Source organism: Nicotiana tomentosiformis, chromosome 2, assembly GCF_000390325.3.
Source record: "Nicotiana tomentosiformis chromosome 2, ASM39032v3, whole genome shotgun sequence".
Lineage (NCBI taxonomy): Eukaryota > Viridiplantae > Streptophyta > Magnoliopsida > Solanales > Solanaceae > Nicotiana > Nicotiana tomentosiformis.
In genome coordinates this window covers 177,002,352-177,074,440 of record NC_090813.1, presented here as the reverse complement: position 1 = coordinate 177,074,440, position 72,089 = coordinate 177,002,352, and the positions used below count along the sequence as shown (strand labels likewise).

At 38.9% G+C, this 72,089-nt stretch overlaps 1 protein-coding gene across 3 annotated transcripts; it reads left to right on the top strand.

Moving 5' to 3' along the window:
* The first annotated feature begins 30,425 nt into the window (after positions 1-30,425).
* Positions 30,426-37,542, top strand: LOC104114254 (putative late blight resistance protein homolog R1B-14). Of its 3 annotated transcripts, none has more exons than XR_011414403.1 (4): positions 30,426-31,019; positions 34,275-36,483; positions 36,841-37,056; positions 37,501-37,542. XR_011414403.1 is itself a non-coding variant. In XM_009624645.4 (3 exons), exons 1-2 carry the CDS (start codon positions 30,534-30,536, stop codon positions 36,459-36,461), a joined length of 2,673 nt encoding a protein of 890 aa, XP_009622940.1. In that variant the 5' UTR covers positions 30,426-30,533; the 3' UTR covers positions 36,462-36,483; positions 36,841-37,382. The 3 variants fall into 3 exon arrangements, 1 of the variants encoding a protein (XP_009622940.1); XR_011414404.1 differs by lacking the exon at positions 37,501-37,542 and adding an exon at positions 37,121-37,382 and having other exon boundaries at positions 36,841-37,005; XM_009624645.4 differs by lacking the exon at positions 37,501-37,542 and having other exon boundaries at positions 36,841-37,382.
* The last annotated feature ends 34,547 nt before the right edge of the window (positions 37,543-72,089 follow it).

Sequence of the window (72,089 nt, the reverse complement as noted above, 5' to 3'; positions counted from 1 at the left end):
GAGATTCTAGTGAGGAGGTTCCTTCCCTGGATTTGGTACCAGTTTTAAGTGAGTTTCCAGAGGTGTTTCATACATATTTTTTGGGTATGCCACCTGATAGAGATATCGTCTTTTGCATTGAATTGGTTCCGAGCACTCAGTCTATTTTCATTCACCCATGCGTTATGGCTCCAACTGAGTCGAAAATATTGAAGGATCAGTTGGAAAATTTTCTTGACAAAGGGACAGATCAATGAGGATGTGCATAGATTATTGGATGTTGAACAAGATCCTATCAAGAAAAAGTATTTGTTGTACAAGATTGATGATTTATTTGACTATCTTCGGGGTGCCAAGGTGTTTTCCAAGATTGATTTGAGATATGGATACCATCAGGTGAAGATTAGGGCATCAGATGTCCGTAATACAACCTTTAGGACTCGATATGGTCATTACAAGTTCTTAATGATATCATTTGGCTTGACTAGTGCTCCAGCAACCTTCATGGATTTGATCAACTGAGTGATCAAGTCTTATTTAGATTCCTTCTTAATTGTCTTCATTGATGATATTCTGGTTTACTCTCATAGTAGGGAGGAGCATGAGCGATATCTACGGATTGTGCTTTTAGAATTTAAAGGATCATCAACTATATTCCAAGTTTTCAAAGTGTGAGTTTTAGTTGGACTCGATTGCCTTTTTGGGTCATGTTGTATCTTCTGAGGGTATCAAGGTAGATCTTAAGAAGATTGAGGCAGTGCAAAATTGGCCTAGACCTACTTCAGCTATAGAAATTCGGAGCTTCTTGGGCTTGGCGGGTTATTATCACCAGTTCGTGGGGGGTTCATCTATCTCAGTCACATCGACCAAGTTGACTCACAAGGAAGCTCTTTTCAAATGTTCTGATGAGCATGAAAAGATCTTGCAAAAGCTCAAAACTGCCTTGACTATAGCCCCAGTGTTGGTATTTCCCACAAGTTCAGGATCTTACACTGTGTATTATGATGTATTGTGCATTGGACGTAGCACAATATTGATGCACGATGGTTGGGTGATTTCCTATGTGTCTAGTTATTTGAAGGTCCATGAGAAGAATTACCATCTACATGATTTGGAGTTAGCATCCATTGTTCACGCACTCAAGATTTGGAGGCACAATCTATACGACATTCCATGCGAGGTCTACATCTACAAATAAAGTCTACGACATCTATTCAGGCAGAAAGATCTTAATTTGAGGCATTGAGGATGGTTAGAGTCATTGAATGACTATGATATTACCATATTATATTATCTGGAAAAAGCCAATGTGGTGGCCAATGACTTGAGTATGTAGGCAGAGAGCATGGGTAGCTTGGCAATTTTACCAGCAATGGGGAGGTCATTAGCCATGGATGTCCAGGCTTTGTCTAACCGGTTCATGAGGTTATATATTTCGGAGCTTAGTAGAGTGCTTGCTTGTGTTATGGCATAGTCGTCATTATTGGAGCATATCAAGGCTCGTCAGTTTGATGATCCTCACTTGTTGGTATTTAAAGACATGGTGCATCGAGGTGGTGCTAAAAAGGTTGTGATTGGGGATTATGGTGTTATACGGCTTTAGGACCGGATTTGTGCTCCGAATATTGATGGGTTGAGATATTTGATCATTGAGGAGGCTCATAGTTCACGATATTCCATTCACCCAGGTGTCACAAAGATGTATCGTGGCATGAAGCGGCACTATTGGTGGCGAAAGATGAAGAAAGATATTGATGGACATGTCTCTCGTTGTTTGAATTATCAAGAGGTGAAGCATGAACATCAAAATCGAGTGGGATGACTCAAACGTTGGTGATACCGGGGTGGAAATGGGAGCGCATCACTAAGGACTTTGTGGTAGGATTACCACAGAACTTGAGGAAATACGATGCTATTTGGGTCATTGTGGACCAGTTGACTAAGTCCGACAACTTTATTCCGGTGGTGGAATCCAATTCTTCAGAGTTGTTGGCTCAGATTTATATTTGGGAGACTATCCGCCTACACGGTGTGCCTATATCTATCATTTTAGATCGGGTGTTACATCCCTTATTTTCGTACGTGAGAGTAAGTCGTAAGTCAAATGTCGTAAGCTCATAAATGAGATCATATTTGAAATTACATAAAGTAAGTTAATCATGTTACCTTGGAGGTTACAAATATTTAAGATCGTGAATAACAAGTACCAAGAGGGTTGGAAAGCATAGAAGTTAAACGAAATGAAGAAAATAAGTTTGGTCGAAAGTCGACAAGTTTGGAAGGTTATAACATGTACATTTGGGGTGAGACTAGGGTGCTTAACATTATAAGGAGGTTATGTTATGATTTATTTTAGTCGTATGATAGCCGTGTGTTACATTTTGAAACCAAGCTTGTTGTGGAACAAAAGTTGGCAAAGGTAATCACAAGTTACATTCATAATGTGATGAAATTAGGTCAAATGTACCGGAGCTTTTCAGTAAATATAATAAAAATTATGGGTTGTCCACATATAAAATTGAATATCTACAAGTTTATTTTTTAACTCAATAAACTGTTTGTTAATACGACATCGGAGAAGAGAGATATTCATGTTTTTACAAGACTACGCAAGCAGCTCCTAATGGGACCCACTTTGGCAGTGGATGACTCTCCAACCTTTAAAGATCGGTAAAGGATCATTTGAGATTATTATTAGACCCAACCAGACCCTATACTCTTCCAAAAACACTCTCAAAGCAATCTCCATGATTCTAGAGTCAAAACCAAATATAAAAACAAGAATCAAACGCTAGAAATCCCTGTTGTGCTAGTAAGTTTTTGTTCTTCTTGTCGGTGCTAATATTGGTACGGTTCCAGCTAATGTGGGGGTTATTTTAAGTGGTATATGTTTTGGAAAATATTCTCCTAATGGTTTCAATTTAACCCTAAGTGATTTCAAGTATTTCAAAGCGATTCTAGTGCCGAGAAACCAGAATTGATTGCTCGTTTCGCTTCCTTGTTCTTGTGGCTGTGTTGGAAGGATATTTCATGGTGAACTAAGATCAAATTGTAGTTTTTCTATCTGTTTAAAGTTAAGGAACCTCTTACTCTACAGGTATTTAAGATTATCCAAGTTACGTCTAAGTCATTGAAGCTAGAACCTGTGAGATATCGATCGAAAGGTTTGTTAGTAATGTTGTTGATTGTTGGACTGCTTAGGCGGTGTCCTTGCAGTGTTTTATCGCTGAAATATTTATGGAATAACTTGTGTATATTGTGTTGTTATTATCAATATTTTCCTGAATATAAATAAGAGGGAAAGAGTTCAAAATATAGTATTTTATTAGACATGAACCGAGCCTGCCGCTCAACATGTTATTGTGCTAGTTGTGTTCCATATAGCAATTGATTATTGTTTTGACTGTTTTGTGACTTTTAGTAACCTATGGAATGCACTAAAAATGGGGGATGGGGGGTGTTATCTACTTTCTTGTAGAATATTGGTTTCGAAAAATGAGTATTTCAATGCTCATATGACGACGACGAAGTCGGTTTACTCATTGTATACGTAAGAAGATCATATTGAGCTACATACTCGGTACTTTATTCGTACGGATGTCCCTTTTGCCTGGGGACGATGAGTTTCATGTCCGCTTGTCCTAATAGACAAGTTGGCAATCCTCCTAGTAGGCTATCGGCTCAGCGAAAGGTGTTGTTGCACTCCACTTGCTTCAGAGTTGCCTATTTGGTCAGTATGATTTGGACATGTATTGATTGGTATGGCAGGTCCATGTCCCAACCTTTATGAAATTTATGTACTCTTAGAGGCTTGTAGATAGATGGCATGTATATGGATACTTGTATGGCCTTGTCGGCCTATGTTTTGAGTGTACAAATGATCATGTCGGCCTTGTAGGCTCGTATATCACATGTATAAGTTTGTATATCATGGTTGGTCATCCTATGTCGAGTATTCCTTTATGTTTTATTCTAGTTATCACATGACGGCCTTTCCAGCAAATTTTCTCTTGATAGTACGATTAGAAAGATATATTACGTTGGTACTCGGTTGAGTAAGGCGACGGGTGCCTGTCGCGGCCCTTCAGTTTGGGTCGTGACAAACGTGGTATCAGAGCAGTTCTATCCTGGGGAGTCTACAAATGTGTCTAAGACGCGTATTATACTTATGATGAGTAAATGTAAGGTCTTCAGTAGATCATGTGTGTACTAAGACATGTAAGCTTATTGATAAGGACACCTAAGGCATGAATATCTATCCAGCCATATGTTTAAAAGCAGCGAGAGAATCAGAAGGTAGATACAAGTTTCAACAAGTAAAAGAAGCAAACTGAAGAAAGGTACGAGGTACCCAGTTAGTGAAGATTATCAGCATTTACAATTCAGGCAGAGAAATATAAGCATTCTAAGTTACTTTCAACAATTATAGAAATATACACAATTGACCCCACTCATCTTAGTTATGCCCTATGTGAGCTAACACATATAGTTTAAGAGAAGGATAGGATATCGGGATCTAGCTGGGGTTAGAGTAACCCAAAATGGTGGATGGATTATTAGCGTTAGATGACATTTTTGAAGGATATTGCAAATGTGATTATAGTTCTCCTTGTGAGACACCCAGAAGGTGCACTCTAGAATAGTACAGTCAGATATAAATACTAGAATGTTCAGATAGTTCAAAAGATAGGAATTGGAATCCTAGAAGGGATAAATATTTACCTTAGTATGACTCTCGTCCCCAGTAAAGAGAGAATGTTAGGCGACCCAAGAGCTAGTGATATGGTGCAAGGGGAGCCAAAAGCAAAATAATATTTTGTTGAAGTTTTCAGAATAAGGTAATAGACAGAAATACTATTAGGAGAATAAGAAGAGTGTAAATGAAGCATTATGAGTAAGATGTGATAACTGATGTATAACAGTAAATCAAATATGACACGATGATAGGGTCTATATTTATGAAGTAAAATACAAGAGAAGACAGGCCTTGAGATAATAAAAGAGTATAAGACATAAAGTTATATCCTCATTTTGAGAAATGAGTCGGTAATTCCAACGTGACTACCAGAAGGCTAAGTTAGACCCCTTAGTAATAAAAATTAATATGGGCTAGTGAACAAGATAACCTGAACATGAATTAGGGACCGGAGAAATTTTTAGACGGCATCGTGAGAATTTTAGAGATCGCATTCTGACAAGAATAGGATGGACAACAGATGAATAACCTTTTATGGTCATTTAGATAGATGCTTCCCTAAAGCAAGCATTGTGAGCAGAGTTAACCTTAAGGGAATAAATATGCCAGTTACACTAGGTGTCACCCTCGTGTGTAAGATATTCAGTTATCCTTAGTACCTAAGGGTTACCGCAAGGCAACTAATATGCCAGTGAAGATGTGAAAAGATGCCAAAGATGAAGAGGTAAAATATGTATAGGTAAATTTTTATAGCATTAAATGTTAGTACTCCCGTAAAAGGGGGAAGATGGAGTGATATGGTATTAAGTTGGAGTTATGTGATTTAGGTAACTATGGAATAGTAGAAGAATGCGGTAAAAAGGCGAAAGGAATAAGATCACATTTATTCAGATCCTACAGATATGTTACGACTCGAGAACATTATGCAAGCACGACGTCGGGGAGATGCAGTTAGGATTTGCGCATAGGATGTTATTGATAAATAAGTGTGAATGAACACTTTATACCTAAGGAGCTAGTGCGAGAGGTAAGTTAATCCAAAGGAAATATCCCAAGAGAGATTACGTGGAATATAGATATGAGAATAGACCAACGAGTAGTTAGTAGTTAGTTCATGAAGAGTATTGTTATGGCTTGACAAGATGATAGAGATAATCAACAGATCATGCAAGATAAACGTAGTTAACCACAACATAGGGAATTCAGTCTCGCAGATAGGATGACATCGTGATCCTTAAGAAATATTCAGATATGAGTTGGGTTAGTTAAAGGTATCGTATAAGTATTACGGAAATAAAAGAAAGTGCCACTAAGGAGACAGTCAAAATTCCAGCTTAGAAATAACCCAACAAGCATAAGGGCTCGAAGGGAAGTAACTAACGATAATTATAGGCGAGTAAGAATATCAAAAATTTCCTTGGGTATACGATGTAATAAGCTCTTAGCTTTAGAAGAGTCAGAGGGTCTCCCCTTAGTAGTGCCACGAAGGACTAGCTGAGGAAACAAGGAAGAAGGCTTCAACCTAAGTATAGTGACCTAAAGAAGAAATGATCTTGTAACAACAGTCTCTCTACAACATCGTATGCACTCTACTATGACTAACGAACGGGAAGAAAAATCAAAATTAATATTCGAGATCATATGGGTTGCATGGAATTCCAATATATGTGGGCTCTAAGATAAGCTAAGTATTCATTAAAAACTTGGAGGAATGGCCAGGAAAAGTAACTGCTTACATTTAAAGTCAACTGAGATAGCACAAAAGGAAATATATGGTGATAACAATTTAAAGGAATATTACGAGTAGTATAAATGGATATGTGTAGGTCGCAAGTTAAAGCATGGTAAAGCAATAAAGTTTTAGGTCGATAGGAGTAAGGATAAGAAAATATGAGAGAGAAGGTGACAAAATTAAGGCCTTGGAATTAAGCCCATCAAAACAAGAGAGTTATGGTTTCCATAAGTTATCGAAAGATCAGTATATCCCAAATGAACTCGTAAGAGTCTAAGACTAGGAGAATTTAAAAGAGACGAAATGTTGCTCTGGTAGTAAAGTAAGGGAGTAATTGTGCTAAATGATAAGAGGATGGTGTTTAGGCCTTCAATTGAGTAATGATCCAAAGTGAAGAGATTTCATGAATTGTACGGGATTAGAATACCCCACAAAAGATGAATCACGGTAGGATGCTATGAAATACAGTTATTGAAGTATAGTGTTGTCCCTAGGTGGATCAGGAAATTAACTTCAGATGTTCCCCGATTAGACTTGAGCCCTAATGATAATGTATTACCTAAGAAGTTTCAAGTTATCAGTGGTAAATTATAGGTGAACATTAAGGTGAATCAAATGTAGATGGATAAAAAGTTACAAAGTATGAGATGAGATTAGGTTGTCATTCTTATGATGAAAAGTAAAGAGGAATAATTGCATAACTTAGATTTATACATATAGGATAAGCAGCGAGAGAGTAACCTGGAGTTGGGTAGCAGACCTCGGTAATAATAAACCAAAGTAAGTGTTGTGGTATAGAATGACCTACCTAGATACAGTAAATCCATAAGGATAGATAACCGAAGCTCTGAAATGAAATATAGCAATAGTCATAAGTTCGACAAAGTATCGAGCAAAGAACTTCAGTACACCTATAGATATGTAAAGGGACAGCTTGTCATAATTCTGTATATGTTCACAAAGTGAAGCCTAGAGATTTGCTAAAAGCTGGAAAAAAGGATAGAAGAGTCTCCATAGGCGTACATACAAGGACAGAGTGGTACATGTTGCATGACATAAGGTAGCAACAGTTACAAGATTGGAAGAATTTCGGCCACAAGTCGTAGTGTGCGAAAGAGGCCTAAAGGAGGGAATTCTCTAGCCTTTGGATTTATTTACAAAATAGTTGCTTAGATGTAAGGGGCAATATTAAAGTATCTGTAATATATATAGGTTATGAGACTGATAAGCGCATCAGTCAACATTCGATGAGGAATGTTCCAAAGAGGGGAATGATGTTACACCCCATGTTTTCGTACGTGAGTATACGTCGTAAGTCAAATGACGTAAGCTCAAAAATAAGATCGTATTTGAAAGTAAGTAAAGTAAGTTAATCATATTATCTTGGAGGTTATAAGAATTTATGATCACGAATAACAAGTACCAAGAGCGTTGGAAAGCTTAGAAGCTAAACGAATTGAAGAAAATAAATTTCATCAAAAGTCGAAGGGATTGGAATGTTATAATATGTACTTTTGAGGTAAGACAAGGGTGCTACCCATGTTAAGGAGGTTATGTTATGAGTTATTTTAGTCGTGTGTTACATTTCGAAGTCAAGTGAGTTGTGGAGCAAAAGTTGGCAAAGATCATCACAAGGTACATACATAATGTGATGCAAAGTAGGTCAAATGTATCAGAGCTTTTCTCTCAATGTAATAAGAATTACAGGGTGATCCATATATCATATTGAATATCTACGAGTCTAGTTTCTAACTCATTAACCTATTTGTCAATACAATATCAGAGGAGAGAGATATTTATATTTTTGCGAGACTGCGCAAGCAGCTCTTAATGGGACACACTTTGGCGGTGGATGACTCTCCAACCTTTAAAGATCGGGGCGAGGTTAATTTGGGCTCATTTATTCACCCCAACCAGACAGTATACTCTTCCAAAAACCCTCTCAAAGCAGTATCCAAGACTCTAGAGTGAAAACCAAAGATAAAAAGATGAATCAAACGCTAGAAATCCCATCCTACTAGTGAGTTTCTTATTCTTCTTGTGGTTGCTGATTTTTTTGTGGTTCCAGCTCATGAAGGGGGTCGTTTTAAGTGGTATATGTTCTGGAAGATATTCTACTGAGGGTTTCATTTCAAACCTAATATTTCAAGTATTTCAAAGTGATTCTAGTGCTGAGAAGCCCAAATTGGTTGCTAGTTTTGCTTCCTTGTTCTTGTGGATGTGTTGGAAGGATATTTCCTGGTTAACAAAGCTCAAATTGGAGTTTTTCTATCTATTTAAAGATAATGAACCTCTTATTCTACATGAATTTAAGATTATCCTAGTTATGGCTATGTCATTGAAGCTAGAACGTGTGAGATATCGATCGAAAGGCTTGTTAGTAATGTTGTTGATTGTTGGAATATTTGGCAGGTGTTCTTGAAACGTTTTATGGATGGAAAATTTATGAAATAACCTGAGTATATTTTTTTTGTTATTATCAATATTTTCATGGATATAAATAAGAGGGAAAGGTTTCAAAATATAGTATTATTAGACATGAACTGAGCTTGTCGCTCGATGTATTATTGTGCTAGTTGTGTTCCATATAGCTATGATTGTTTTAGCTTTTTAATGACTTTTAGTAACTAATGGGATGTATTATAAATGGGGGAGGTTCTTTCCATTTTCTTGTAGAATATTAGATTCGCAATATGAGAGTTACAACGCTTATAAGATGACGACGAAGTCACTTTACTCATTGTATACGTAAGAAGATCATATTGACCTTGGTTGTCAATTGGAGAAAAGATTGCAAATGTATGTTAAGTCACTTCCTTATTTATTTTGGCATGATCTAAAGTGAAATGAACGCAAACCATGCGCTATTTCATAAAGGATCTACTCCTAACAACTAAGGTTGTCCATGTTGTTCTTTCCTTATAATGTTATTCTAAGAAAGTATGTATGATCATAGAATACTATTAAGGTTCATATTGATGTTATGATGTCCATAGCATTAATCAAAGGTGCAACGACCTTACGTCACTCCGGACGATTTAGAATGTGATTCCATGGGTTTTTGCATTATTGTTCTTATTTATGCTTTTATGCCTTACATACTTGGTACTGACCTCCCTTTTGCTTGGGGACGATGCGTTTCATGCTGGCAGGTCCCGATAGACAGTTGACAGTCCTCCTAGTAGGCTATCATCTAAGTGGAAGGTGTTGGTGCACTCCACTTGCTTCAGAGTTTCTTATTTGGTCAGTATGATTTGGACATGTATTAATTGGTATGGCAGGTGTCAGACCCCGACCTCGGGGAAAGCGACCGGTGCTCAACCGAGATAACTCGGCCGAGCATGCCAGTTATATTTCTTTTTACCCAAACTCACCCATGAATAAAGAGGAGATATATTCCATTAATTAAACACAAAGAAGATTTCATAAACAACCCCAACTCCATTACCATTAGTTACTCTATTTTCTTTATGTCTCAAAATACAAACACTTTCATAGTTTGAAGGGGAACATGTAATACACATACGACATTACTAGCTTCACTTTTCCAACAATAATACACAACCCACACTAAGTCTATGGAGCCTCTAATATAAATAAAAGAGTACAATGATAGTGTCGGCAACAAGCCTTCGGCTATACCTCAAAACATAATACACACAGAACAAAAGGTCTTAGATAGCCATTAAAGTCTGCTGGGAAGAGAGGGTACCGCTATCACTGGTCAATGCCTCCGCTGTGGAACTACCTGCATCCATTAAAGATGCAGCGCCCCCGATAAAAGGGACGTTAGTACATGTCGAATAGTACTAGTATAAAAACCAAAACACTTATTCAAGGACATAGAAATACAACATGAATATGATGAATCGTGGTAACAATAAAAGGTCTTAGATAGCCATTAAAGTCAAAGCACTTTTATTAAGAGCTTCCAATAACATTTATAACTTTTAAGTCGAGGATCCTCTGTAACCACCTTTACACAAAGCGGCCCTATCGCCTCACCCCAATGTATGTGGGTGGAGGTGCAATCACAACACCATAAACACTACATAAAGTGGCCATGCTGCCTCACCCAAATGTATGCGGGTGGAGGTGTAATCATAATACCACAAATCTATACAAAGTGGCCTTGTCGCCTCACCCCAATGTATGTGGGTGGAAGTGTAATAACAATACCACAATTCTACACAAAGTATCCCTGCCGCCTAACCCGAATGTATGCGGGTGAAGGTGTAATCACAATACCACAACTCTATACAAAGCAGCCCTTCCGCCTCACCCCAATGTATTAGGGTGAAGGTGTAATCACAATTCCACAATTCTACACTAAGAGGCCTTGACGCCTCACCCCAATGTATACGGGTGGAGGTGTAATCACAATACCACGATTTACACAAAGGGGACCTTCCGCTTCACCCCAATATATGCGGGTGGAGGTGTAATCACAATACCACAATTTAGATTCCCAAAACGATAATAGTTTATACAAAAGAGTTTTCTTCCAATCAATCGTTTGGTACCTTTGGCCTTAGCAAGTGTAAGTTCATAAGGTCTCATCATATGAGAAATAAGTGTTTGATCACATTGATTTCATATAAGGATTTCTTCCCAATAGAAAATCTTTAACACATGAGGGTTCGGACACGTTATGCAATTTAAGAATCAATTTACTAGCTTGAAAATACCACTTCAATAGCATTTCAAGTTTGACTACACATGATGGAGTTTTGCAAGGATTCAGGAATTTCGATACTAGAATAATATTTTAGCTTTCAAACGTCAAAAAAAGCTTTCCTTAGTGTATCAATAACACCCCGACACTTCTAATGATGTTAATCTATAATACAGGGGAGAATTACAAGCATGATTAGAGGAATTCCTATGGCAAGAGTTGCCACACTAATGACCCAACCTTCCCTCAACTAATTCAAGAACAAAACCCCCCAAGATAGTCCAACAACTTCCCCACAGTCTCTATTAGCTCATGCATGAGATAAATCTACCCTTATCATGCATAGTCAACCCAAACCCGAAATTGAAGAATTGGGGGAAGAAATTCTTACCTTTTCGAAGCCCTAGCAAGTTCCTTTTGATGGAATTCCAAGGTTTGATCAAAGTAGAGTAGTGAATTCCTTAGTCCTCCATTTCCTCTATCTAGAATAGATCTCTCCTCTATCTAAAAGTCAGGTAATCCCCCAAAAATGAACCCTTAGGCTAGATAAATGAAATGGGAATCGGGTTATAAAATTGGAAAAATGAAGCCTCGATGTAGATCTGCGGTCGCATATACGACATCATAACACTTTTGTGGTTCGAAAAAAGGACCACATAATGACCTTCCAGAAATGGGCGTTCCTATTTCACTCTGCGACAGGTTTGCGGTTCGCAGACCAATTCTGTGGTCGCATAGTGGACCGCAGAACCTCCTTCCGAAATTTCTCATGTTGGTTCTACGATGGGATTTGTGGCCCGCAAAATGTTTCTACGACCGCATAATGGTCCTCAAAATTAGCTCAAGTTTCTGCTTCATTTCGCGGCAGATCTACGGTCTACATATCATTTCTGTGATCGCATAATGGACCACAAAACATGCCATCCACTGCCAAAAAATTTCTTCAACTCCCCAACACATTGTTTAACCCAACGCACTACTCTATAATCATCAACACATAAGTCTACCTCGGCACCATGAAACCCCAGGTTCTAGGTAAAATTTTACCGGGGCTTGCAGCGAGGCATTGTCCCGACCTTTATGACATTTATGTACTCTTAGAGGCTTGTAGACATATGTCATGTATATGGATACTTGTATGGCCTTGTCGACCTATGGTTTGAGTGTACAAATGATCATGTCATCCTTCTAGCCACGTATGTCACATGTATAAGTTTGTATATCATGTTGGGTCATCCTATGTCGAGTATTCCCTTATGTTTTATTCCGATTACTCATGACAGACTTTCTAGCTCATTTACCCATGAAAGCACGATAAGAAAGTTATATTACGTTGGTACTTGGCTGAGTAAGGCACCAGGTGCCCGTCGCGACCCTTCAGTTTGGGTCATGACATCGGGGCACACAGTTCATATCACTCTTTTGAATAGCTATGGAGTGTGAGTTGGGCACGTGGGTCAAGCTGAGTATCGCATTTCATCCTCGGTGGACAAGCAATTCGAGTATACCATTCAGATTTTGGAGGATATGTTGCAGGCATGCTCTATAACTTTTAGGGGTCGAGAGAACTAGTTTCTACCTCTAGCATAGATCACCTAGAACAATATCTAGAAGGCTTTGTACGAAGACACATATAGGAGGGGATGTCGTTCTACGGTTGGATGGTTTGAACCCAGTGAGGCTAGATTGTTGGGCATGTATTTGGTACGTAATGCTTTGGAAAAGGTGAAAGTGATTTAGGAGCGCCTTCGTACAGCTCAGTTCAGGAAAAAGATTAATTCAGACCGGAAGGTACGAGATGTGGCTTATATGGAAGATGAAAAGTTTCTTCTCTGAGTGTCGCCTATGAGGATAGTCTGGGCCAACACTTGATTTCTGTAGATGAGGATGGTCTGGGCCAACTTTGTATTACTTTAATCTTCTTCGGGTCTACCTTGATCCCCTTACTCGATACTACATGACCCAAAAATACCACTGACTCTAGCCAGAATTCACACTTCAAAAATTTTGCATACAACTTCTTTTCTCTCACTTACTGAAGCACAGTCCTCAGGTGTTGCTCATGATCCTCCTGACTCCGGGAGTACACCAGAATGTCATCAATAAACACAATGACGAAGGAGTCAAGATAGGGCTGAAATACATTGTTTGTCAAGTGCATGAATGATATTGGGCATTGGTCAGCCCAAAAGACATCACAAGGAACTCGTAATGACCATACTGAGTCCTAAAAGTAGCCTTTGAGATATCTGGCTCCCGAGTCTTCAACCGATGATACCCTGAACGCAAGTCAATTTGAGAGAACACTCTGGCACCGTAAAGCTGATCAAATAGTTCATCAATACAAGGCAATGGATATATGTTCTTCACTATAACCTTGTTCAACTGGAGATAATCAATACACATTCTCATAAAGCCATCCTTTTTCTTTACAAACAAGACAGTAGCACCCAAGGCGACACACTGGGCCGAAAGAAGCCCTTATCGACCAACTCTTGCAATTGTTCCTTTAACTCTTTCAACTCTTCTGGGTTCATACGATAAGGTGGAATAAAAATGAGTTGAGTGCCCGGTAACAAATCAATACCAAAGTTAATATCCCTGTCGGGCGGCATGCCCGGATGATCTGCCGGAAATACATCTAAATAATCCCTCACTATTAGAACTAACTCGGCGGTAGGAGTATCAATACTAACATCTCTCACATAGGCCAGATACGCATCATACCCCTTCTCAACTATTCGTTGAGCCTTAAAAATGAGACAACCCTGCTAGGAACATGATCTAAGGTACCTCTCAACTCTAGCCGTAGTAGACCTGCCATAGCCAACATCACCGTCTTGGAATGACAGTCAAGGATAGCGTGATAGGGAGACAACTGGTCCATGCCCAAAATAACATCGAAATCCACCATACTGAGCAATAATAAATCAGATCTAGTCTCAAAACCACTAAGAACAATCAAACATGACTGATATACACGATCAACAACAATAGAATCACCCACGGGTGTAGACACATAGACAGGTGAACATAGAAAATCATGGGATACACCCAAAAATGAAGAAAAATAAGATGACACGTAGGAATAAATGGAGCTTGGATCAAATAAAACCGTTGCATCTCTATGACAGACCAGAACAGTACCTATGATAACACAATCTAATACAACTGCCTCCGTCCTAGCATGAAGGGCATAATATCTGGACTGGACTCCCCCTCTAGGGCGACCTTTACCTGTCTGACCTCCCCATCTATCTAGTTGTACAGGTGGGGTGGTAGTTGGTGCTGTAACCATAGCCTAAAGACTTGGTGGAGCATGCGGTGCCTGAGAAATCTATGGAGGTCTACCTCTCCTAAATATGGGGCAATCCCTCACCATATGGCGAGTGTCACCACAATCAAAACAAACTCTCAGAGGATGTGGCTGATGCGACTAGCTCGAGCTTGATCGACTTGGACTGACCACTGCAAGCACCCCATACATGAGGCACACTAGACATTGGCGATGCCTGAGAAATCTATGGAGGTGTACCCCTCCTAAATATGGGGCAATCCCTCACCATATGGCGAGTGTCACCACAATCAAAACAAGCTCTCAGAGGATGTGGCTGATGCGACTAGCTCGAGCTTGATTGACTTGGACTGACCACTGCAAGCACCCCATACAGGAGGTACACTAGACATTAGCGGTGCATAATAAGGATCATAGGGCGTAGTAGTGGCCGGAGCACCGTTGGCGTATGAAAGTACTGAATGAACAAGGCGACCCATATAACCCCTGCCTTGATGAGTTGTCATTGGGGAACGAGTACTACTATAAGTATCGGACTCTCAAGACCTCTTGGACTCTCTCTCTCTCTCTCTCCTCTTTATCTCGATTCAGCATACCCTCCAACCTCCTAGCAATCCCTACTACCTGCTGGTATGAAATATCCATCTCCAACTCTCTGGCAATGCTCAATCTGATACTGGGGTTGAGCCCCTCAATGAACCAACGAACTCGCTCTCAAACAGTAGCAACCAAGGTTGGTGCATGCCTAGCCAAATCACTGAATCGGACCACATATGCTGACACGATCATAGAACCCTGGTGCAACTGCTCAAACTCTGCGTGGCATGCATCTTTGAGACTCTAGGGAACATTTTCCCTCAAGAACATGTCTGAGAACTAAGTCCAAGTGAGTGAAGCTGCCTTATCCGGACTATCCAACTCGTATGCACGCCACCATTGATAAGCCGCTCCTCTAATCTGGAACGTAGTGAAAGAAACTCCACTAGTCTCTGCAACACCCATAGTACGGAGGATACGGTGACACTCCTCAAGTCAAACTAGGCATCCTCTGATGCCAAGACACTGAAAGTAGGAGGGTGGTACTTCTTGTACCTCTCGGGACTGAGCTGCTCCGCCTCAGAAGCTGCTACCCTAACCTCGGGCTGAACTGGAGCAACCGATTGTATCGGTATGATCTCTGGAACCTGGTCGACCTAAACCCGCTGCTCTGGGGTATGGACGGGGGGAGTCTGTTCTCCTCTCCCGGCCTGAGATGTGGCAAGAGAAAATGGTATCAATTCTACCTAAGCCACGGTGCTGAACATGCTCAGAAACTAGGCTAGAGTCTCCTGGAGAGTTAGTGCAGTAACAGGCATCTCAGGTGCGTGCCCTCCAACTGGAGCTACTGGTGGCTCCTCTGTAAAAGCTCGTGCGGGTGCTCTGGCTGCACCACGTGGACGTCATCAGCCTCAACACTAGCCCCTTCCTCTTGCGGCTCTATCAGGGGGCGCGGGTGTCTGGTCATTCGATCCAGTTGTACGTGTCCTCACCATCTATGAGAGAATAGAAAGACAGAATTTAGAATCCGAAGTCAACATCTTGCACGATAAGGAATCAAAGAAGTGAAGCTTTTCCTAATAGTTCCATTGCCTCTTGTAGATAAGTACAGACGTCTCTGTACCGATCCACAAGACTCTACTAAATCTGCTTGTGACTCATAACACCCTTGAACCTAGATCTCGGATACCAATTTGTCACGACCCCAATTTTCCCTCTGTAGAATGTCATGATGGTACCTAGTCTCTAAGACTAGATAAACCTAACAAATTGTGGAATAACTAGATACAAAACGGAACTCAAATCTCATCATACGTAATATAAACATGAACTGCGATTTTTAATAATTATAACTACCAAAACCCGGTAGAAATAAGTCATAAGCTTCTGAGAGCAAATATTAAGTGTCTTTATACATCAGAATCTAAAGAGATTAAGGAAGACAACATAGTAAGGACAGAGGGGGGACTCCAAAATCTGTGGACGCTGGCAGATGTACCTTGAAGTATCCACGTGCAGTCCAGCTCACTGGTATCTGGTCTGGTAGGAAGAACTTGGATCTACACAAAAAGATGTGCAGAAGTGTAGTGTGAGTAAACCATAATGGTACCTAGTAAGTGCCAAGCCTATCCTCGGTAGAGTAGTGACGAAGTCAGGTCAGGGCCCTACTGGTTTAAAAGAAAAGCAAGGAAGAAGATAATAATAATATTTTGAAATGATTGAGGATTAAAATAACAAGAAATTTAAGAAAAATAATAGCATGACAAATAGAGGTAAACAACATGAGCGTTCCCTAGGTACCGCCTCGTAGTCCCAAATGTAAATACACAACAGGGGGTTCTCCCGAGGTACGACCTCTTAGTCCTAAAAGTAAATATACACGCCATGGAGATCTCCCAATATATCGCCTCATAGACCCAAAGTAAATATGCAAGCATGGGAATCTCCCGATTTATGGCCTCGTAGTCCAAAAAGTAAATATGCACGACAAGGGGATCTCCCGAGGTACCGCCTCCTAGTCCCAAAGTAAATATGCAAGCAGGGGGATCTCCCGAGGTATCGCCTCGTAGTCCCACAGTAAATATGCAACTCATAAACTTCCATTTTATGGACTATGTTTCCCACTTCACTCCGAAAACAAAAACCAAATCTCCTGCCAAGTCACGTAACCACAGAATGAAATAGAGGGAGCAATAAATAGGGGTTCAGAGCTATTTCTCTCGAAACGACCGGCTGGGTCGTTACAATTCATTGCGGTGCGCAATCCGACCCCGCTATATATTCATTTGTTAATATCATAGTCCATCCTTATTCCTCTTTTTTAATTCATCTATTTTCAATTTTCGTTCCCCCTCTTTTACCAAGCTGCAGTTACCCCAATAGTGACGCATAGTTCACAATTTGCGATGATCGCGAAAGTGATCAACCATTGGCAAATGCAAAAGAGACACTGAGCATGCTATCATCGCAAATGCGACAATTTTATCGCAAATGCGAACCAAGGTTGTCCGCAAATGCAAACAATACTTCGCAAAAGCGAAGCAGTACCAAGTCAGTTAGTGGTTGCAAATGCGAAGATACAGTGTCCACAAATATGAAGAATATCTCGCAAATCTGAAATCTTCCCATCCAGCCCATGCTCGCAAATGCGACTCATTGTCCGCAAAGGCAAGGCTCACATTTGCGAGCTAGACATCGCAAATGCGAGATCTGCAGATCACACCAAACCAAACATGCACATATGTATAAAAATATCACACGCACTCACTCGCGCGATTTAAACACAAAAATAACACCTAGAACTACGAATCGGACACCAAAACGAATGAAATTTCTAGTGAAACTTAAAAATATGAAATTTCTCAATCGGACGTCCGAATCACGTCAAATCAACTCTATTTTGCACCAAATTTTGCAGCCAGGTCATAAACACTGAAACGAACCTATACCAAATTCTGGAACCAAAATCCAAACTCGGTAGCAACAAAGTCAACTTACGATCAAACTTAAGAATTCTTTATACCTTTACACTTCTAGTTTTCAGGAAATTATGTTAAATCAAGTTAGGGACTTCCGAATTCGATTTCGGGCATATGTAAAGTCCCAAATCACGATACAGGCCCACCGGGATCGTAAAAATACTGATATATATCTGTTTACTAAAAATGTTGACCGAAGTCAACTCAAATGAGTTTTAAAGAATGATTTCACATTTTCATCAATTTTTCACATAAAAACCTTCCGAAAAAAATACTAATTGCACACGCAAATTGAGAAAGGATAAATGGAGCTATTCGAAGTCTCGAAACACAAAAATGAAGGGTTAAACTATAAATAACCTATCGAGTCATCACAAAAGGTCGTCCAAATCGTTTTTTGAAGTAGGTCGACCAGTGCTTAAGTGGGTCCCATTGGGAGCTGCTTGTGCAGTCTCGCAAAAATGCGAATATCTCTCTACTCTGATGTCGTATCGATGAATGGTTTAATGCATTAAAAACTAGACTCATAGTTCTTCTGTTTTGTAGGTAGATTACCTCGTATTTCTAAGTATACTAGGAGAAAAGCTCAGCTACATTTAACCTAATTTTCAGCAGATATATGAATGTAACGTGTGGTTGACCTTTGCCAACTTTTGTTCCACAACTCGCTTGAATTCAAAACATAACACACGACTATATATGAATAAAATAACTCATAAAATAACCTCTTTATAATGTTAAGCAACATAGTCTCTTCCCAAAAGTACGTGTTATAACATTAATAAATTGTCGACTTTCGACGAAACTTATTTTCTTCAATCTTTCTAGCTTCCAAGCCTTCCAACCCTCTTGATACTTGGAATTTGTGATCACAAATATTTGTAACCTACACAGTAACATGATTAACTTACGTTATAAACTTTTCAAAGATGATCTCATTTTTTAGCTTACATCAATTGGCTTACGACATACTCTTACGTATGAAAATATGAGGTGTAACAACCCGATTAAGGAGGATACTTGTCCATCCGAGTCTGATACAAGGGGTAGATACCTGCACCATTTTTCCATTCCAGGTATATTTCTATGTCCGTTCGAGGACGAACGTTTCTTTAGGAGGTGGAGAATATAGTGACCTAACAGGTTATTTTGAGTACTAGCTTCTTTTCTATGTTTCGAGACTTTACGTAGCTAAATTTGATAATTTATGGCTTGCATGTGTGATCCGTGTCGATTTCCGAAAATTTTATATGTGCAATTTTAAAGAAAATATAATTTTTGACTTTAAATGTGGCTAGAGTTGATCATAGTCAACATTTTTGGTAAACGAACTCGGATCGGTATTTTGACAATTCTAGTAGGTTCTTATGATGATTTTGGACTTGTACACTTGTTTGGTTGGGGTTCCGGGTGACCCGGGGATCTTTGGGCGCATATTGTGAAAAGTTGGAAAATTGAGTTTTGAAATTGAAAATGTTGAGTTTTAATGATCAATTCTTGATATTTGATGTTATTTTGATGATTTGAGCTTGAGAGAAAGTTTGTATGATGTTATTATACTTTTGTGATTATTCGGATTGGAGCCTGACGCAATTCCGCCTAGAAGGATCAAAGAACTTATCGAGGACAGAATTCTCGAGGACTTATGAGCAAAAGTGGTTTTGACAAGTATGTCGATCCCACAGAGGTACCTCAGTTATCGGAATATAACTTTAGCATCTATGCATCAGGCACTGTATAGGCAATCGGAAGGATCAGAGATACTAGGTGGCCCAAACCAATACAAACTGATCCTTCCCAAAGAAACCCAAATTTTATGTGCAAGTATCATGGCACACATGGTCACAAGACCGAGGATTGCAGGCAATTAAGGGAGGAGGTAGCCCGTGTATTCAATGAGGTCCACCTTCGATAGTTCCACAGCGATCGAGCTAAGAATCATTTGAGAGAAAGGGACGCCAACAGGAAATGAACATGAGAAACCCCAACATGTCATTCATATGATCGTTGGTGGGGTCGACATTCCATAGGGATGCATATTCAAACGCACTAAGGTATCAATCATCAGGGAAAAACGAACCCGAGATTATGTGCCCGAAGGCACTTTATCATTCAACAACGAAGAAGCAGAAGGCATTTCTCAGCCCCACAACGACACTCTCGAAATTTCTATCTTATTAAATAAATTTCGAGTTAAGCGTGTTTTAGTGGATCCAGGCAGCTCGAAGAATATCATCCGATCGAGGGTCGTGGAGCAGCTCGGCCTACAAAATCAAATCGTGCCCGCAACTCGGGTCTTAAACGTCTTCAATATGGCCAGTGAAACAACTAAAGAGGAGATTATTCTAATGGTGAACGTGGCTGGAACCATTCAAGATACCAAGTTCTACATAATCGAGGGCGACATGAGGTACAATGCCCTGCTCGAAAGGCCTTGGATCCATAATATGAGGGCAGTCCCTTCGACTCTCCACCAAATGATGAAATTCCCGACGTCGAACGGTGTAAAAATAGTATACGGGGAGCAGTATGCTGCAAAGGAAATGTTTGTGGTCGATAAGGTAACACCGATATTGACACTATCAACCTCGAAAAGTTCAAGCATCAAAGGTAAATAGGAAGTCAAATAGCAATCACAGCCACCAACTACGACCGAATCGCGGAAGCAGGAGATAGAAAAAGAAGAGGATTTTCTGACCCCTCAAACTTTTATTGTTCCCGAAGATTCTGACACTACCAAATCAACAGTCGAAGAGCTATAACAGGTTATATTGATTGAGTACCTGCCCGACCGAAAGGTATACCTAGGAACGAGATTAACCCTCGAACTCAGAAAAAAGCTCATTCAATTTCTTATTAATAACATAGATTGTTTTGCTTGGTCCATTTAGACATGACAGGGATCCCACCGGAGATAACGACGCATCGACTAAGCCTGGACCCTAGGTTCAAACTGGTGAAGCAGAAGAGAACACCCCAGTCTGAGGTAAAGCACGCATTTATAAAGGACAAGGTAATTAAACTTCTCAAAATAGGGCCCATTCGGGAGGTGAAATATCCAGAATGGTTAGCCAATGTAGTTGTAGTCCCTAAAAAAAGGAACAAACTTAGAATGTGTATAAATTATAAGGATTTAAACAAGGCGTGCCCCAAAGATTCTTTTCCACTGCCTAACATCGATCGCATGATCGATGCCACGACCGGTCATGAGACCATTACTTTTCTCGATGCCAATTCTGGGTACAATCAAATCCAAATGAACCCGGAGGACCGAGAAAATACTTCATTTATCACCAAGTATGGAACATATTATTATAATGTAATGCCCTTCAGGCTAAAAAATGCAGGAGCGACTTACCAACGCCTAGTAAATAAAATGTTCGAAGAACAAATAGGTAAATCAATGGAAGTTTATATTAATGACATGCTAGTTAAGTCCCTGCGCAGAGGACCATTTGGCTCATTTGCAGGAAACGTTCGAGATTTTAATGAAATACAACATGAAGCTCAACCCCAAGAAATGTGTTTTCGGGGTCGGTTCGGGCAAGTTCCTTGGCTTCATGGTATCGAATCATGGGATCAAGATCAACCCCGATAAAATCAAGGTCATCAAAGACATCACCATCATGGACAGTGTAAAAGCCGTGCAGAAGCTAACTGGACAGATAGCTGCCTTAGGCCGATTCATTTCGAGGTCGTCGGATCGAAGCCACAGATTTTTTTCTCTACTCAAAAAGAAGAACGATTTCTCCTGGACCCCGGAATTCCAACATGCATTAGAGGAATTGAAGCGATACCTATCAGCCCACCACTGCTTCACACTCCAAAGGCGGATGAGAAACTTTACTTGTACTTGGCAGTATCAAAAATCGCGGTAAGTGGTGTCCTAGTTCGAGAAGAGCAAGGTACGTAATTTTCCATTTATTATGTAAGTCGAACCATAGGAGAAGCAGAAACTAGATATCCACACTTGGAAAAATTGGCACTTGCACTGATAAGCGCCTCTAGAAAGTTAAGACCATACTTTCAATGTCATCCCATATGCGTATTAACCACTTACCCACTTCGTAATATTTTGCACAAGCCCGAACTATCAGGCCGATTGGCCAAATGGGCCGTCGAACTCAGTGGGTACGATATTGAATATCAACCCCAGACGGCCATCAAGTCTCAAATTTTAGTGGACTTCATGGACGATATCACGCCAACCCTCGTACCCGAAGTTGAAAAAGAACTCTTGTTAAAATCGGATACATCATCGGGGGTATGGACCCTCTTCATAAACGGTGCTTCGAATGTGAAGGGGTCCGGGCTAGGTATCATTTTGAAGCCGCCCACGAGAAGCACTATTAGGCAATCTATCAAAACTTCTAGGTTGACTAACAATGAGGCCGAGTACGAGGCCATGATTGCAGGTCTCGAGCTAGCTAAAATCTTGGGAGCATAAGTCATTGAAGCCAAGTGTGACTCTTCACTGGTGGTGAACCAAGTAAACAAAACCTTCGACGTTCGAGAGGATAGAATGCAAAGGTATTTGGACAAACTACAAGTAACTTTGCACCGTTTCAAGGAATGGACTTTGCAGTATGTACCTCGAGAACAAAACAATGAGGCTGATGCACTTGCAAATTTGGGGTCATCGGTCGAGGAAGATGAGATCAGCTCGGGGACTGTCGTTCAACTCTCAAGATCCGTGATCGAGGAAGGTCATGTCGAGATAAACTCTACAAGCTTAACCTGGGATTGGAGGAATAAATAGATTGAATACTTGAAGAACGGAAACTCCCATCGGACCCTAGAGAGTCGAGGTCCCTATGAACCAAAGCTGTTCGATTCACATTGGCTGAAGATGGAACATTATACAAATGGATATTCGATGGACCATTGGCAGTATGCTTAGGACCGGGAAACACCGATTATGTTCTATGAGAGGTCCATGAAGGCACTTGTGGGAACTAATCCAGCGCCGAATCACTGATTCACAAAATTATTAGAGCAGGATACTACTGGGATAGTATGGAAAAAGACACTAAGGAGTTTGTTCGAAAATGTGATAAATGTCAAAGGTTTGCACCGATGATCCATCAACCCGGAGAACAACTTCATTCAGTCATATCCCCATGGCCATTCATGAAATGAGGAATTGATATCGAAGACCATTTTCTATCGGCCCAGGTATAGCTAAGTTCATTTTATTTATGACTGACTATTTCTCTAAATGGGTTGAAGCACATGAATTTGAGAAAGTGAGAGATAAAGAGGTTATAGACTTCATCTGCGATGACATCGTATGTCGATTTGGGATACCCGCCAAAATAGTATGCGACAATGGAAAATAATTTATCGGCAGCAAAGTGACGAAATTCCTCAAAGACCACAAAATAAAAAGGATATTATCAACATTGTATCACCCTAGTGGGAACGGACAGGCCGAATCGACGAACAAGACTATCATTCAAAACCTAAAGAAAAGGTTAAACGACGCTAAGAGGGAATGGAGAGAAATTCTACCCGAAGTCCTTTGGGCATATCGAACAACATCAAAGTCCAGTACGGGGGCAACCTCGTTCACCTTAGTATATGGCTCCGAAGCCTTGATTCTAGACGAAGTCGGGGAACCCAATGCCAGGTTTCGACATACAACAGAAGAGTCAAATCACGAGGCTGTGAATACTAGCCTCAAATTATTGGATGAAAAATGAGAAGTCACACTCGTTCGAATGGCCGCACAAAAGCAACGAATCGAAAGATACTACAATAGGAGAACCAACCTTCGCCACTTCAGAGTCGGGGACTTAGTCCTGAGGAAAGTCACCATCAACACTCGAGATCCTAATGAAGGGAAGCTCGGCCCAAATTGGGAGGGACTCTACCAAGTCCTTGACATCATCGGAAAGGGATCTTATAAGCTCAGCACGATGGACGGCAAACAATTGCCAAATAATTGGAACATATCACTTCTCAAATGGTATTATTGCTAAGGTATGACTTTATCCCCTTTTTCATTTATATATTCGACACTAACTCACTATAGGTGTTCGATCAAATACATCGAGACCTCAGGTTTTAAAGCACGCATTGCACTCTTTTCCCTTAGATCGGTTTTTGTCTCAAGTGGGTTTTTTTGGCGAGGTTTTTTAACGAGGCAACAATTATGTGCTACCTGAGGACAATTAAACAGTATTCAAGGCTTCTTTACAATCAACCTCGAATACCGGGGGCATCACCCTCGGATGTTACAATTTCGAGGAAAATACTTCGTGTCAAAGGGTCTCGATAGAGAAACTTTGTAATGGGCCAAACGGTCGAATGAACCGTGTCCGTATAGATTAGTCGAGCTCCGATGGCAAAACATGTACGCATGTATAAATTATACAAAGAAGCATTCTTTCTATATCAAACATCTAGTGTCTCAAAGAAAATGTTCTACTATGCAAGCTCCATACTTATGATTTTGTGAGAAATGGCTCAAGGGCCAAGTGCAAATATACCTCGTACACTCGGGGATTGCCGTCGACGATCGACATATTCGAGTAATCTAAACTCAAATTCATAAAACATCAAAGAGGCACCCCTCGATCTATATGCCAAGGCCATTATTCTCGGGGACTAACACTTCGAACAAATTTGAAGTGTTATTGGGAAATAAGCCCAAGAGGCATACCCAAAGTCTACGGCCAAATTAAGGCAGCTCGGAGACGTCCGAATCCCGCAATAAAAATAGGTCTTCGAATTCTTTGAAAAAATGATCAAAAAAGGCTACCCTCAGCAAGTAATCAAAAGAGTTTCGATAAAATAAGCCCTCGAAAAACCTTAAGAGGTATCAAATTATCTTAACACAAACGTACTAAGGCAAAAAAACAAAGGGGTTTCAATCGACATCGAACCCTCAAAAAACCCAATGGGTAAAGAATACGTGTTAAGTCATAAAGATTTTTTTTACTAAGTCTTTTAAGTCAAAAAAGGGAAACATAGCTATCTTTTATAGGCCATATCAGCCCAATCGAAAGAGCCTAAGGGCCAATACACTTAGAGTTCGAGATTTTCTTCTCACTCAATTCGGACATAAGGGTTCCACTATTCCGAGCTCAAATAAAACATACTTGAATATAGCTCGAGGATTCATCATTATTTGATATAAAACCTTAAGGGGTCTATTACTGTGAGTTCGAAACTTACTCGAACTCGACTATAAAAACAGTATAATTTCGGCTTCGATAAAGCTCTCCGAAATCAAAATCCCGAACATATTGTTGAGCTCGAGGACTCTCTCTCGTTTAACTAAAATACCTAAGGGTTTGTTCTACTCTGAGTTCTAGTTATTCCTCGCTCGATTATAGAGGCTACAACAACCCGATTGCAACAAAGTTTTCACAAAGCAAGTGCAAAACAGAATTTATCATAAATCAGAAATCAGAGATGAAACAGTAAGAAAAGGAATCTTTCATATATGCAAAGTATTTACAAAGACCACATAAGGTCGTACACAAAAAATAAAAGAAAAAAAATCCTAAGTGCCTAGTCCGCCTCGGGAGCCGCATCTTCAGGAGCTTCATCTTCATCTCCCCTGCTCTCAGATCCACTTGCAGAGTCTTCATCATTGGAAAGAAAAGCTCCGGCCTCATCCTCCAAAATCTTCGCACTCTCGATATCAACTGTGAGGTCGAAGCCACGATCATGTACCTCCTCAAGAGTCTCTCTTTGAGACTGGCACCTAGCATGCTCGGCAACACGGGACAATCTAACCTCAGTAGCGTCAGAAATTTCCTTTGCCCGAGTGTTAGCGGCTTCAGCGTCGGCTTCGTAGGAGGCCACAAGCGCCTCTGCCTCAGATGTGGCCCTTGCAAGCTCAGCGGCCATCCGAGTCTCGACCTCTTCAACCTTCTGGGCTCGGGCCAAGTTCTCCCCCATCACACTTTGGAGTTGATGCTCAACCGAAAACAGTTGGGCCCGAATCGCATCTTTCTCCGAGGCGAGACGGTCCATGTTATGCTTCCACCCCAAAGTCTCTGCCTTGTTCATCTTGGCCTCCTCACGAAGCTGCTCAACCAATTCGGCCTTCTGCTGAACCTGCAGGATCAAAGTGTTAGTCTCCAATATCAAGTCAATAGATAACAAGCTCCCAAAAAATTACATTACCCGTTCAATGAGCTCGGTCTAATCTTGATGAGCTCTTGTCAGCTCGGCTCGAATGCTCATGATCTCCTCTTCTTTTTACACATAGAGGAGTTTGAGGGCGTCTCTCTCCAACGTAAGATTTTTGAGATCATCCTTACATCGGGCCAGCTCAGCTCGTTATTTGGAGGACGCTTCTTGATGGAGCGTCGTAGCCTGTACAGAAAAGAAGGAAATCAGACTTAGAGAAATAAGAACAAACGCAAACATGGTAACATGGGCTAAAACTCATTTAGTTCAAAAGTTGTTGAGCCTCATAAAAAATGAGTGATGAGTCTAGGTCGGGAACATCATCGACCCCTATGAAGCAGCCGCGAAATATATCATCCCCTTTGGGGGCCGTCCCCACATCGGGGGTCCCCATGGACCGGGCATCCCTAAACTGCCCCTCAGAGAACATGGGGGGTAGGCGGCGAATCATCAATGTTAATTGCCCCGAGCGAGTCACTCTAGACATTCTATTCTCTCTGAAGGGCCTCAGAACTGGACCCTTCGGGAACACCCGCCGATTGGTCACCACGACAGGAGGCATCATCAACACTCGATGACTCGGGGACTCTGCTTGGACCTTCCTTTGAGATCACCTCGGTCTGTGGCTGAACCTCCTTGACCTTCACCGGCTCAGCAGTTCTCGAAGCTTCGATGCCTCCCCTCTTCCGAGCCACCAGTAGGTAGTCGACATCTTCTCCCTTCTCATCTTCATCTCGTAGTGTTTGGACTACATCGGCAGACAGAATGGTGTGATCGGTATTTGACTTTCGATCCCTGTTTTTCCTAGGCTTCGGGGTATCTAGAGACGAGGCCCTTCTCCTTTTCTTGTCTTTGGTCGACTTCAGTACCTCCTCTTACCCGAGGGAACCAGCCTCATGACGACATTATCTCCAAGACCTGTATGAGAAGAAATCAAGTTAAAAAAAAGGAATTTCACAGGAAAGCATCAAACACGGACATGGGAACTTACCATGATTTTTGGCCTCCCATCGACCCTTGGCCAAATCGCGCCACGAGCGCTCAGCATACGAAGAGGTTGAAACCAGTTGTGGAATCCAACCTGCAAGGTCCGGGACTGCACTAGGAAACCAAGGGGAAGCTACACCAGAAAGAAGAATATAGATGAGAAGAGGTAAAGGAAACATAACAAGTAATCAAACATTATCGGTGAGGTTCTACTTACGCTTCATGTTCCATTCTTCGGGGAATGATATCTTCTCGGAAAGGATTAAGTCGGAGGTCCTGACTCAGACAAACCGGCACATTCATCATTGGTCATTGTCCTCGTCTATGCTCGAGAATAGCACCTTCATGGCTCGGCACTGAAGCCTTATCATTCTACCCCGATAAAGACGAGGGATGTATAGCCTAATGAGATGATCAAGAGTGAAATAAATCCCTTCGACCTTGCTCGAGAAAAATCTAAGCAAAATGACAATGCGCCAAAAAGAGAGGTAGATCTAGCCTAGGGTTACCCGGTATTGGTGGCAGAAGTCGATTATGAGATGATCAAGAGTGAAATAAATCCCCTCGACCTTGCTCGAGAAAAATCTAAGCAAAATGACAATGCGCCAAAAAGAGAGGTAGATCTAGCCTAGGGTTACCCGGTATTGGCGGCAGAAGTCGATTATGACATGATCGACTGAACCCAGTGTGAAAGGGTAAGTATACATACTTAAGAACCCTTTCACATGAGTGGTGATATCCTCCTCGGGGGTAGGAATCACCACCTCTTTATTCTCCTAGTGGCAATCTTTTTTCACCTACTCGAGATCGCTTTCGGATATCGAACAGGTATATCTAGACATAGGCTCACATCGGCCATGAACCGAAGAGGGTTTTTGGACTTTAAAGTCGGAAGTAAGTTCACATGGCCCAGGATGCACTCTTCGATACGTGGCTCCACCGGTGTTTTGTCACCGGCCGACCGCGATGAGGAGGCCTTTTTTCTTGAGGAACGGTCTTTGATGTTTTTGCCATTGCTATATGAGGTTTAAGGAAGAAGAATGCAGAATTTGTATTTTAATAAGAGATTGGCAAGCGGAAACCAGCAAAGTTGATGAACTTGAAGAGAATAGAAGAGCTTTTGAAGATTAGAAGAAGTTTGAAAGTAAAGTTTGAGCAGATTATGAAGATGGTCTATTTATAATAGCCATTTTGATGATTTGAAAGCTCTGGTGGCCGATCATCAACTGGCGTTAATTAATGACCTTGGGAACTGTGCAGAAGCGACGCTTCAATCGCTTACGTCACGATGTTTGACATCATAATTGTTCGAGGTATTAAATCGAAGTCTCGAATTTGTTTCTTCTCGCTACACTCCAAAAAATGAGGGGACTATCTGTATACGGTCAAAATCGGGTATACCCGATTTCGTTGGCAGGGGAGTTGCTTCGAGTGTAACCTCATAATATATCGGGCTCGAGCTCGAAGATGTTCTCAAGCCTGGAGATCGAAGTGTTCATTGAGATCGAGGCCAGCAACAATCGAGATCAAGCATGACTGACTTCAAGTAAGGCGTAATAACGGAATAGCGAGATATCAGTAACCAGTCGAAGATCACGGCGAAAATCCCGGAACAAATCAAATCAAAACGATTATTAGTGCCAATAATTTGATCTACTTCCGTTATTAGAGTTGTACATTATTTAGGATTCCTCTATTATATAAAGAGGGATCTCATTCACTTGTAATGGGAGAATAATAATTCCTTGATAAGAATATACACATGCACGCTGCCTTCTTTGTTTTACTTACTATTCATCGATGTTTGTTCTATCCTCTACTGTTCTTATTAACTAACCTCGAGACTATCTCGAATCGAGGTCGAGACGTTGTTTGCAGACCGATTTGATTTATTTTATTTTTCAATTTATCTATTTAATTCGTTATTTATCAATTGTTACTGGTTAAATTACATATCCTTAAAATCACAATATAAGTTTAATTGTTATTCAATTTTTAGGGTAAACACTACTATTATAAATCACTATATAAAAAAGAAATTTATTCATATTAGAGAGACTACTCCGAGAGAAATAGGAGAAAGAGAATACAAATTTGATTGAAATAAAAAAGAGAAGAAATTAAAGGTGTGGTAGAAAAAAGGAGAAGGAAAAGAAAATTAAAAAGAAAAAGGTCAAAGTAATGAGGGATAATTTAGAAATATAAATTTATTGTATTTTTGTTTTTAACAAATTAATTATATTTAGATTCTTCCAAATGCAGAAAAAAGTGATGCTGCTTGAACTCAAAAATATTTTTTATTTTGGCCAAACATAGTAAATTTTTCAATAAGTATTTTCATCGTAAAATATATTTCTGACTTCCTAAATGTTTGGCCAAATATGCTCTTAATTAACATTGGAAAACCATAGACAACTGGCATTCACTTGCAAATATATTTTATTGACTAGCTGCCGTTTTATCAAAATACTTAGTTTAAGGAGTCATCATGTTGTGGTTAGTGATTGAAAGTTTTAGACAACTGGCACTCACTTGCAAATATATTTTATTAACTAATAGCTGTCGTTTTATCAAAATACTTAGTCTAAGGAGTCAGGTTAGTAGTTGAAAATTATACACAACTGGCAAAATATACTTAGTTTAAAGAGTCATCATGTTGCGGTGAGTAGGAGTGTAAAATCGAACTTTAAAATCCTAACGAATCGAAAAGACAAATCAAAACAATTAAAAAATTCGATTTGGTTTGGTATTAAGAAAAAAAACTCGAAACACATATAAATATATAATTTTTATATATATACTTTTAAGATTTTGATATAGAATTTTCTTTAAAAAATATCTAGAAATATTTGGGATTCTTTTTAGTAATATAAATTTTAATAGAATATGAAGTACTCCATATTTTTTGATATTAAATAATGAGTTGTATGATCATTTTCTTATCAAGTGTTATTGAAATGCGTTTATTTTTTTGTTCTTCCATATTCATATCACATGTTAAGATATATTAAATTCTTATATTTTTTTCGATTGTGAAGTGATTATTAATATTTAGGTATCATATTAATTTTTGTTTAATTACTGGATTCGGTTAACCTGAAAGTGTACATCAACAAAAAATTATTGTCAAACGATTAAAAAAATAACTATTATGTGTTCCTAATAGAATTCTCTCGTAAGAATATTTTAATCGATAATATGTTTGTCAATTGTTTATATTTTTACTAAATATATATTACTTATTAAATATTTAACAAAATAAAATTAAAATAATATTTAAATAAAAAAAAATCTAAAAATCCAACAAAATCGAACCAATCTAAACATACATGATTTGATTTGGTTTTATCCCCGGTTAGTGGTTGAAATTATTAAGAATAAAAGAACGACTTGTCATTAAATAGTTGCTCGTTCATTACTAAGAGCTGAAGCAAATCTCCCTCACTCTCTCTCTCTATGCAATACATGTAATCCTCACTCCTGTTCACTTACTTACCTAAGAAAGAGAAATGGATCAAGCGGTGGTTGATGCGCTGCTTCCAATGGTGACTAAAGCGGTGAACTTTCTGGTGGAAACCCTGGTGAACGTAGTAAGACAAAATAAGGAGCTAATCAAAGGTGCTGAAGGAGACTTCCATAGTTTGCTGGACGAAGCTCAAGGATTAAATGCCTCACTAGCTGCAGATTATGCAGATCTGAATAAGAACAGCAATCCTACTAAGTGGAATGAGTTGTCCCTTAAAATTCTACGTACTGCATATAAAGCTGAGGATAGCATTGATAAATTCTTGGTTCAGGCGAAGATAGACCAAGATAATAAATTGAAAAAACTCTTACCAGTTGATAAAGTAATCGACAGATGGACTAAGCTACCGGAGATCAATGAAATCCTCACAGAATTGCGAGAAATTCGCCAAGAGAGTCAACAAGCTATTCAGGAAAGTTCACAGACTGGTCTGCAGCCTGAAAATAGCAGCACTGCACAGCAAACACAGGTATATACTACTCCTTCCTTTCCAATTTATTTGAACCTGTTTGATTGGAGTACTAAGTTTAAGAAAAAATAAATATTTTTAAAATTTATTATTCTAAACAAGTCAAAAGAGTCCCAGATTGGTTATAAAAGTTTTCTCATTAAGTGTAAAATTATAAGTTTAAGTTAAATTGTTTTCAAATTTAAAAGGGAATATGTTATAAGCTTTTCTTTTTCGATGGCGTTTTCTTTAATTATAACAAGCATAGAAATTAATTTAAAACATTCTATTTTAAGTTTTTACAGACATATAAATAATGATATGTTTAATATACAAATCTCAAATGAATAGTAGCCACACAAATGTTATAAAATCAAATATGTCAAAAGTTTTTTTATTTTTTTCTTAAATACACTGTTTGCTTAGGAACTTGTTTAGCTTTTCGAGAACCATTGCTTAGGAGCTTGCTTAAATCCATATAGGGACTTATAAAATTTGCAGACGCAGTTTAATCATTGTGTACATCCATTTGGAAGATGGCCCAACTAAACTGTAACCATTCCTTTTACAGGAGAGAAGGTCTCAGTGTAGTCCAACCCTTCCTGTTGGCTATATCCTTTTACTACAAACCTAGCCTTGAACATTTCTAATATATATATATACACACACTGAGACTCACACACACAGAGAGAGACAATCTCTCTCTCACACACACAGACACACAGACAATCACAGACACACTATCACACAATCAATCACACAATCAGACACACACACACAATCACAGACACACACACACACAATCAATCACAGACACACACAATCACAGACACACACACACACACAATCACAAAAGCGCACGCACACACAATCACACACACTCACACACACACACACACACATATATATATATATATATATATATATATATATATATATATATATATATATATATATACACATAAAAATACAATGTCTTTGAGGAAGAATATTTAAACTATACTTAAAAAGTTATCTTTGGAACAAAAAAAAATTGGTTTAGCCTTGGCAATAGGAAATATATATATATATATATATATATATATATATATATATATATATATATATATATATATACTTAAAAAGTTATCTTTGGAACAAAAAAAAATTGGTTTAGCCTTGGCAATAGGAAATATGAGCATTTCAGGAAAGGATGAGATTAATATGAAATTCCATTCACATTAGATCTTTAAAGCTATTAAATGCATGGAAATTGGTGATGCATTTTCCTTCTGTATTTATATATATTTAATCCCCATAAATCCTAATCAAAGTGCCCACCATACTATAAAGAGGTAAAAAAAAAGCATCTAGCCTTCATAAGCAATTTCTCCATCACAATCATTTTCTAAGTTAATGCTAATTGAGAAGTGGTTTAAATGTATCAAATAAGTAGCTGAAGTTGTGGAATGGCATTAGATGCATCATTATTGATGATTCATGATCATACATATTGATTAAATTATAAGAAGTTATTTGTTTTATGAATAGACAGGTAGATTGAAAAATCATGTCTATATATGCGTAACACAAAGCCCACACACGTTTGTTTAAGCTCACCAATATACAATCTCTCCATATCTTATTTAACACATCTTATTTTCCAAACTTCCTGCTACGAACTCACTTTACACAAATAAGTGCGCCCAAAACTGATAAGCAACAATCATAAAAATTAAAGAGCTTTTTGAAATCTGAAAGCACAAAATGGGTAGATTAGTGTTGCTCGCCATGCTTCTTCTGAGAAGCAAAACTTGATCGTAAAGAGTGATTGGTAAACCCGGAAAGAGGAAATCAAAGTGAACATTTAACAGTAGTAAATTTGATTAAACAAATGAATGTTTTAGTAGTTGTAATGGGGCTTAACATTACAGTCAAACATTAAGATTAAATATGAATATAAACCAATGAATTAATCCAGTCATTCGGGTCAAATTTTAAAGGTAATGTACGTAATAGTTGTAATAGTTAAAGACAAATCACAAAACTAAAATTCTCTATAATTGTAGGGAAAACATATCTTTAACATAATTCCTAACATATTTATTTTGATTCTCGTCAAAGAAGTAACGAACCAAATTTGTATTTCAAGACAAATATTTACTACTATAATTTATTTGAGAACTTAGGACAATTTACTTTTTTTTTTACATCTATAAAGTGGAGGTAATAATGTGGAAACAAAAATATACGAGTTGAGGAAAACACAAACTGATCCAAAGAGAAATTCAGCTTTAACGAAACTGCTCATCTCTGCTCTACTGAATAAAGTGCACCGAGGCAAGTAAACTGTATAAATCATCAGACCGAATAAACATTAAAAAAATTGTACATTAATTCAAAAGTGATGTGTTTTTTCTTGTGAGTTTATTTAAGAATCTTGTAGACTGGGAAAATTTCCAAAAAAAGAAGAAAAGAGATAAATAGTACATCCGTGAGCATGGGGAGGTTCCTCATCAAATTTTTTTTTAGCTTTATGTTTGTATATAAATTATTGACAATTTTTAATTAAGCTCCATACACATGCAAATATAATGTGAACATTACTTACTTTCCTTATATACCAAAATTTCATAGTCAACAACTAAAACTCAGGGAGGAAGATCATATGTTTTCCAAAAGCATCTATGATAATTTTGTGAAAGCTCTACTTCCATAATGTCAAATGACTGCAATTGTCATTAATGAATAAAATGCCAGACCCGAAGGATAACTCTAGAAGACGAATACACTAACCTCGTGGCAATTAAACAATTTGTGTCGTGTTATATTGGTGGTACTCAATTATAAGGGAGAATCATACAACTACGCACATTACCGGTCTCATTCCCCAATAGAGTGTTGTAAATGTCCGATGTCCTGGTTTAAAATTATACACAATACACAAAGCATGTAGATTTTCATTATTCCATTAGAAAAGAGGGTTGTAAATTTTAATTTATATAGAATTGCTATATGACCTAAGAAAAAATACATGGTTCAATATTTTTTTCGTGTTTTTATTGGGACGTAATTTATGTCAGACAACCTGGAAATTGAAGGTTATTACCACTCCTTAAAACTCAAAAATAGAGTGAAAGGAAACTAAGCCAGGGAAAAGGAAGAACTAATATTTGCTAAATTACCTAACAAAATATTAAACAAATTTGTGACTGAAACAAAATCTTAAGTTAAATCAAAGAGCAAGATTTTTCATCTCCGATCTTTTGATATCCAATTTGTTTGATAATTTGAAAGGGTTCTGCATTGGAGGATCACGAAGTGATTGGTTTTGATGAGTCAGCGGAAAAAGTGAGAAAGCGACTTGTTGAAGGATCAGAGGATCTAGAAGTTGCCTCTATTGTGGGTATGCCAGGTCTTGGCAAAACTACACTGGCAAGGAAAGTCTATCATGATCCTGTGATTTCATTTGAATTTTTCAAAAGAGTTTGGGTGTATGTCGGCCCGTCATATGTAGAGAAGGATATCTTTCTTAATATTCATAAAGGGTTGGAGTTGAGCAGTGAAGGAGTTCAAGATAAGAATGGGGAACAATTAGCTAAGGAAATACATGATTTTGTGATCAAAGGAGGTAGATATCTCATTGTCTTGGACGATGTGTGGGAGGCAAAAGCTGTGGATTTTGTCAAGACAGCTTTCCCAGACAAAAAAGGCCGCCACCGGATTCTGATGACCACTCGCGAAAAACAGGTGGCTACACCTGTCAGTGCATATCTACACGATCTGAAATTTTTGGAAGACCCAGAAAGTTTTGAGCTGTTGGAAAAGAGAGTCTTTGGCAAAAGAAAGAAGTTTCCGATTCAATTAGTAGGACACGGAGAGAAAATTTTAGAAAGCTGTAGTGGTGTACCTCTTGCAATAGTGGTGATTGCAGGAGTTTTAAGTAGTTGTAGTGAAGAAATCGAATGGCAATTGGTTGAGGAAAATGTGGGACAGTACCTTGTAAAAAAGGAAGAGCCTAAAAGTTGCTTGAAATTTGTGGAAATGAGTTACAATCATTTGCCTCAAGATAAAAGGGCGTCCTTCTTGTATATTGGCGCCTTTCCTCGAGGCTTTGATATCCCTGCATGGAAATTGATTCGCTTGTGGATTGCTGAGGGTCTGATAAAGTCTAGCTTACGTGGCAGTGAAATCGAGGTGATTGCAGAGTATTACTTGAATGACATTGCCAATAGGAATTTAGTGATAGTGATGCAGAAGAGGTCTAATGGTCAAGTAAAAACATTTCGGGTACACGACATGGTGCATGAGTTCTGCAATGTGGAGGCTAAAAGGGTATGTCTTTTTCAACAACTATATCCCACTACTCCTAATCTGACCACTCCTTCTATACGTGATCCAGTTACTTCTCGTCGATTATGTATTAAATCCTCTATTCCACACAATTTTATCCCCGAACATAGAGATGCAGAACATGTTAGGTCTTTCTTATGTTTTTCGCCAAAAGGAATCGACGTATCAAATGTTGAGATCCAACTCCTCCCCAAAGCATTTCCACTCATCCGAGTCTGTGACATTCAATCCTTCATATTTAAATTCGTCCCCGAATTCTATATACTATTTCACATGAGGTATCTTGCTGTGTCAGGTGAATTCCAATCCCTTTCTCCATTATTTGGTAATTTCTGGAATTTACAAACCCTTATGCTTCATACAAATCAGTCCACCCTTGAGATAAAAGAAGGCATATGGAAAATGTTACAATTAAGGCATCTGCATACTAATAAACCTGTGAAACTGCCGCTGCCTTCAAACCCAATAAGCAAAAGTTCTTGCCTACAAACTCTTTCTAAGATTGCACCAGAAAGTTGCACGAGAAATGTGCTTGCAAAGGTTTGTAATCTCAAAAAATTGGGCATCGAAGGGAAATTGGAAGCTCTTCTTGGATTCGAAAGTTTTGAAGAGCTTAAGTGCCTGGAACGTCTGAAAATGTTGAATGATATTATGAGTCCAAAAATCCAGCTTCCTCAATTATTCTTCACATATCTACGAACTCTGAAGAAGTTAACTTTGTCAAGTACGAAGATTGATTGGAGTGAGGCAAAGGAGTTGGGAAAGTTGGAATCCCTTGAGGTCCTAAAGCTGAAAGACAATGCATGTATGGGGAAGTCCTGGAAACCAGAGGCAGGAAGTTTTCGCCTGCTCCAGGTCTTGTGGATTCACTTGACAGACTTGAAAACTTGGGACACATCAAATTGTCGCTTCGGAAGATTAAGGCACCTTGTTTTAATCAGCTGTTATAACCTTGAGGCTGTGCCACACGAGCTGGCTAATTCACCTTACCTTACAGAAATAAGGCTGCACAACACACAGAATGCAGAAAACTCTGCAAAAGAAATCAAAAGGAAGAAACTTGAGATGCAAGCTCCAGGAAACATTGAGTTCAATCTCGTTATATTCCCTCCTCAAGCTGATGCCAGTTGAACAAAGTGAAATCGAAGTTAAGGTCAGTGGATTTCATTGTCTTGAATGATCTTAAATCTTCATCATTATCTGTATTTGGTATAATGGAATTTCGTTTTCCTGTAAATGATAAAGTTATATTTTTCTTCATACCAAACACAACTTTGCAATCAATGAATTTGCATAATTAAATACTCCTATAATGCTTTCCCATTACGTTCACGAATGCACCTTGCACAAACAATTATTTAACAGTGTTGTTACTACACTAGATGCATAGAGTAATGTAAAAAACTTAGTGATTCGTCTCCAAACCACAAAGAGATGACTTAGCATAGAAAACTATCTGCAACACTTTGCCTCTCATATATTTTCTTTTACTTATGTGCCTCCTTTGCAGGATAGAATCAAGGCATGATGTTCCTGGGAACCTGGGTTCAGTTCCTCGGATAAACATGTTGTCTTTGTATCCATTCAAGCATTGTGATCAAAGTGAGAAATAATCTGTGTGGTTTTAGATGTGTTGAGTAAATGCGCTCTACTAGGGCCTGGGCCTTGAAACATGGTTCCGGTCATGTAGAGCGTTTCTTTTTCTTGTTAAATTGCCAGCTTTCAAGTTTGTTGCAGTTGTATTACTTCAATTCAGCATTTGTTTTCGAGTTCCTCGTTATATTTTCGAGTTCACGGTCATGTAGAGCGTTTCTTTTTCTTGTTAAATTGCCAGCTTCAAGTTTGTTGCGGTTGTACTACTTAAATTCAGTATTTGTTTGTTTTAGATATGTTAAGTAAATGCGCTCTACTAGGGCCTGGGCTTGAAACAGCCTTCCTGGTTCTGTTTTCTGAGTTCCCGATCATGTAGAGCGTTTCTTTTTCTTGTTAAACTGCCAGCTTTCACGTTTGTTGCGGCTGTATTACTTCAATTCAATATTTGTTTGTTTTCAATATGTTGAGTAAATACGCTCTACTAGGGCCTGGGCTTGAAACAACCTTCCTTGTTCTGTTTTCGAGTTCCCGGTCATGTTTAGCATTTCTTTTTCTTGTTAAATTGCCAGCTTTTAAGTTTGTTGCGGTTGTATTACTTAAATTCAGTATTTGTTTGTTTTAGATATGTTGAGTAAATCCGCTCAACCTCGTTCTGTTTTCGAGTTCCAGGTCATGTTTAGCATTTCTTTTTCTTGTTAAATTGCCAGCTTTTATGTTTGTTGCAGTTGTATTACTTCAATTCAGTATTTGTTTGTTTGTCGTGTCTCTCTATGTTTTCTGCGCTGAAGATTGTATTACACTATATTGTTGAAAGGCATTTTATTTGCTACATCTTTACTCGCTTGTGTAACCTCTAATGCTTTCAGTTCCTTTTTTGTTTTGATGGTTTCAATCTCAAAAACCATAAATTCTTTTGATGATAACATACACTACACGCTCATCTGAGTAAGAGCCTGTTTGGCCAAACTTTTGGGAGGCTGAACGTACTTTTTTTTAATTATTAAAAAAGTATTTTTTAAAAATTTAATGTGTTTGACCAAAATGAAAAGTATTTTTGAGCAGCAATAGAACTAATTTTTCTGCGTTTGGGGAGAAGCTATAAATTTTAGCTTCTTCCAAAAAGTAAAAACAAAAGCAGAAAATTAATTTATTCAAGACTAAAATAACCTTACGACAAATTTATATTTTCTAATTTATCCCTCATTAATTTAATATTTTCTTTTTCTTTTCCTTTTTCTTTTTACTATACATATTTCTCTTTTTGTTTTAATCAAAAATTTTTATTCTCTTCTATTCCTAAGTAGAGATTGTAAATTTATATTGAATGATGTATTTTGTCATATTTAAATTATCATGTAAACAATAAGTAATTCAGACACTCAATGTTATTGTTTCGGAAACACTATATTTTATATTGATTGAAATTTTTAAATAATATTTTTACTTTATGCTTTCTATTTTAATTAAATTATTTTATAATAAATATTTAAATTTATTTATTTTTCTAAATAAAACTAATAGCAAATTGAACCTTTACTGTTCTTTTTCGCAATTTAATACTTAAAAATAATTATTTAAAAGATTGGTCAAACACAATGAGCTTTAAAAAGCATTACTCAAACGAATTGACCAAACACAAATTACTATTTTGCAAAAGAGCTTTTTCAAAAGGTACTTTTGAATAAAAACACTTATTAAAATAAGCAATTTTTGGTAGCTAGCCCAAATGGGCTCTAAGTCATTTAGGGCGCTTTTGGTATGGAGAAATGTATTATCCATAAATATTTTTTAATTTTTTCATATTTGGTTGGCTTCAATGTTTTGAAAAAAAATATTTTTGCTCATGAACTCATGCATTTTTCTCCAATTGGAAGAAAATATTTTTTTTTTCATTCACCAACCAAATATGAAAAATAGGTAATAAAGCCACTCATTCTCGAGGAAAATATTTTTCAATCCTTCATGCCAAACACACCCTTAAGTAAGCATATTATGGTGGAATACGAATATAAATAGTGGAAATAAATAGCTCTATTTTAAAAAGCTTTTTCGAAACTCGCCCGGGGACTCGCCCTGAGGCTCACACACGGGGCTTAGTTCCATGAGGCTTACGCCCCAAGCTCTCGACTGTTTGCCTTGAATATGTACAACGCTTGGGCTCGCTCAACAGTTCTTACGCAAATCATGCGTTGAATTCCTTAATTAGCTTTGTTTGCCCTCATATTTCTAAAATAAATGAATGATAAAAGTTTTATTTATCTTTAGGAATATAAAATTGGGAGTAGCTTAAATAAAGAGCTTTGGTATTACATATTATTTAATTAAAAATCATGAGAGTAGATTTCATTTGAACATTTCTTTGGGAAATAGATAACAAAAATTGTATCTTCACTTGCCACTGGTCTTCATGTCATACTTCTATGTGTCACGACCCAAACCCAACTTGTCGTGATGGCGACTATCATGGTACTAGGCAAGCCGACTACGCAGATATTTACAACACTCTAAAGCTTTGAAACATACGGAAGGAGTTATAATTAAGGAAAACCTTTAAAAACCAGAGTAAGAAATCATAATTTAATACAGAATCTCTCCCAAAATAGGGGTGTCACCAAGTACATGAGCATCTATATAAAAACACAGTCTAATACTCCGTCTAGAAAATAAAAACTAGATCATAAAATAGAAGATCATGAGGGAGAGTCAAGGTCTGCGAACGCCAAGCAGCTACCTCGATAGTCTTCGATAATCCGAACTCCACAACTCAGCAACCGCCGTGACCGGAAGCACCTGGATCTGCACACGAGGTGCAGGGTATAACGTGAGTACAACCAACTCAATAAGTAATAAATCTAACATTTGGACTGAAAGGTAGTGGCGAACTCAACAGGTATAGTTCAATATAGAAATAACAGTACAGGAAGTTCAACATTTAAACTCAATTCAAGTAAAATAGATCAAATTCTAAATGATATGAGGAGCATGACCTCTCTACATCTACATGCCAATGCACATGCTATATGTGATAAACCACACTGAAAGTCTCGTATACTCACACTCTCAGAATACTCAATCGCTCAGTACTGTATATGGCCAATCCAGCCCAAGGAATATCCATCCCATATATATATATATATATATATATATATATATATATATATATATATATATATATATACCACGTCTGATAGTCAGTCACTCAGTACTGTATAAGGCCAATCCAGCCTAGGGGAAGATCCATCCCTCAATATAATCAACTGCACTCACTGGGGGTGTGTACAGACTACGGAGGGGCTCCTTCATCCCAAGCGCTATAATAAGCCAGATCCAGGCATAAATCAATAAATATGCTGCGGCGTGCATCCCGATCCCATAATTGTCACTCTCATTCAGGCCCTCGGCCTCACTCAGTCATCAATCTCTCCAGTCTCTCTGTCTCTCGGGCTCACAGTGTCGTGAAACTATCCCAATAGTACCAGCAATAACCTAAACATGATTTGTAGCATGATTGACAGCTCAATTATTTATCACATGATGAAAACACGCATATCAACAAGATAAATCCACTATACAGTTCCATGGAATCGACTTGGTCAAAGTTCTTACGGTGCACACACACACACACCCGTCACTTGGCATGTGTGTCACCTCAACACCAATCATATAACACATAATTCAGGGTTTTGAACCCTCAGGGCCAAGTTTAGAAGTGTTACTTACCTCAATCCTAGCAAATCTCTACTCCAAAACACCCATGCCTCGCGAAACGGCATGGGGAAAGTCACAAAACCCGAAAACTCATTCATCCACGAGTCCAACCATACCAAATTTATCAAAATCCGACACCAAATCATTACCCAAATCCCAAAATCAAACTCTCCAAATCTCTAGCCTCAAACTCCTAATTTACACCTTAAATACACATCAACTAGGTGGGAAAATCAATGGGGAAACAAGATTATTGATAAAAAATGAGCACAAGGGTCTTACCTCAAGAAACCCCTCGAAATTCCTCTCAAGAACCGCCAAAATCCGAGCTTAGAATGTTTAAAATGAAGCAAAATCGCGAACCCTTGTTTTTAAGTGTTCTGTCCAGCACTTCCGCTTCTGCAAAAACTAAGCCGCATCTGCGCAATCGCAGGTGCGGAATTCCCCATCGCACATGCGCCCCTCTCGCCGCACCTGCGGCCATGCAGGTGCGAAAAACTGCGACCACCTGAACACTCCCCTCCAAACTTGCATCTGCACAACTCAACCCGCATCTGTGAGTTCGCACCTGCGATCAAAGCTCCGCAGGTGCGGTTACACCAGCAGACTCCAGCTTCAGCAACCTCTCAAATTCTACTTTTGATCCATTAATCATCCGGAATCAACCCGAGGCCCCCGGGAACTCAACCAAACATACCAACATGTCCTAAAACCTCATACAAACTTAGTCGATCCCTCAAATCACATAAAAAAATATCAAAAATCAAGAACCACACCCCAATTCAAGCCTACTGAAACTAAGGAAATTGCAACTTCTACAAACGACGCCGAAACCTATCAAATCACATTCGATTGACCCCAAATTTTGCACACAAGTCACATTTAACACTACGAACCTACTCCAACTCCCGAAATTGCAATCCGACACCGATATAAAAAATTTCACTCCCGGCCAAATTTTCCAAAAATCCATTTTTTGCCATTTCAAGCCTAATTCCACTACGGACCTCCAAACCACAATCCGGACACGCTCCTAAGTCCAAAATCACCCAACGGAACTAACAGAACCATCAAAACTCCATTCCGGAGCCGTTTACACATAAGTCAATATCCGGTCAACTTTATTTTTCTAACTTAAGCTTCCAACCTAGAGATAAATGTCTCAATTCATTCTAAAACCTTACCGGACCCGAGCTAACTATCCCAACAAGTCACATAGCAGTTATAAAGTACAAAATGAGTAGTAAATGGCTGAACGGGGCTACAACTCACAAAATGACTGACCGGGTCGTTACACTATGTCTCTCAAATTTGAAATTAATTTTGTATTTAATCGTGAAGGAATAACATTTTAAGTTACAGTACGTATGAAGTTTATTAATTAATTTACTGTTAGGGAGGTAAAATGTGTAGTTTGATAATAGTTTTTAAAATTATAATTTCTTAATTATTTGAAAATTAAATATGATTGATTTGTATCTCATAACTTTAACACTATTGCATTATTTATATTTATAAAAAGATGCTAGATATTTTGTTTTTTATGAGTTTCTTTAATACTTTTTAATTCTATTAAATTTTTTTATTTTAATATTTTTGTGCTATTATGCTATTTATTTAATTTATAAAATAAAAAATTTAAAGATCTATATGGCTTACGCTCCATGCCTCGGGGCTTTCGCCTCGTCCCATATTTAGAAAAATGTTCTGCCTCGCGCCCTCGCCTTTTAAAACACTGGTAGATAGCTAACCATGAAAGCAACATCACGAACCTTCCTGTCAGCATAACTCTTCTGTCTAGACTGCGCCGTGCAAAACCGATTCTGAATCAATTTAACTTTGTCCAAAGCATCCTGAACCAAGTCAGTACCCATAGCCTAGCCTCGTCCAGCTCAAACCAACCCACCAGAAATATACACCGTCTCCCAAATAAAGCCTCATACGGAGCCATCTGAATGCTCGACCGGTAACTGTTGTTGTAGGCAAACTCCACGAGCAGAAAAAACTGATCCCATGAATCCCCGAAATCAATGACACCAGCGCGTAGTATGTCCTCCAATATCTGAATAGTGCGCTCGGACTCACCGTCTGTCTGAAGGTGAAATCTTGTACTCAACTCAACCTGGGTGCCCAACTTTCGCTACACGACTCTCCAAAACTGCGATATAAACTGCGTGCCTTGATCTGAAATGATGGACACTAGCACACCGTGAAGGCGAACGATCTCGCGGATGTAAATCTCAACCAAACCGCTCTGAAGAATAAGTAGTCCCAACTGGAATGAAGTTCGCAGACTTGGTCATCCGATCCATAATCACCCAAATAGCATCGAACTTCCTCGAAGTCCGTGGGAGCCCAACTACAAAATCCATGGTGATCCGCTCCCATTTTGTAACACCCCGAAAATTTTTGAAGAACTTAAGTGTAAAGCCCGGTAAAATTTGCAAAGTAAATAATGTTTCATGGTGCCGGACTAGGCTTATGTGTTTGAACAATGCACAGGAAAGTAAAAGAAAATTTTTGGCGGAATAGTGCATTTCTACGGTCCATTATGCGACCGCAGAATCACTCTGCGGACCGCATAATGGCCGCAGAGTGAGACAGTGAATTGGGTCAGTTGGAAGTAGTTATGTGTTCGACTATGCGACCGCATAAATGTTATGCGGTGCATTATGCGACCGGATAACAGTTATGCGGACCGCATAGTGACCGCATACACAGACAACCTTTTTGATCATTTTATCAGCAATTATGCGACCGATATGCGGTCCGCATATCCATTATGCGGTCGCATATGCGATCACAGAACTGTTCCGGAGCTCCATTTTTTGGGTTTTTAAAACCCGACCCTATTTCGTTAAATACACTCTTTGGGCCATTTTTGAGCCATAATCTGATATTTTAGAGTGAGAGAGAGTGCCCTAAAGTGAGAAGGTGTTATTAAATAATTTTCTTCAATTCTTGCTCAAGTTTTGGAAGATTTAGAAAGGAAGCTCACTAGGTCTTCATCCTAGAGGTAAGATTCTACACCCTAAACCCTAATTTCGAAATCTTCTGAAAATGGGTAACTAGCAAGGTATATTTTTGTCATGAGAGCTGTTTATTTTACATGCATGTGTTATCAAAGGGTGTAGAAAGATTGTTGAGCTAAAAATGGTAAAGCTTGGGTTGTGGGATGATGGAATCCTTCATAAAAAGGACATTGAAACCTTATGCACATCTAGTGTTTGATATAATGCTCAAGTGAGCTAGAACCATGATCATCTTCCAAATTTTGATTCAATTTGTTATATTTCTACAATAGATTGAAGTTGCTAAGAATTCCGGAATGTTTTAGAGTTTAAGGAAGCTCAAGTGAGGTATATTGGCTAAACTCTTCTCTTATAATTGAATCCCATGATATTCATATAAATTATGTAAGTCCCGAGTGATTCATTATGAAACTGGCTATTCCGAGTAAGATTGAGTTGAGAGATATATGTTCAACAAGCATCCCAAATGCTTTATTCATGTTATGTTACCAATTGAGGATGTGTTAAAATATGGGCTGTGAATTAATAATATTTCGACTTTAAGTCAAGTTCAAATGAAGGCTATTATGCCAAATTTTGTGAAATATCTCTATGTGCTTTAGACTCTAAATTGCTCACATGTGTACTACACACCTTGATTTGAATTGTATTTGTTGTTGATGATGATGATGATAATTGAAATTGATAAGGTGAGCATGAAATACTGAATATGGCCAACGTGCCAAGTATGATCTTATAATTATGGTCATTAGTGCCAATGAGATGAAAATATGTGAAAGTAATACGAAATGCGATGATTGATATAAAAAGGATGATGTCTCAAATAAGACAGCCTAGCCGGTCGGGTCGTGATCGGACACCATACCGCACACATGGTGGTGATTGTGCTGGAAATGTATAATTTGAAATTGTGATTGTGGTCGATGCCCCTAATGGATATCCTAGCCGATCGGGTTGTGATCGGACTCCATGTTAAAGACGGTGGTATTGATATTGAGAGAAATTGTGGTTGATGTCTCTAATGAGATGTCCTAGTCGATCGGGTCGTGATCGAACTCTGTGCTAAGAGTACGGTGGTACTGGTTTTGTGAATAATGGTATTGTGGACAATGGTATATCGATACTAAAAATCTCCCAATGTGAGATATGAGAATTAATTTAAACACTGTCTTGATCCTAAATTAAGGCTTTCATTGATATTATGATAATCTTGTTTGTATTATTTGTCATTCTATTGAGGGGCTGTTTAGTTATAGATACTAGTGCTATTTGACGGTACTAACGTCCCTTTTGTCGGGGGCACTGCATCTTTAAATGGATGCAGGTGGTTCCACAGCAGGAGATATTGATCAGTGATAGCAGTACACCTTCTTCCCAGCTGACTCGGTGAGCCCCACTTCATTCCGGGGTCATGTATCTTTTGTACTTTATGTATTCGATTTGAGGTATAGCCGGGGCCTTGTTTCCGGCATTATCATTGTACTCCTCTTTATCTATAGAGGCTCCATAGACATAGTGTGGGTTGTGTATTGGTGCTGGGAAAGACAAACTACATTATGTTGTGGTTGTATTACTTGTTCTAGTTAAGACGACTAAAAACGATGGAACTATTGGTAATGAATTGGTATTGTGAACATGAATACATTTTTGTCTAATTAATGAAAATATGTATTATCTTCATTCGTGGATGAGTTTGGGTAGAAGAAAATCTAACAGGCTTGCTCGGTCGGGTTCACTCGGTTGAGCGCCGGTCGCGCTCCTCGGTTTTGGGGCATAACAAATTTGGTATCAGAGCTTAAGGTTTTAAAGTGTCCTAGGATGTCTCGGAGCCATGTCTAGTAGAGTCCTTATTATCAGTGTGTTGTCGACCACATCTATAATTAGGATGCTACATGGACATTTAGGAATAATACCCTTCTTTCATGTTCTTGATCGTGCGATAAAGCTGGTTGTAATTAATGAGGCTGCTACAGCTACCTTGAATTCTGATATAAACTATGGAAAGATGGTGGCATTCGCTCAAGCCACAAAGACCCACAAATTAAGGAACAGAATGGAGCGAAAGGGTAGTAATAAGGCCCAGTCTGTGGGCAACTTTGGTGGTTCTTCTGGTGGTGGCAAGTCAGCCTTCAGAAGAGGGTCATCAAGGCCATCACAGTCCTTTGCTCAGTCTTCAGCTAGTGCACCGCCATCAGGGCCCAGTCAGCAGCAGCAATGGAGCCGTTTCAGGCCCAATCAGGGCAACATGGGCTCATATCAGTAGGGTCATCACGGTGGTAGATTCCAGAAGCAGAGGAGTCCCCCATGCCCTCGTTGTGGAAAGATGCACCTAGGAATATGCTACATGGACTTACCCATAAGCTGCGGATACGAATTGAGGGGTCATATTCAGAGGGATTGTCGTTCGTCCCGCTAGGGTGCGGGCAGGGGCCCAACACATCCAGCTAGTTCTGTAGCTACTACATCCGCAACACCTCCTTTAACTTGAGGCACTCCAACACCTGCAGGGCGTGGTGCAGCTAGGGGTGGAGCACAAAGTTCGGGAGGATCTGGCCGTTTCTATGCTATGAGGGGTCGCCAGAATTCAGAGGCTTCTCCAGATGTTGTTACATGTATATTGACTGTCCAATCTCATAATGTATATGCTCTTATTGATCCCGGTTCCACTTTGTCATATGTCATACCTTATGTTGCTATGGAATTTGGGATAGAACCAGAACAGCTTTATGAGCCGTTCTCTGTATCTACTTCGGTTGGTGAGTCTATTTTGGCCGCGCGGGTTTATAGGGATTATGTTGTCACATTACGTGGTCGGGACACCGTGGCCGATCTTATTGAATTGAGAATGGTCGATTTTGATGTGATAATGGGGATGGATTGGCTTTATTCTTGTTTTGCCAAGCTTGATTGCCGAATCAGAACTGTTAGGTTCGAATTTCCAAATGAGCCAGTTATTGAGTGGAAGGGTGATGATGTAGTGCCGAAGGGTAGGTTTATTTCTTACCTAAAGGCCACCGATGCTGAGGCACCTACACTTGAGTCTGTGCCTTTGTGAATGAATTTCTAGGAGTCTTTCCAAATGAACTCCCTGCGATCCCACCAGACAGGGAGATTGATTTTGGGATTGATGTAATGCCAGACACGTATCCTATATCTATTCCACCCTACAGAATGGCACCGGCATAACTGAAGGAGCTAAAGGAACAATTGAGAGATTTGTTAGAAAAGGGTTTTATCCGACCAAGTGTGTCGCCTTGGGGCGCACCGGTCCTTTTTGTAAGAAATAAAGATGGGTCACTAAGAATGTGTATTGACTATCGGCAACTTAATAAGGTAACAATAAAAAATAAGTACCCACTGCCAAGGATAGATGACTTGTTTGATCAATTGCAAGGTGCCAGGTACTTCTCCAAAATTGATTTACGATCCGGGTATCACTAATTGAAGATCAGGGAGCGGGATATTCCGAAAACAGCTTTTAGAACCCGGTATGGGCATTTTGAGTTTCTAGTAATGTCTTTTGGGCTAACAAACGCCCCAGCAGCCTTCGTGGATCTTATGAATCGAGTTTTTAAACCATTTCTCGACTCTTTTGTGATAGTGCTTATTGACGATATTCTTGTATATTCACGAAGTCGAGAATACCATGCCGATCATCTCAGGGTAGTTCTGCAAACCCTGCATCAACACCAGTTATATGCAAAGTTTTCAAAGTGTGAATTTTGGCTTGAATCGGTCGTATTCTTGGGTCATGTAGTTTCTAGTGAAGGAATTAAGGTTGATCCTCAGAAAATTTCAGCAGTGAAGAATTGACCGAGGCCTACAACTCCAATAGAAATTCACAGTTTCTTAGGCTTGGCTGGATATTACAGAAAGTTTGTGGAGGGGTTTTTTACTCTTGCCTCTCCATTGACTAAATTGACGCAGAAGGCAATTAAGTTCCAATGGTCAAATGCTTGTGAAAAGAGTTTCCAGGAATTAAAAGCAAGATTGACTACGGCACCGGTGTTGACTCTACCAGAGGGTATAGATGGATTTGTGATATATTGTGATGCTTCAAGAATCGAGCTTGGGTGTGTATTAATGCAACATGGGAAGGTGATAGCTTATGCTTCTAGGAAACTCAAGAATCATGAAAAGAACTATCCAACACATGATTTAGAACTTGTAGCAGTGGTATTTGCATTGAAAATTTGGCGTCATTATTTATATGGGGTCCATGTTGATATATTCATGGACCATAAGAGCCTTCAATATATTTTCAAACAGAAGGAATTGAATCTGGGGCAGAGAAGATGGCTTGAATTACTCAAGAATTATGACATTGATATTTTGTACCATCCGGGGAAGGCTAATGTTGTGGCGGATGCTCTTAGCCGAAAATCTATGGGTAGCTTAGCACACTTGGAGGCATATCAAAGGCCATTGGCCAAAGAAGTTCACCGATTGACTAGTTTGGGAGTTCATCTTACGGACTCTAGTGAAGGAGGGGTAATTGTGCAAAATAGGGCTGAATCATCGCTTGTTGTGGAAGTCAAAGAGAAGCAATACAACGATTCATTGTTGGTGCAGTTGAAAGAGGGGATTCATAAACATAAGACCATGGCCTTTTCTCTTAGCATGAATAATGGTACACTAAGGTACCAAGGGCGACTCTGTGTTCCAAATGTGGATGGTCTCCGGGAAAGAATTATGACTGAAGCTCACACTTCTAGGTATTCCATGCATCCAGGTTCTACAAAAATGTATCATGATCTTAAGAAAGTCTATTGGTGGAATGATATGAAGAGGAATGTGGAGGATTTTGTGGCAAGATGTCCGAATTATCAGCAAGTGAAGACCGAACACCAAAAGCCCGGTGGGTTGGCACAAAACATAGAAATTCCAATGTGGAAGTGAGAAATGATTAATATGGACTTTGTGGTAGGATTACCGTGCACTCCGCGCAAGTTTGACTCAATTTGGGTGATTGTGGATCGACTCACGAAGTCATCACACTTTTTGCCGGTTAAGTCTACCGACACAGCGGAGCAATATGCTCACCTGTATATCAAAGAAATAGTCAGGTTGCATGGCACCCCAATTTCCATCATTTCTGATCGAGGAGTACAATTCACTGCTAATTTTTGGAAGAAATTTCAGTAAAGTTTGGGTACTCAGGTGAATCTTAGTACAACCTTTCACCCGCAGACTGACGGGCAAGCTGAGCGGACTATTCAAACACTTGAGGATATGTTGCGTGCTTGTGTGCTAGACTTCAAAGGTAGCTGGGATGATTATTTACCACTTATAGAATTTGCATACAATAATAGCTATCATGCTAGCATTCAGATGGCACCGTTCGAGGCTTTATATAGTAGGAGATGTAGATCTCCCATTGGGTGGTTCGAAATTAGGGAAGCAGGGTTGATAGGGCCAGACCTCGTGCATCAGGTAAATTACGTTGATAAATTACGTAATTTACAACGAATGATAAATTACTTTGTACAATAATAAATCAGGTAAATAAATATAGACACTGGTGAAATAATTTCCTTACAACTTCCAGTTAGCAGTAAGGGTGTTTACTTGACGGGCTGGACCAAACTGGTCAGGGGAAAAACAACATGTCCGGTTAGTGAGGCGGGCTGGTTAGTGAGCTGGGGTTCCAGACTGGTAGTGGGCTGGGATAATTCATGATCTATTGGGCCCGTCCAGGTTTGGGCTTATCCGATTTGAACCGGGCAAAGTTTTGTTTAAGTACATTATATTTCCGTGTTCATGCAATTGATACTTAAGTGTTTGCAAACTTTTAAATAATAAAATAAGTATTTTAAGACATAAAATTAAACTTCTAAACTTAAAAGTTTTAAGTTTAAAGTGTTAAATTTGAAATTTGAAATTTAAAATTTTAAAATTAAAATTAAGTGGCTACATAAAATTATTTAATAAGACAAATATGTAAGGATCAAACTTCAAAGGATTTCATTTCATATTTTCATTGCATACTAATACTTCAAATTAATTTGCAAGTTCTATTTTGATTTTTTATTTTTGAACTTGCAAATTAAAAGTTTACAATAATTATAAAAATAAGAAAGAGTACATCGCATGCTTTGCATCATTTTTGTAAGTTCTTCAAAGTCAACATGAGGTTCTTGGTTTTCGGCATTGCTTGAATCGGAACCATTAACCATTATATCTCTAATTTATTTTTCCTCGAGTTCATCTACCCCTTCACGCCCTTTATTTCGCCGTTCTGATCTTATCCAATCTCTGAAGCACACTAGACTTTCCAAAGCATTGTTACCCAATGAGTGACAAGTATCTCCTAGTTGTTGCCTTATTTGGCTAAATGCGCTCTCTGATGCAACTGTTGAAATCGGCACATTTAGCACGTCTCGAGCTATGGTCGAAAGAACATGAAATTAATTTGAGTTGGTCCTCCACCAAGCCAGAAATATAAATTCCTTTGTGCGGGACACAGTGTAACGACCCGACCGGTCATTTTGAGTATTACAATCCCGTTCTCCTATTTACTACTCAATTTATGCTTTACAATTGTTATATGACTTGCTGGGGTAATTGTTCGGGCCCGGTGAGGTTTTAAAATGAATTGAGACACTTAGTCTCCAAATATGGAAACTTAAGTTGAAATAGTTGATTGAAAGTTTAATTATGTGTAAACGAGCTCAGAATAGAATTTTGATGATTTCAATCGCTCTGTATGGTGATTTCGGATTTAGGAGTGTGTCTGGATATTTATTTTGAGGCCAGCAGCTTAATTAGGCTTGAAATGGCGAAAATAGGAAATTTAAGTTTGGAAGTTTGACCGGGGAGTTGACTTTTCGATATCGGGGTCAGAATCCGATTCTGGAAATTAGAATAGGTCCGTTATGTCATTTATGACTTGTGTATAAAATTTGAGGTCAATCGAACTTAATTTGATAGGTTTCGGCGTTGAATATAGAAGTTGAAATTTTTTTGTTTCATTAGGCTTGAATTGAGGTATGATTCGTGGTTTTAGCATTGTTTGATGTGATTTGAGTTTCTGACTAAGTTTGTATCGTGTTTTAAGACTTGTTGGTATGATTGAATGGATTTCCGAGGGGCTCGGGTATGTTTTGGATCACTGGTTGAGAAATTAGTTAAGTTAAGGATTTAGAGTTTGACCATGGTTAATATCGGGTCAAGATGACCTCTTTTCGGTGTTTTGAGTACGCGAGCAAGTTCGTAGTGTATTTTATGATTGAAACGCATATATGGTTTGTTTTCGGGAGATTCCGAATGAGTTTTGGGTGCTAAAACGAAAATTCTTTCGTTGCTGATTTTGTGGTGTAAAATAATTACGAAAATGCTATTTTTTATCCCTTAAATTTCCAGATTTCATTTAAATCTTCAAAATATTATATCTTCCTCATTTTAAGGCTAAATTGGGTGATTCAAAAGCCTAACTTGACTGGAATTTCACAAGGAATCCATTGGAGGCATCAAAAGAGAATTTCGGGATTGTTTGGCATACAAAATGAGGTAGAACAACCTAAGCATGTAATGATCCAAAGGTGCATTTTTAGTTCTAGAGATCGAAATTCAATTTCGAGACTTTCGAGAGTTTGATAATAAATTATAGGAATGATCTGGAAAGTTTGTTCTAATTTAATCAAGTCGCTATTGGTTTTTAGCGTGAAACATGATTTAATTGTTTAACAAGCAAAATTGGTATCACATTGGGCAAATGAGCTCCGAATTGAGTTTCGATTGAAGGACTAGATTCGTATTATTATTTGTGACTCATAGGAACAAGAATCGTCGAATTCTGAGTTAGTATGATGGAGTTAGAGCCTTTTTAGTGAAAATAAATATTACTGGTGCAACAGGTTTTGGTGCGCACCTTTAGCGACCAGATTTGGCACTGTTAGCGAAGAGAATTTGTCTTTAAGCGACCAAAATAGTGTTTTTATTGAGAAATTTTGTTTTTTTAGCTCATTTCAACATTTTTGGATGAAAGAACACAGCTTGGGGCGATTTTTGAGCAAGAAATCACGTGAAATCTTGAGGTAAGTCACTTGTGATCATTTCTACTCCATAATATTGAATTATCATCGAATAATTCAACTAGATTACATGATTTTGAGATGTAAATCGGGGATTTGGACCTAAGGATTTGAAAATAAGATTTGAGGATTTGGTGTTCGAGTTGATGTCGGAATTTGGTAAAATTGGTATGGTTAGACTCATGGTTGAATAGGCTTTCAGATTTTGTAACTTTTGTTGGGTTCCGAGACATGGGCCCCACATGCGATTTTTAAATTAAATTTTGGATTTTGTTGGAATAATTAGTAGTTTCTTATGGAATTAATTCCAATAATTTGCATTGACTGAATAGAATTAATTGTGGCTAGATATAAGGCAACCAGAGACCAATTGACGAGGCAAAGGCATTGCGGAGTAAGAAATTACACGGTTTGAGGTAAGTAACATTTCTAACCTTGGTTCGGAAGGTATGAAATCCCTAAATGTTGTGTTATATCAACTGTTGGAGGTGACGCACATGTTAGGTGACGAGCGTGTGGGCGTGCACCATAGAAATTGTGACTTAAATAAATTATGTGGAGTTGACAAATTAAAAAACCATGTTATTATCCGTGTATCCTTCACGTGTTAGAGAAATTGAAATGAGGCTCTTATTAAAGATCATGTTTAGGTTACGTGTCGATATTTTGGGACCCATGGGGTCGTGTTGCTGTTGAATTAATTGTTTTAAAAATATACATTTCACACTCAGTGATATTCGTCCATTGTTAGGATATTTATGGGATCGAGCTGCGTACCGCAACAGGCCATATTGGCTTTATATATATATATTATTATTATTATGGGATCAGGCTGCACGCCGCAGCAGGCCATATTGGCTTTATATTATTATTATTATTATTATTATTATTATTATTATTATTATTATTATTATTATTATTATTATTATTATTATTATTATTATTATTAAGTCACTTGTGATCATTTCTACTCCATAATATTGAATTATCATCGAATAATTCAACTAGATTACATGATATTGAGATGTAAATCGGGGATTTGGACCTAAGGATTTGAAAATAAGATTTGAGGATTTGGAGTTCGAGTTGATGTCGGTATTTGGTAAAATTGGTATGGTTAGACTCATGGTTGAATAGGCTTTCAAATTTTGTAACTTTTGTTGGGTTCCGAGACATGGTCCCCACATGCGATTTTTGAGTTAAATTTCGGATTTTGTTGGAATAATTAGTAGTTTCTTATGGAATTAATTCCAATAATTTGCATTGACTGAATAGAATTAATTGTGGCTAGATATAAGGCATCCGGAGACCAATTGACGAGGCAAAGGCATTGCAGAGTAAGAAATTACACGGTTTGAGGTAAGTAACATTTCTAACCTTGGTTCGGAAGGTATGAAATCCCTAAATGTTGTGTTATATCAACTGTTGGAGGTGACGAACATGTTAGGTGACGAGCGTGTGGGCGTGCACCATAGAAATTGTGACTTAAATAAATTATGTGGAGTTGAAAAATTAAAGAACCATGTTATTATCCGTGTATCCTTCACGTGTTAGAGAAATTGAGATGAGGCTCTTATTAAAGATCATGTTTAGGTTACGTGCCGATATTTTGGGACCCATGGGGTCGTGTTGCTGTTGAATTAATTATTTTAAAAATATACATTTCACACTCAATCATATTCATCCATTGTTAGGATATTTATGGGATCGAGCTGCGTACCGCAACAGGCCATATTGGCTTTATATATATATTATTATTATTATGGGATCAGGCTGCACGCCGCAGCAGGCCATATTGGCTTTATATTATTATTATTATTATTATTATTATTATTATTATTATTATTATTATTATTATTATTATTATTATTATTATTATTATTATTATTATTATTATTATTATTATTATTATTATTATTATTATTATTATTATTATTATTATTATTATTAAGTCACTTGTGATCATTTCTACTCCATAATATTGAATTATCATCGAATAATTCAACTAGATTACATGATATTGAGATGTAAATCGGGGATTTGGACCTAAGGATTTGAAAATAAGATTTGAGGATTTGGAGTTCGAGTTGATGTCGGAATTTGGTAAAATTGGTATGGTTAGACTCATGGTTGAATAGGCTTTCAAATTTTGTAACTTTTGTTGGGTTCCGAGACATGGTCCCCACATGCGATTTTTGAGTTAAATTTCGGATTTTGTTGGAATAATTAGTAGTTTCTTATGGAATTAATTCCAATAATTTGCATTGACTGAATAGAATTAATTGTGGCTAGATATAAGGCATCCGGAGACCAATTGACGAGGCAAAGGCATTGCAGAGTAAGAAATTACACGGTTTGAGGTAAGTAACATTTCTAACCTTGGTTCGGAAGGTATGAAATCCCTAAATGTTGTGTTATATCAACTGTTGGAGGTGACGAACATGTTAGGTGACGAGCGTGTGGGCGTGCACCATAGAAATTGTGACTTAAATAAATTATGTGGAGTTGAAAAATTAAAGAACTATGTTATTATCCGTGTATCCTTCACGTGTTAGAGAAATTGAGATGAGGCTCTTATTAAAGATCATGTTTAGGTTACGTGCCGATATTTTGGGACCCATGGGGTCGTGTTGCTGTTGAATTAATTATTTTAAAAATATACATTTCACACTCAATCATATTCATCCATTGTTAGGATATTTATGGGATCGAGCTGCGTATCGCAGCAGGCCATATTGGCTATATATATATATATATATATATATATATATATTGGCTTTATATATATATATTATTATTATTATGGGATCAGGCTGCACGCCGCAGCAGGCCATATTGGCTTTATATTATTATTATTATTATTATTATTATTATTATTATTATTACTATTATTTTTTTATTATTATTATTATTATGGGATCGGGTTGCACGTCGCAGCAGGCCTTATAGGATTTATTGTTTTGGAAGGGGGGCTGCACGCCGCAACACGCCTTATAGGCTTTATTATTATATGGATCGGGGCTGCCCGCCTGCAGCAGGCCTTATAGGCTTTATTATTATATGGATCGGGGTTGCCCGCCTGCAGTAGCCCTTATAAGCTTATTTATTATACCGATCGGGACTGCCCATCAGCACTAGGCCATGTCGGCTTTATATTACGCTTGGGCTGAAGGAGCCCCTCCGAGTCTGTACACACCCCTAGTAAGCGTAGATGATTATATATTCGGGATAGACATCCCAGGGCATGGACTTGCCTTACTTATTTATATTGTGATGAAGTTTCCCTGGACATGGATCTTGTCCGTATCATTTATATTTGGGGATAAATTACCCCAGGGCTGGATTGGCCTTTTACGGTACTGAGTGACTGACTGTTAGTCGATGTGTATATATATACATGATGGAATATCCCTGGGCTGGATTGGCCATAAACAGTACCGAGTGATTGAATGATTAGTGACCAGTAGTACATGAGGTCTTTCCACTTAGATGTCACATTCCTCATATCATGCATAATTGATCTATTTTGCTAGTGCTGAGTTTAATTGTTGAACTTGAAAGCATGACTATATTTATGTACCATTATTTATGTACTGGATTATACCAGCGGAGCTCGTCACTACTTTCAACCTAGAGGTTAGTCTTGTTACTTATTGAGTTGGTTGTACTCATACTACACTTTGCACCTCGTGTACAGATCCATGTGCTTTCGGGCATGGCGACTGTTAGATCTCAGAGTGCTATCCGTTGGAGACTATCAAGGTAGCTGCCTGGCGTCCGCTGACCTTGACTCTCTCTTTCTCTCAGTTATTATATTGTTCTATACCGTCAGATGATGTTTTTATCAGTCAGACTTTGTATTCATATTAGATGCTCAAGTACTTAGTGACACCGGGTTTTGGGGAGTGTTTATATCTATATTTGTGAGATTTCTTCTGCTGAATTTAAGTATTATGTTTTCAAATTTAAAAGATATGGTATTTTATTGAGATTGTCGGCTTGGCTAGTATTGAGATAGGCGCCATCATGACAGGTGAGATTTTGGGTCATGACAAGTTGGTATCAAAGCTTAGGTTACATAGGTCTCACGAGTCATGAGCAGGTTTAGTAGAGTCTTGCGGATCGGTACGGAGATGTCTGAAATTATCTTCGAGAGGCTGCCGAACCCTTAGGAAAAATTTCATTTTCTTTTGTTCTATCGTGCGAATTTGTTGATTACAGAAATTAAATTTCTATTATTCTATTATCTCAAGATGGTGAGGACACGAACTACCGAATCGAACGGTCAGCCACCAGTGCCACCAGTTAGGGCCGCGAGAGGCCGGGGCCGTAGTAGAGGCCGGGGCCGTGGTAGAGGTCGAGGTGTAGCTCGTACAACAGTTGTAGCATCACCTGTAGCACCACCAGTTACTCCAGCTCAGGAGAAAAATCCAGATATAGTTGAGCCGATGGGGCCAGCTCAGGTGCCCTTTGTGCCCATTGTGATTCCATGAACGAGGTTCAAGATGAGTATTCAGTGTTTTGGTGATGGGCCAGTCTGGAGGACTTGAGGCCGGGTAGTTTCGGATGTGAGAACTTGTGCGTTTGGACTTATGCGTCGGTAGTATCCCTATGAGTGGAATTTGTGGCTCGATGGGTGGTTGAATAACTATATGATGCGTATGATGTGAATGCGAGATGTGTTCAGGTGGGTTGAATGAAACGAATAAAGTTTACTTGTCACTCAAGAGTCTACTATTGGGTACTTGATTCCTGTTTTGATATGACGTACAGTCTTGAGTTGTGAGTGCGTTGAGGGATCTGTCATGTTGTTTAATTGTGGAGCGAAGTAAATTTTCATGTCATGTTGATGAGTTCAAACTCAGAAAGATTAAGTTATTGCATAGTAATTGTGACTGTGAAAGGGTATAACAAGATGCCAATCTGAGGCTATGTAGGTGGGTTATCCCCTACGGAGTAATCTACATACGTGTGTTCCTTATAATGTTGAGTAGAGAGTTTCTTTTCTTCCAGCGGGGCGTAGGTGTTGAGACTTGAATTTGAATCTGGTTGAGAAAGTTGACTTGAATGTCAAGAGAATGAATGCGAGTTTAGCGGATGATTGAGGTATTTTTATGGTTGGCGTTGCATGAGCTTGAGAAAAATTTTCGTTGAACTGACTGTGGTATTATGGCAGTAATAGAATATCGGTATTGTGAGTTATCGGGTGTTTTAATTTATGGCTTTGATCCAAGTGGGGGAGCCTGCTATTGACAATTCAATTTCATGGTTATATGTTAAATTTTAGTTTTGGTCTGAGGCATACTTATGGATTAGTTATGACTTGCAGATGTTGAGAACGAGGATGACTCGAGTACTGAAATTCCTAAATATGGATTATATTGAGCTTTATGAGTATAAGAAAATCATGGGATGAGTGAGTTGTTATTTATGAAGGATGTAGTGCGCACAGAGTATGAATTTGATAGGTGGTGTTAAGGCAGAGTTACCTTTTTGAGTGTTGTTGTGCTAATGGGGCACGTGTCTTTCAACCCATTTGGACGGTGCAATTTAGATTTGAGCAAAGTGGGTGACTCCCGAAAAGGTTCTAATGAGTTCGATATTTATATATAGCAATCGAGAATTTTTCTAGATTTATGTATGGATAGAATTGAGATTTACATTAATTGGTGCCAGGACGTGCGGTAATTCTGTTTGACTATGGATTTTACATTTCAGCATAAGAAAGGAAAGAGGAACAATTTTAAATTCACATAAGGTCCATAAGAGTGAGTGTTACAGTTGTGGTATTTATGGAGGTGCTTAAGAAGAATACAATGGCTTATGGGCTTTAGGGCGGTGTGATTTTATGTTAGGAAGTCTTGTAGTGAACTTTGGGTAAGGATCGTAGTATTGTGACAAGGAGAAGTGTCAACTTGAGGGTAATTCAGAAGAAACTTGGAGAAAAAATAAAAAAATAGGATAACTTGGTAGTAGGCTAGACCGGTATGGTAATGGTATGCTCGGTTCTTTTGGGTAATTATGATGGGGTGAGGCTCTATAGAATTTTGGGTGACATGTGTGGCTTAGTAGAGATAGGGAGATTCAACTCTAATAGCTCAGTTATGTACACATGGGTTTTGAAGAGTCCTTGATGGTTTCTATCATGGTTCGAACCAGATAATTTTCTACCGGTGTGGGGGGACATGTTGTGTATTGTGATTTCCTCCTGGAAGGAAGCAATAGAAAGGTTTCTAACTATCCGGGTACGTAATTTGTTGGTGACTCAGAGTTGATAATGAGATTCTCGTGCTTTTCACATGATCGTGCATGAAAGATGGGTTAATCATTCGAATGCTAGAATTGGGATCAGTTATGATGATTCATGTGTCCTATGAATTTGGAGACTGGGAGTTCTCAGAAGCAAATTTTTTAAGGGTTGTGGCCTGGTTGAAGTGAGTATTTTATTTAAACTCAGTGGAGGCACTAGTTGCGTTAATTATTTGTGATAGCTACACGCTATGAGTGCGCATATATGTATGGTTTTAGCCCATGTGTGGGTGTCGGAGCAAGTATTCATACTCAGAAGAATTTCTAGGTTATGCTATGCCTAGAGTTGACTGTTAAGCGTAAAGTTATAACATTTCTTGTATTCGTACCTTTATCGAGAACTATCTCGAATACACTTGAGGTTACAAAGAGACTAATTCCCTCAATAAATTGGGTAGTTACTATTTTCTGCTTTAACTTGTCGATTTGAGTGCTAATAGCACACTTTGCACCTACCTACTCTATGACGTGTTATTTATACCAGTCAAGGAGCATGAGAATCTTAATTCATTTATCATATACATGTGTACTTATTTGATTGCTCCTATATGATATGCTTGGTCTGGGGGCCTGTGGCAATGCCATGCAGATTATATTATTGGCACGCGAGTTGTCTGTGCGGATCCATATACTGATTTTATTGGCACGTGAGTTGTCCGTGCAGGTCCAGATATTGATACTATAGCACGTGAGTTGTCCTTGCGGGTCCAGATATTGATACTATAGCACATGAAGTTGTCTGTGTGAGTGATGTTAATGTGAGCTCTAGAAGAGCTGGTTACTATTATTAAATTTGTGTGTCTTGGTTCTACTATATATAATGAGCTTATAACATTGCAGTTGTGGTGGTGCTTGTTGAACTCGCAATACGATTCTCTTCTTTGAGACATTTTCTATTTTTGGGTACACGAGTTGCGCAGTTGTGGCTTGAGTTATATTGGTATGGCATGTCTGTGGGATAGTTGTGTTTAAAAATATAAGGTCATTGGGCCTAGAATGTGTGCTATCTGATTTGATTACGGTATATTTGGGAGGATGACATCGAAAGTCGGCTTAGAAAGTGATTATGATTCGGGTTGGGGCGAGAGAGCTCCATGACTTGTTGATCTAATAATTGGTTATGAGATTTCGCGTGTTTCTTTAAATATCAGCAATGTACGGAGTTTTTGGAACGAGGTTTGGATTGATATGGGGTTTAATACTATTATCGGGTTAGTTTGGAGTAGTCACTGTGATCAGAAATGGTGCTGCGAGCATGCGAGTTGTGTAGTATGTTACGTTATTATATCTGGGGTTATGGTTATGGCTTGATACAACTTGTTCAGACTCATACAGTGTGTAGATGTGAGATTCGGGCCTTGAAAAGAAATTCTTAATGTTGGAAATTGAATTCCAAGGTTTATGGGCTAAGGTTGAAGTAACGAGCTTCAATTACGTGGTATTGTCAGGCCTATATAGAATATGGTGGCGTGTGATCACCGCCGGGTACGTGCGTGGTAAGATGGAACAGTGATTTGATGGCTTCGAAACAACCCTTGGCATGTTTGAGGACGAATGTATGTTTAAGTGGGGAAAAATATAACGACCCGGGCGGTCATTTTGAGTATTACAATCCTGTTTCTCCATTTACTACTCAATTTATGCTTTACAATTATTATATGACTTGTCGAGATAATTGGTTCGGGACCGGTGGGGTTTTGAAATGAATTGAGACACTTAGTCTCCAAATATGGAAGCTTAAGTTGAAATAGTTGACCAGAAGTTGACTTATGTGTAAACGACCTCGGAATAGAGTTTTGATAATTCCAATAGCTCCGTATGATGATTTTGGACTTAGGAGGGTGTCCGAAATATATGTGGAAGTCCGTAGTTGAATTCGGCTTGAAATGGCTAAAAATAGAAATTTAAGTTGGAAGTTTGACCAGGGAGTTGACTTTTTGATATCGGGATCGAAATCCAATTTTGGAAATTGGAATAGTTTTGTTATGTCATTTATGACGTGTGCAAATCTTGAGTTTAATCAGACTTGATTTGATAGGTTTCGGCATTTAATGTGGAGGTTAGAAATTGATAGTTTTCATTAGGCTTGAATTGGAGTGTGATTTGTGTTTTTGATATTGTTTGATGTGATTTGAGGGCTCGTCTAAGTTCGTATCGTATTTTAGAACTTGTTGGTACATTCGGACGGGGTCCCGGGTGGCTCGGGTGTGTTTCAGAGTGAGTTTTGAGCTAGTCTAGGCATTTCGGCACTCTCATATTGTTCTGGAACTTTGGAAGTGCGGGGGGCACATTTTGGGTTCTGGAACCGCAGAATTCCTCTCATGACCATAGAAAGGAGATTATGCAGATTCGATGGTTTGACTTCGGAAGCTTATATCTTTTAATCTACAAGGGATTTAGAGATGAGTCAAAAATAGAAGCTGTAGCCCTTTAAGTCTAGTTTCCAAAAAGGTATACCATTAATCATTTGGACATTTATAGAGAATGTTATGGTAATATTACTAAAGCCTGGTAGTGTAAAGGCTGCTGAAGTGCGGCCGCACAATTTGGATTGCGGCCGTAGAACCTGGGCTGGGCAGCCGCACAAAAAAATATGTGGTCAGCACAATGGGAGGTCGGAATTTTGTACTTTATAAACGACGGTTAGAGTATTATTTCATATTTGGACTTTGGGAGCTCGGTTTGTGACGATTTTTCATGGGATTTTCAAGAAATCTATCGGGGTAAGTGATTCTAACTCGGATTTGGTTAATATACATGAATATATCATTGTTTTCATCATTTAATCAGTATTTGAGATGGAAATTTGGGAGAAATTGTAGAAATTTCATAAAATGAATTTTTGGTATTTGAATACCGATTTAGAGTCGGATTTGAGTGAAACTAGTATGGTTGGACTCGTAATTGAATGAGTTGTTGGATTTTGTGAGTTTCGTCAGATTTCAAGATGTGGGCCTCACTGGCGATTTTTTGAGCAAAGTTGGAAATTTTCATAAATGATTAATAGGTAAGCATTGGAGTAAATTGTGATTTATTTGCACGTTATTTGAATAGATACAGATCGTTTGGCTTGGACTGAGGATACAGGAAGGCGTATGGAGGTTGATACGTGCAGAATTAAATTTCTCGATATTGTTTATCTTGCTCGGCATTGGATTCGGCTTGTTCGAGGTAAGTAACATCTCTAATCTTGGAGTTGAGGGTTTGAGCCCTGATTGTACGTGTTATATGAATTGTTTGGAGGTGACGCACATGCTAGGTGACGGGCGTGCGGGCGTTCACCGTAGAAATTGAGACTCGGTTGATTCCGTAGAGTTGTATAGTCAATTAACTTGTATTTTTCCATGTATTTTTATGTGTTAGAGAAACTGAGCTGTGACTCATGTTAGAAATCATGCTTAGGCAAATGTTGGTATTATTGGGACCCACTGAGGTCATTTCTATAGTCGAATTATATGTTTAAACTGTAATTTCATACTCAATCATATTCATTCATTGCATATCTTATCTCAGTCTCTGTTGTTATTTATTGATACATCACATCATCATTTTTAGGTTCATTTTCATGACATTGTGAGCCTGAGAGATTGGAGAGATTGATGACTGAGTGAGGCCGAGGGCTTGATGATGGGGATATTTATGGGATCGGTCTGCGCGCCGCAACATATTTTATTGATTTATGCCATGATTGGCTTGTTATAGCTCTCGAGATGAAGGAGCCCCTCCGGAGTCTTTACACACCCCCAGTGAGTGCAGGTACCTACTGAGTGCGAGTGCCGAGTGACTAGGAGGACTGAGTGAATTGATACTCTGAGAGTATGCACATGGTTTTATCATTGAGATGCATTGCATTGACATGCACACTTGACACACAAGCATAGAGATGCATTTTCCTCATGCTATACGATATGGCGTCATTCATGACTCCACATACTCATTGACATGTAGGCATAAAGATGTATTTTTCTCATGCCATTTGAAAATGAAACATCCTATCTGTTGTTGAAAAGGTTTTGGGAAAATCATATATTTTACAAAACGTACTCATAATTTGGTGATTTCGGTAAAAGATTTGGGTTTTCACTGATATTCTTGGAAAGCAGGCCTATTTTTTCTGTAACCATGAATGAGCTGAGCATTTTATCTCTGAGCTACTTCTTTTATTACTTCCATTATGTTGTTATGAACGGTTGTTGGTTATTGGTGTTGGACCCCGACCTGTGTTCCAGGTCGTCACTACTTTCAACCTAAGTTTAGGTTTGTTACTTATTGAGTACATGGGATCGGTTGTACTCATACTACACTTCTGCACCTTACGTGCAGATTTTGGATGTTGATGTTGCCGTACCTGGCGGGAGCTGGATATGAAGATGTACCTGCGTTCCAGTCATTGTTGCCTTTTGTTCATGGTAGCTTTAGAATTTTAATCTGTTCATGTATATTTTAAACAGATATTGTATTTCATTTTATACCAGCTTTGTAAACACTAAATCTTAGAAGCTCATGATTTGTACTACCAGTCCTTGGTAAATTCTTGTATAAATATGGCGTATTATCATTTCTTATCTCAATAAATCTCATTAAATTGGATAGTTGTTAATTGGCTTACCTGACGGGTTGGGTTAGGTGCCATAACGACTAGGTGGATTTTTGGGTCGTGACAAGTTGGTACTAGAGCTCTAGGTTCATAGGCTCTACAAGTCATGAGCAAGTGTCTAGTAGAGTCTTGAGGATCAGTATGATGACGTCCATACGTATCTTCGAGAGGCTACATGGCATTTAGGATAATTTTCCATATTTCTTTCCTTATCGTGCGAAATTGATTCAGCTTGAAACATACCTCTTTGAATTCCTTCCACGAATTCGTGTGTGCATGTGAGCGCTCGGTATCAGTTGTGCATCGCCAGCTTGTGATTCCATGAATGAGGTTCGAGATGTGTATTTTGTGTTTTGGTAATGGGCCAGTCTGGAGGACTTGAGGCTAGGTTTCGACCGCAGCTTTGACTCGGTTGCTTTAGTTGTGTGAACTTGTACATTTGGATTTATGCGTGTGGTAGTATCCTTATGAGTGGAATTTGTGGCTCGACGGGCGGTGGAATGACTAAATAATGATTATAATTCGACTGTGGAATGTGTTCAGATGGTTTGAACGTGACGAGAAAAGTTTCTCGAGATGTAAAAAAAAAAGAGCCATTTGCGTGCCTGATTTCCGTCTTGATTTGATGCATAGTCTCGAGTTATAAGTGTGTTGAAGGATCTTTCACGTTGTGAAAATGTGGGATAAATTAAATTCTCATGTCTTGTTAATGTGTTTGGACTTAGAAAGATTAAGTGATGGCGTAGTATTTGTGGCTGTAAAAGGTTATGGAGAGATGTCAGTTTGAAGCTAAGCAAATGGGTTATCACCTGCGGGGTAAACTACGGATGTGGGATCATTATGATGTTGTGTGGAGGCTTTCTTTTCTACCAGCGTGGTGTACGTGTTAAGATTTGAATTTGAATCTGGTTGAGAAAGTTGACCTGACTGTCAAGAGAAATAAATACGAGCTTAGCGGATGAGTGAGGTATTTTATGGTTGGTGTTGTATGAGCTGTGAAGAATTTAGTTGAATCTCACTGTAGTATCATGGACAGCCTGTTGTTGACGGTTTAATTTCATGGTTATATGTTAAATTTTAGTTTTGGTTTAAGACATACTTGTGGATTATATATGACTGCAGAGGTTGAGATCGGGGATGACTCGAACAAGGAAAATTCATGAATATGGGTTACATTATACTTTACGAAAATATGAAAATCATGGAATAATTAAGTTGTAATTTGAAGGATGTAGTACGCACGTAGTATGAAATTGATTGGTGATGTTAAATCATGGTTATGTAATGACCTGATCGGTCGTTTTATTTTCTAGAACCCTGTTCCCCTAAATAAGACTTCCCGTATGTGATTGTACTGTTTTATGACTTGCAGGGATGGTTGGTTCGGGATTTGGAAGGGTTCGGATTGAAATCGAAACACTTGGTTCCTTAAGTTGGCCTTAAAAGGATAAGTTTGACTTCGGTCAACATTTTGAGTAAACGATAACAGAATCAGGATTTGACGGTTCCAATAGGTTCGTATGATGATTACGGACTTGGGCGTATATTTGGATTTGGTTTTGGATGACCCGGGAGCATTTTGGCGCCTAATAGTGAAAGTTGGTTCTTTGAAGGTTTTAGAAGTCCTTTAAATTTGGTTTGGAGCAGGCTTCAGTGTTATCGAGGTCCAAATGGAATTCCAAGACCGGGAATAGTTCCATAATGTCATTTAAGGCTTGCACGCTAAATTTGGTGTCATTCTGAGTGGTTTAAGTACGGTTCAGCGCATTGGGAGTAATTCAAGAACTTGAAGTTCATAAGTTTGATTCAACTGGTTTTGGGGTGTGATTCTTAGTTTTAATGTTGTTTTGGGCATTCCGAGAGTTCGAGAGTCCGTTTTATAATTCCAAACATATTGGTATATTCGGGCGGGGCCCCGTGGGCCACGAGTGTCAATCGGACGAGGCTCAAACCAAGTAGGAAATTAGGAGCCAAAGCTGAAGCTCCCAGCTGCTGTCATAATCGCACCTACGCTTGGCCATCTACAGGTGCGATCTCGCAGGTGCGAGCAAGGAGCTGCAGAAGAAAGCAAGACAAGGCTGCCCAGGATCCGCAGGAGCGAGAAGTTTGGCACACCTGCGAGCGCGCAGGAGCGGCCCTCTTGACGCAGAAGAGGACTCCGCAGGTGGGGCTCTCCCATCTACAGAAGCTACCTTCTCTGGCTTGAGAAACTCCGTAGAAGTGGCCCAAGCACCATATATGAGATACCGCAAATGCGGCCAAGGCACTGCAGGTGCGAGAATCGCTGAAGGCCAGGTGTTTTAAATCGGGGTTTGAGCATTTTTGCTCATTTCTTGCATTCTTGGGGGCAATTTTGGAGCTGGTTAGAGAGGGGATTTTCATCAACTAATTGAGGTAAGTAATTTCTATACAATGTGTGTTAAATACATAAATTATGGGTAGATTATAACATGTAAATTAGTGAAAATTATGGGTTTAGGTGAAAACCTAGGTTTTTGATAAAAATGAGATTTAACCACGAAATTGATTGGGGAATTTAGTGAAAATCATATATTTGAGTTCATGATGTTATGGTTAACAACTTTCTTAAAATATTTCCGGAATCCGGGCATGTGGGTCCGGGGGGGGGGGTGAATTTTAGGAATTTTGCAAATAGGCTTGGAAAATCACTTTGATAGTTGGGATATGAACTTTTCATCATGTATTAATTATTTTAAATAATATTTGACTAGTTACGACTCGTTTGGCACCAAATTGAGGGTTTGGGCACAATCTTGGACCAGAAAGTAGGCCTTGAGACGAGGTAAGTCTCTTTTCTAACCTTGTAAGAAGGAGTTTACCCCATAGGTGAACTTAATTAATATGTGTTGTTATTTGTGGTGGGCTACGTACGCACGAAGTGATGAGAGTCCATATGTAGCTACTATTCCTGCTCATGTCCGTGCCGTTTTAGGTTCACACCATGCTTTGTGGACACCGTCATCTGATTTTAAATTGTTATTTGTATCGAATGAGGCTAAGTTAAGGATTTCAAAGGTTTCAAGTTGAATTTTCTTTATTTTGAAAAGAATTGAGGGATGTTATGATTAACTCGATAAATTATATTTAATCGCGTCACAAGTATATTCCGCAAGCGGGGTGACGTTTCCACAACTCTCATGGGAGCGGGTCGTTCGCCTCTGCAGGTTAATAAATTCATCTATGGTTCACGTCGTTTGACCCTCGATAGTGGACACAATATATTTATATGTATTTTGGATCGGGCCGTACGTCCTCGACATAACTCATGCGAAATGATACTGGAACCTCCAATATATTTGATATTGCTTCGTTTGTTTGATAAGGTAAAAGATTAAAGGAGAGAAGTTGGGTTGGAAATTGCTATTCATTGAAAGGATTGGCTATTTAAATTCTTGCATTTGAGTTCTATTGTCATTTATATATCTTATGTTTAATTAGCAGTTGTATATATTTTTATTGTTGGCCCGTAGTAAGTATCAAAGTCGACCCATCGTCACCACTTCTTCGAGGTTATACTAGATACTTACTGGGTACATGTTGTTTATGTACTCACGCTACACTTATGCACTTGATGTGTAGGATCTGAGGTAGGTGCTTCTGGATATCAGTCCGGCGCACACACTTGATTACTACTGTGAGACTTGCAGTGAGCTGTCCTCCGAGCCCGTTCTGTAGCAGCCAAAGTTTTCCTTTTGCCTTATTTTTCTGTCTATTTTGTTTCAGACAGTTGTGTAGTACTCTTTTGTATATTCTACTAGTAGCGCATACACTTGTGACACCAGGTCTTGGCACACACTACTAGACTTGTGGTTTTGGCTTTATTTCTACAGTTATGATTGCATTTAGCTACTTTCATTTTAATTATTCTAAATCTATTATTTAACAAATCTTTAAAATTAAGGAAAGTTAATTACTTGAAAAACTTACTAAATGGGAAATCACAAGATTTTTTAAGGTAGGATTGCCTAGCAACGGTGCTGCGCGCCATCACGACCTAAATAGAATTGGGTCGTGACAAGTTACTTCTTTGCATTTTGTTTTACTAATGGGGCATGTGTCATTCGGCCCGTTACGACAGTGTAATTTGGATTTGAGCGAAGTGGGTGACTCTTGAGAGAGTTCTAATGGGTTCAAGATTTATATTTAGCAATTGAGGATTTCTCCGGACTTGTGTATGGATAGAGTCTGAGATTTGTATTTGATGGTGCCGGGACTTGCGGTAATTCTGTATGACTATGAATTCTACATTCCAATATAAGAAAGGTAAAAGAACAATTTTAAATTCACATAAGGTACTTTCAGAGTGGGCGTTTCGGTTGTGGTACTTATGGGGGTGCTTCAGAAGAATACAGTGGCTTATGAGCCTTAGGGCAGTATGGTTTATGTTAGGATGTCTTGTAGTGAGCTTTGGGTGAGGATCACAGTGTTCTGACAAGGAGAAGTGCCAACTTGAGGGTAATTCAAAAGAAACTTAGATAAAATAGGACAACTGGGTAGTAGGCTAGACCAGTATGGTAATGGTATGCTTGGTTCTTTTGGGTAATTATAATGTGGTGAGGCTCTACATATATTTTGGTGGTTATATTCTTGGGTTTGGCGACCTGCGTGGCTTGGTCGAGTTAGAGGAATTTAGTTCTGATAGCTTGATTATGTGCAAATGGATTTCAAAGTGCTCTTGATGGTTTCTACCTTGGTTTGAGATGGATATTTTCTACCGGCGTGAGGAACATGTTGTGTATTATGATTTCCACATGGATGGGAGTAAGTGGAAGATTTCTAACTAACCGGGTATGTAATTTGCTGGTGACTCAGAATTGATAATGAGATTCTTGTGCTTGTCACATGATGGCATGATAGATGTGGTGTGTTGTGCATGATTAAGATTTACATGTACAAGGTTCATTCTTGTAGGGAAGGTCACGAATTCTGGACAAAATGGTTAGTTTCAGATATTTAGATGAATCTTATAACTACTCGGTAATTCCTGAGAAGGGTGCGCATTTCAAAAGGCGCATTGTGTTTTGACTTAGGGATGTTTATCGGTATTGCGGTACTCACATGGTTGATAGACTGTTGATATTCCAATTATTTCTATGTGGCATGAATGAATTATGGAAGTATTCCTCGTGGGATGATCGTGCATGAAAGATCTGTTAGTAATTCGAGTGTTGGAGTAGGGATCGGTTATGTTGATTCAATTGTTCTATAAATTTGGAGACTGTGAGTTCTTAGAAGCATATTGTTTCAGGGTTGCGGCTTGTTTGAGGTGAGTATTTTATTTAAACTCAGTGGAGGCATTAGTTGCGTTAATTATTTGTGATAGCCATACGCTATGAGTGCATATATATGTGAGGTTTGAGCCCAGGTGCGGGCATCGGGGTAAGTATTCTTAGGCGGAAGAATGCTTAGGCTATGATTGTAACGACCCGACCGGTCGTTTTGAGCATTTACACTTTGCTTGGTAGTTTACGGGTGTGAGTAGCTCCGTATGAGGTATTTTGACTTGTGTGAATCGTCGGTTTTGGTTTTCAGGTTATTCAGGTTTGATTTGGAAGAATGATTCTCAACTAGGGAGCTTTAAATTCGAAATAGTTGACCAAGTTTGAATTTTTAGCATTTGGCCTCGGATTGGAATTTTGATGGTTCTGTTAGCTCCGTTGGGTGATTTTGGACTTAGGAGCGCGTTCGGATTGTGATTTGGAGGTCCGTGGTTGAATTTGGCTCGAAATGGCGAAAGTTGCAATTTTGGAAAAGTTTGACCGGGTGTGGACTTTTTGATATAAGGGTCGGATTCTGATTCCGGAAGTTGGGGCAAGTCCGTAATGTCGAATGTGACTTGTGTGAAAAGTTTGACGTCAATCGGGCGTGATTTGATAGGTTTCGACATTGATTGTGAAAGTTTTAAGTTTCAAAGTTCATTGATTTCACATTGAGTTGTGATTCATCGTTTTGATGTTGTTATGTGTGATTTGAGGCCTTGAGTAGGTCCATGTTATGTTATTTGATTTGTTTATATATTCGGACGGGGTCCCGAGAGGCTCGGGTGATTTTCAGACGAGGTTTGGGTCATTTCATTGCATTTTGAATTTTTGCTGAAGGCTACTGGTTTTGGTGTGATCGCACCTGCGGCTAGTTTTGCGCAAGTGCGATGGCCGCAGAAGCGATAAAGGCGTCGCAGATGCGAGATGAGAACTGGATGAGGAGGCCCGCAGAAGAGGAGAAAAGGGCGCAGGTGCGAGAGTCTTCGTAGAAGCGGAATTTGATATCCGCAGGTGCGGGGGTTGCTGGGCAAGGCAATTTCGCAGAAGTGTAGTTTTTACCGCAGAAGCTATAGTCACGGGCAGAATGTTATAAGTTCGAGGGTTTTGGTTCTTTCTTCATTTTGGGAGCTATGGAGCTCGGATTGAGGCGATTCTTGAGGCAATTTTTGCCATAAGAATTGGGTTAAGTGTTCTCTAATCGGTTTTGGTTATATTCCATGAATCTATCTTCATTTTGGGCAATTGGTTGATGAATTTAAAAGAGAAATTGGGGGGTTTGTCCTAAAGTTTCCTAATATGTATTTTTGAGTTTTGAACATCGAATTGGAGTCGGATTTGAGTGAAACTAGTATGGTTGGACTCGTAATTGAATGGGTTGTTGAATTTTGTAAATGTTGTCGGGTTCCAAGGTAAGGGCCCGGGTTGGGCTTTTGGCCGATTTTAGGCTTTTGATTCAAGATTTTATCTTTTTCGATCGGGATTGGTTCCTTTAGCATTGTTTGATGTATTTGAGTTGTTTTTGATTAGTTTCGAGTCGTTCGGAGGTCGCGCGTGATGGCATCTTTAGAGCATCGCTTGGCTTGCTCGGCATTGGTATTGGCTCGTTCGAGGTAAGTAACTCTTCCAATCTTGGAGCTGAGAGTATGAAACCCCGAAATACGTGTTATGTGATTTGTGTTGAGGTGACACACATGCTAGGTGACGGGCGTTTGGGCATGCACCATGTGAATTGGGACTCTGTTGCTTCTATGGCATTGTATAGTGGTCCTACTTTGTTGATATCCGTGTTTCCACCATGTGATAAAACAATTAAACTGTCAATCATGCTAGATTACATGTTTAGGCATTATGCTGACACTGTTTGGATCCATAGTGGTCGTTTCTTACTGTCATCTCACTGATTTCATTGATATTTCGTACTCAGTCATATCCATGCATTCATACCATATCTCAATCTCAGTTATTATTTATTGATACATCATATCATTGTTGTCGGGCTAGTTTCATGACATTGTGAGCCTGTGAGTGAGACTGGAGAGATTGATGACTGAGTGAGGCTGAGGGCCTGAGTGAGAGTGACATTTTGGGATCGGGCTGCACGTCGTATCATATTATATTGATTATATTTTATATGGATCGGGTTGCACGCCTCAACGAACCTGAGGGCTGCATGTATATGGATCGGGTTGCACTTCGCAACGAGCCTTATGGCTATTTATATATTATAGGATCGGGCTGCAGGCCGCAGCGATATAGCGCTTGGGCTGAAGGAGCCCCTCCAGAGTCTGCACACCACCAGTGAGCGTAGTCGAATATATATATGTGGATCAGGCTGCACACCGCAATAGGTATTGTACATCACTGAGTGATTGGGTGTGCTGAGCATTGAGCATAGTGAGAGAGGATGCGAGACAATGAGATTGAGTACTTTGAGAGTGTGAGTACATGATTCATCTCTGAGATACATGGCATTGGCATGCACACATGACATACATGCATAGAGATGCATGTTTTCCTCTCATGTAGTACGATATCACGTCATTCATGACTTTTACACACATTGATATGTGGGAATAGAGAGGTATTTCACACTTGCTAACTAGAAAGAAAATGAAACATTTTATTTATTGTTGAAAGGATATTTGAAAAAATTACAGTTTTCAAACTTACTTGTATTTTTGGCATTTTCGGTAAAAGATTTGTGTTTTCACTAAGATACTTGAAAGCATGAATATTTTCTAGAACTATGAACGAGCTGAGCATTTTTACTTCTGAGATACATCTCTTATAACCTGTATTACGCTGTTATGAACTGTTGTGGAATATTGGTATTGTACCCGACCTTGTGTTAGCTCGTCACTACTTTTAACATAAGGTTAGGTTTGTTACTTATTGAGTACATGGGGTCGGTTGTACTCATATTACACTTCTACACCTTGCGTGCAGATATTGGTTGTTGATGTTGCTGTGATCGACGGGAGCCGGAATTGAAGATGTACCTGCGTCCCAGTTGTAGCTGCCTCTTGTTCGTGGTAGCCTTAGATTTATAAAACTCTGTTTATGTACTTTTCAATCAAACTATGTATTTATTTCATTTTAGTTTTGTGAACTCTATTCTTAGAAGCTCATGATTTGTACTACCAGTCCTTGGGGAATGTATAAGATTCAGATATTTCTTTACTTAATCACTTTATTAATTGTTATTGGTATTGGTTAGAGGTAAATTGGCTTACCTAGCAGGTTGGGTTAGGTGCCATCACGACTAGTGGATTTGGGGTCGTGACAAGGTGGTATTAAAGCTCTAGGTTCATAGGTTCTACAAGTCATGAGCAAGTGTCTAATAGAGTCTTGCGAATCGGTATGATGACGTCCATACCTATCTTCGAGAGGCTACAGGACATTTAGGATATATTTTCCATCTTTCTTTCCTTATCGTGCGACATTGATTCCAATAGGCACCGTATGGTGATTTTAGACTTAGAAGAGCATCCGAAAAATTATCTGGAGGTCCGTAGTGGAATTAAGCTTGAAATGGCGAAAGTCAAATTTTTGGGAAGTTTGACTCGGGGGGTGACTTATTGATATCGGGGTCGGAATCCAATTATGAAAATTTGAATAGGTCTGTTATGTAATTTATGACTTGTGTGCAAAATTTGAGGTCAATCGGACATGATTTGATAGGTTATGGCATCATAGCTCAAAGCGTAACTCTTTGAATTTCTTCCACGCATTCGTATGCGCATGCGAGTGCTCGGTATCATCTGTGCATCGCCGTCTTGTGATTCTATGAAATGAGGTGCGAGATATGATTTTTGTGTGCTGATGATGGGCTAGTCTGGAGGACTGGAGGCCATGTTTTGACTGTAGCTTGAGCACCGAGATTTTGATTGTGTGAGCACTTGCTTTTGGACTTATACATTTGGTAGTGTTCCTATGAGTGGAATTTGTGGCTCGATGAGCGGTAGAATGACTATGTGGTGAGTATGATGTGACTGCGAGATGTGTTCAGATTGTTCAAATGTGAAGAGAAGAGTTTACTTTAGATGTAGCAAGGACTATGGGGTATTTGATTACTGTCTTGATTTGGCGTATGGTCTCGAGTTTTGGGTGTGTTGAGGGATCTCTCATGTTGTTTAGTTGTGGAGTAAAGTAGATTCTCATGTCTTGTTGATGAGTTCAGAATCAAGAATATTAAGTGATTGCGT

What these genes read in the sequence shown, in the direction of transcription:
- LOC104114254 (XM_009624645.4), top strand. Translation starts at nt 30,534, where the DNA reads ATGGATCAAGCGGTGGTTGATGCGCTGCTTCCAATGGTGACTAAAGCG. An exon ending in GCACTGCACAGCAAACACAG is followed by an intron (nt 31,020 to 34,274) that starts GTATATACTACT and finishes ATAATTTGAAAG; the next exon opens with GGTTCTGCATTGGAGGATCA.